Raw genomic sequence first — 66,551 nt, forward strand, 5'->3', positions numbered from 1 at the left:
ATCAGGTGAAATTTGTGATTAACACCATGCTATTTGTTTGGAGGGAGCAGTATTATTTAGCTGTCTAGTTGTGGGCATAATGTAACAGTTGTATTATCACTTTGTAAATATATAATTCTTCAGAAGTATCTGACGTACTGCGGGCAAATCATCCATTTTCGATGCATTGTGTAAAGTGTCCGGACATTACCGAAGTGCGCCGAGTGTTCTATGTTTAGTAGCATATAAGTTCCTCCTTCCGTTTTCTTCGGTTGTCACTGTAAAACTTGTGTTCCATCTTTTGCATTGTATGGCCGACCTCTGAGGCAATACGGTTGCCATAGTTACCGGAATTCGTGTTAGGTATTTCATCGGAAAAGATGGTTAGATTTTCGGGAGTCTCTTCCTTTTCTTTTTGCTGACCCTGTTTAAAATAAACAACAATATTATAATATTTTTTTAAAACGCGACGATGCCATTATTTGTTTAATTTTTTGTTTTGTTCAACGTCTCACTCCAACAATATGAAGGAGGCTTGAAATAACTGAGGTTGGATTAATCAGTCCAGTCGATCCACCGTCGGAGAAAGAGTGAGATTGTATTAAAATTCAGTCTAAGTAAACTTAGGCTCGGTATTATAACGAATTATATATATATAATAACGAATAATACTGAGCCTAAGTTTACTCAGACTGATTAAAATTTATCGGCAATGTTTCAGCCATATAGCGACGAATGTCGGGAAACGATGACATGGCGACAGGCAAGTCACCGGGCCTGATGAGCTGGTACATTTCGTGGCCTCTTTCGACCAGCAAAGGCGTGCTAAAGCTTTTCGTGGGAGGAAATCCCGAAGTGATCCAGCTCTTGGTTTCGAACCCAGGATCATAGGTTACTGGCACGCCAAAGGGACACAACTCTGCATAGCGAATTGAGGCATCCCAGACAACGCACTGTAGTACCCTACAATGTACACGTAGTACCCTACAATGTACACTATCATCGCCTGAATAACATAAACATTTGTTTATCCTAAAAGCGTATTTGTTTACAAGATTTGAATGTTTCCATTATAATCAGTCACTTTATATATATATATATGAGATATATATAAGCATAATTTACTTGAGATAGTAACCACCATATATATTTAACAAATGATATTTATGTTAGAAATATACTCATGCCAAGAATGGTTGTTACCCCCTTCATTTTTTTTAATTGGAGAGGGTGTGAGTGTGTGTGTGGGGGTGGGGTGGGGAGGGGTGGGTGACAACCATTATTGGCATGAGTATATATATATATGGAAGTTTGAGAAACCCATTCTCATACCATTGTTTCAAATCATTATGTGACGGATTTGTGGCTAGGATAACTTACCTTAGCATCGAATTCGGTGAGGAAACCCCAGTTGTCTTCCCTGAAACACAAAAGGAACCAATACAATCAAATATGTGGTAACTCTTACAAGGTAAACCAGAAGCTGGGGGGGGGGGGGAGAATGGATTATCTGCCCTTTGGCGGTGGACTTAAAACGTCATTTTACGACCGACTGATAATCCGTAATTACAAGCTGCGTGTAGATAAGAATATTTTCTACATATTTCCTGTTCTCTCTTCCCAAAGTATGTAGAAAAATGTGGTCTTCACATTCGCGAGTTGGAAGTCAGTTATAATGCTTGGTCGTTACAGTCAACTACGTTTATAGAGGGAAAGAGAGAGATAAATTATTTTATTATTGTGTCACGTAGATGTTAACATAATATATAAGATCTTCTGTATCACATCTGAAACATCTGCCCGGCCTTTACAGGCGTACGAGACACATAAAATCCATAAAACAATGCATAGATAAAATATATGTCTATACACACATAGTAAAACTTAGAACAAAGGTGGGTGGTGTAATAGCATACGCTATAATAATTTTCTTCTTTTAAACATAAGTAACACTGAAGCAGCTAAGGGATATACTAGGTTATCACATTCCATAATAAAGATGGTCTGGTCAACAGGAGTCATCAAGTTAAACAGAGGGTTAAGGGAGCGTGCCTTTTGCAATAAAACTGACCTTATATCGGAAAATATACTACATTTCGATAGAAAATGGACCTCGTCTTCAACTGCACTATTGTGATCAAGTGACCAGGACCCCAAAACAGTTCGTTACATCCATTAGTTCGTTATAAGCGTGTTCGGTATAAACAGAGTTTACAGTACACCGATATTTGTGTCCCTGGGGGTAATAGCTTGGGGATATTCAAAGAGCTTCCCGTGGGGAACATTTGTAGTGTAAATAAATTAAGGGAAAAATCGTTACTGTATTGTCTTAATACCACAGGGGCGTGTCACGCTTAGAAACAGCGTTAGAAAGACATATACGTATATAGACCCTACCCTAGTACTATATAACTTACAAACAGCGTTAGAAAGACATATAGGTATATAGACCCTACCCTAGTACTATATAACTTAGAAACAGCGTTAGAAAGACATATAGGTATATAGACCCTACCCTAGTACTATATAACTTACAAACAGCGTTAGAAAGACATATAGGTATATAGACCCTACCCTAGTACTATATAACTTACAAACAGCGTTAGAAAGACATATAGGTATATAGACCCTACCCTAGTACTATATAACTTACAAACAGCGTTAGAAAGACATATAGGTATATAGACCCTACCCTAGTACTATATAACTTACAAACAGCGTTAGAAAGACATATAGGTATATAGACCCTACCCTAGTACTATATAACTTACAAACAGCGTTAGAAAGACATATAGGTATATAGACCCTACCATAATAAAGATGGTCTGGTCAACAGGAGTCATCAAGCTAAACAGAGGGTTAAGGGAGCGTGCCTTTTGCCATAAAACTCACCTTATATCGGAAAATATACTATATTTCGATAGAAAATGGACCTCGTCTTCAACTGCACTATTGTGATCAAGTGACCAGGACCCCAAAACAGTTCGTTACATCCAGTAGTTCGTTATAAGCGTGGTCGGTATAAACAGTTTACAGTACACCGATATTTGTGTCCCTGGGGGTAATAGCTTGGGGATATTTATATTTAAAGAGCTTCCCGTGGGGAACATTTGTAGTGTAAATAATTTAAGGGAAAAAATCGTTGCTGCATTGTCTTAATACCACAGGGGCGTGTCACGCTTAGAAACAGCGTTAGAAAGACATATAGGTATATAGACCCTACCCTAGTACTATATAACTTCGAAACAGCGTTAGAAAGATATATAGGTATATAGACCCTACCCTAGTACTATATAACTTAGAAACAGCGTTAGAAAGACATATAGGTATATAGACCCTACCCTAGTACTATATAACTTAGAAACAGCGTTAGAAAGACATATAGGTATATAGATCCTACCCTAGTACTATATAACTTAGAAACAGCGTTAGAAAGACATATAGGTATATAGACCCTACCCTAGTACTATATAACCTAGAAACAGCGTTAGAAAGTATAGGTATATAGACCCTACCCTAGTACAATATAAAAGGATATAGTAGGGTCTATATACCTATATGTCTTTCTAACGATGTTTCTAAGCGTGGCACGCCCATGTGTTAACACAACAGACATGTTTCACGACAACACTAAACTTGCACCAGTAGTATTGGACATATTTCTATCGGGGTCTATAAACAGTCCAGTCATGAACTGCAACTGTCGTAATCGCTGAATTAGTTGATCTAACTGGGATCACACGTCTGTGCATGCATGCAAACACGCACCTTTACTTACGCTGCGGAGAGTACAAGTACATGTATATAAGGAGTCTCAAGATTGTTTACGTTCGTGATACAAAACTTACGATTGTCCAGACAAACCCTTATTATACAGCATTGATGTGTACGCGTATAAATGTTGCTATCACTTGCCCATATCTCCTTTAGTGTTGCCATCGAGGCGTCATTCAAAGCCCGTTTTATTACCTCACATTAAGAGGTATATATTATCGTTCTATTTCTATCACTTTTTTTCTACAAATATGTCCCAACTGGTGTCGTGTGCAGAAAGGGCTTTCATTGTGACGTATGAACGTCACGTGATACTTTCGTCACGTGATACTTTTTGTGGCTCAAAGTACTTTTATCGAGTGACTGTGAATGCAGAAATTACCTAAATAATTTGAAATAATGCTCTAGTTTCATTCACGTCTTAAAACGTCAAATTCTTTTATAGAGTCTTTGAGCGGCATTTTGAAGTGATGCACTTCACCTAATGAAGGAGTACGACCATACAGCGAAACGTGTTCCTCAATATATAGAAATTCCCATACAGCGGGTTGGAATCGCCTGAAACCCCCATTGGCTCCACCAACGCAAAATAAATCTTAAATGTGATCTTAAGTCATTTTCAAAAGAACACCCCCCTCCCCCCCTCTCTCTCTGGATCCGCCAATGACTGAGATTGTAGTGAGTGAGTGAGTATTGCTTAACATCTCTTTCAGCAACATTCCAGCAACATCACGGCGAGGGACGCCATAAATTGGCTTCACACATTGTGCCCATATGGGGAACCGAACCTGGCTTTTCAGCGTGACGAGCGAACGCTTTAACCACTAGGCTACCCCAACGCCCCTACTGAGATCGTAAACGAATCGCAAAATATTCTAATAGTATCAATTAAAGTAAAAAATTCTACTGACCAGTTTTTGAGACATCGTTTCTCAGACACGACGCCCTCCTTCCAGATGGTGTCCTGCGTCACCTTGTCACACTTGCGGAAGTCACCCTCGCTGAAGTTGCGGGTAGTGGATGCAGGTTTAGCCAGCAGCTTGTCCTTTGGGATACAGCTGTCATGGTAGGCGCTGCGAGGACGAGAAGAAGGTATATGGTAACGACCTGGGACAACGAGAGAGGGGTTGGAGTTGAACATGGAGCTGAGCTGAGCTGAGCTGGATCACTGAACCTTCGGTGTTAGTGTTCAGTATAAACGAAAACGCTGATCTGTTCTGTTCTGATCTGTTCTGTTCTGTTCTATCCTGATCTGGTACTGTTCCTAAGACTTCAATCGTGTATATTTTCTTGTTATACCTTTCTTGATATAAATTCCTGATTCACAATGATTTTCTTCTAAGAATTCGTTGTACAGTTGATTTTCTGCATATTTATATAAGTATGTCGTTTAAAATCTGGAGTTGTGACTATGAATTTTTGCCACCATATAGTCCATGCACACAAATAAAATATTATTAATTTTCCAAAGCTGGCGTGACAGCAGCAGATCGCCTCGACCAGTTGTGTCTTGGTTTGCACATTTATAGACTGGTTAGTTGCCAGAGATTTGCGGCCTCAGATACATTGATTTCCGTCTAACGGTTGACACTGATCGACTGTCTCTTGTAAATCCGTGGCAGTCCCTACAGACCACTTTCCTTGTCTTTACATATGTATTCCGAAATGTATCTGTGACTAAGTCCTGTCTGGACTTTTGTCCTGTATCGTTTACTGTGGTTGTTATCTGACTTCACGCTTCGTTGACGCCGTTATGTTGCAAACAATCATTGACAGCGAGGCGGCTGTCACTGGGGTCATGACGTGACCTGTTACCTTTCACCTGCTTGACAATACCAACGCGACTGCAATGCGAAACGGGTAACAAACACGTTGTCAAAAATTAAATTATTTATCACATAGTATTAAGTTATTTAATTGTTTGCGTAAGTGTTTTCAGCAGTGTGCACGTTGAAATTGAAATAAATAATTCCCAGTTTCCGCTTACGTCATAGTTTACACGTTGCCAATGACAACCCACGCGGCTTGTGTACTGAGAGGGCAACAATCAACGATTGTCGATTGATTGTTGAGGTCATTGCACGCGGATAATGATAAGTTGTTTCAAAAGAGGATTGCTGCGGGCGTGTGACAGCATTTGCGGGTCAAATCTGTCTGATAGCAAAACTTACTTGATCGATAAAACTGGTAACACGAGCGTCTTGTTTCACAGTGTAAAGTACAATCGTGAGCGTCAACATACTGGAGGAAGACATGAGAATTACACTGCTGAATGAAAGAGCACCACATCACATTTAAAATTACAAATTAAATGTTTTCATTTCATCAGTTATTTTTTTAAAGTAACTTCTTTTATATATGTTATTATACCTTGTATATAGTGCTAAGACCCCGGAAGTGACAATATCTATACCTTGGTGCTATTTCTGCGTCACAAGCCCCTGTGATTTAAACTACTTGAAAAATTTAAATGAAAGTAAAAATTATTTGTTAATGTGTGAGCTAGATGAATGTAAAATGACCGGGAAACTAAGAGTTGATTTGTATTGAACATATCTTGATTAACAGAGAACTACATGGCAACAAATGTCCATTGTTTCGCAGCATGGCGGTATGTGAGTGCAGTTTTACGTCTTAAAAACTTTGGGTGTTTTTTGAGTGGGTATAGTTGAAACCAAAATATTTCTATAACGATTATCAATAATTGAAATGTAAATATTATACTATACGAGACTACGAGTATATATCAAATCCCATCAAGACGATTTGATCACCAATACACGTGCTTAGTCTCAGACATTTACTCTGGTAAAATATGTATTTCAAACACTTAAACACTTTTACGTATTTGATAATACAGGATTTGATTGTTTCAACAAATCAATGTTCATGCCACATTCCATGCAATAAGAGCAAAACACTTTTTTAGCAACCATATACATGTACGTTTATCAAAAACATTTAAGTTATTCCAGTAGCGACACTCTGATTCAAACATCGATTATTCTTGTAAAGATTGCCGGACTTTCGAACTCACCCTTTATCATGAATATTTATTCTTAGAAGTTTGGCTCCTTAATACTCTTGTAGGTATTATGCGTGAGTGTCATTTAAGTCCCATGAGTCGGTAATATTATCGAGTTCTTAAAACAGTCGTGTTAAATTTCGACGTTTGTATTCATTTCAAGAATAAGCCTATCTTACATTTAGATATGTTTTTTGTGCTTCCAAGTGATAATAGTTGTATTTATGTCGATGTTATACCGATTTCTACCATGCCTTCAGTAAATACTGGATTGTGATTGGTTAATCAAAGTCACGTTATATACCTCTGATTTTCCATCACAGTATATATATTTTTTTAATTTTAATAACACGGTTATGGTAGAATGGAGATAAACGTACTGTGTTGGAAATCAGAGGTATATAAGATATCATAATAGCTCTAAATTTTGTATTTAAAATTTAAATCAAATTTAGAGCTATTATAATTTCGTTATATACCTCTAATTTTCCAACACAGTATGTATATCTCCTAAATCACACACATCACGAATTCGAAGCACAGTTGAATACATAAATATATTTTGAAGCCGTAGACAGTGTTGACCTGCACAGTATATATACTCATGCCAATAATGGTTGTCACCCCCTTGAAATGTTTTAATTGGAGGGGTGGGGGTGTGAGGTGTGGGGTTGGGGTGGGGGTTGGGTGGGGTGGAGGGGTGACAACCATTATTGGCATGAGTATATTTTTCGGAGCAGATGCTGTTTCACTTTAACAAGCAAGTTGAAATAATTTTCAAAGTTATATCTGCCAGTAATCGACGTCCAAATGGTATACATGTAATGATTTGGTAGTGTGTGTGTGTGTGTGTGTGTGTGTGTGTGTGTGTGTGTGTGTGTGTGTGTGTGTGTGTTTTTTTTGTTTGTTTGTTTGTTTGTTTTTTTTGTTGTTTGTTTTGTTTGTGTGTGTGTGTGTGTGTGTGTGTGTGTGTGTGGTTTTTTTTCCGTTGTCTGTTCTTCGAACAAAATTACCTATTTCTTACAGAAAGGTTTGTGAACGAGATGGATATACCAGTTCATTTCTAAATTCGACTGTGTTCTAGGCGATAACTTGATACATGAGGTACTGGTGCAAGTCTGCGTGAGTCTACAGCATGTATGGGACACCTGTAATTTATAACCCAGGCCCGAGTGTGTGACTGTAGCTAATGTTAGTGCAAGGGCCCTATCTGCAGACAATAAAGACATATACTTGAGTCCGTCGAAGCCCCTTGCCTGGTTGTAAACGTGTTGGCAGTATTGTATAGGAGGTTTAGAGATGTGAACAGTGACAGTGTTACGACGTATTACATACAGTTTGATTTCATTGATCGCTGAGAGTAGCTTGTATCGCGATGGTGAGATTTACAATCTAGTGGTTTATGTGAGCCGGTACCCCGTATCCCACCCTGACACCAATCATCCCGGCCCCAGAAACTCTTGGCCGCTGTCCGCAACGTATTTGACATGTATTCAAAATAAACAAAAATAGAAATAACTAGATTGTCATAATTGTTTTGAGATTTACAAAATGTAGCAGGTTTATGGTAACACCCCAAGTTTTAGTGTAGAGGATTAGTCTTTCAATAATATTATTCCAGATGGAATAACGATTATTTTGCAGTTATAAAATTATCACATGCTGATATTTATCACCAAAGTCATGTTGTTACGTCATGAACGCACCCAATCCCTTCGTTCCGTTTGCGTCGCTGTCTGTTTCATATTGTAATAAATAAAATTCCCATTTTTAAATGTTTCCCGACTCAACCTTTCCTGGAAATCAGACTATTTTCAAAGGATTCCTTTACATCAGAAGAAAAAATATGTTTTGTCTGTAATCTCAGTTAGCAAATTCACCATCCCTCGCTGCATTAGTGTAGCTATCTGACTCCACCCTATATTAAATTCCTGTAACACCACACATTATTTTCTGAAGCGATACCTTTACATTATATGCGAACATCTGCAAGACCTAAAAGTGTGTATACTCTGTGTTCATTATAGCATGGCAATGACATTTTACCTATCATCAACATATGATGCAACCGTGTGATGATGATTGCAGTATTGCGTACTGCAAATGACAATGACGTCATAATACATGGTTGACGTCATGTTTTATGGCGTCACAATTGTAATGACGTCATGTTACGCTTTTAACTCCCTGCACGGTCTTAATAGAGACACCGCTTTTAAAAGCTTATTAGTTTTGAAAATAGAAAATATGATTACATACGTGAGATCATGCGATTGATTTATGGAAACTTATGTCAGAATTCATGTATTTCCCTCTACCTGGCAGGAGAAATTCTTATATGTATATATATTTATGTATATCTAAAATAGACACAATTGTTAACACTGCAAGTAAAATCGCTGGAGTCAGATTTGAATGTTTATCAGCAATATATGAGCGGCAAATCGTGAATCAAGCTGTCAAAATTATATCTGACCGTACTCACAACTTAAATTCGGAATGCAACATCCTCCCTTCAGGCCGCCGCTACAACGTGCCAATTGTGAAAACTAAGAGAGCCCGTACATCCTTTATTCCAAGTACCATATCTCTCTTAAACAAATGTGAAGATACCTAAATCAATGAATTTATGTAAATATGTTTTGTATCTCTCTGATGTGTCAGTAGCTCTGCTGATGTAACACAAATTCCTGAAAAGGCATTAAAGTATAACTATATTCTATTCTATTTATCAAGATCAGTTATTTGGCGGCGGTCTGTAAATAATCGAATCTGGTCAAGACAATCCAGTGATCAACAGCATTAGCATCGATCTACGCAACTGGGAACCGATGACACGTGTCAACCAAGTCAGCGAGGCTGACCACCCGATCCCGTTAGTCACCTCTAACGACAAGCATGGTTTACTGAACTTCAATTCTAACACGGATCTTCACGGGTTCAAAGGAAGGAAGTGTTGAAGTTTTCTGGTGTGACCAAGTACGAATAGCTCATATATACTTCTGCTTTAGACAGACACTTGTGTTATTCGTGTTGTATTGGGAAATGTATATTACAATACCGTACATCTACATATAGTTAAAATCCATGGGTTACCAAATATATACATCCATACATGAATAAACAATCAGGATCTTTTCTTTGGTAAACCAGCTTTTATGCTGGTATCCATTGTAATATATAATTTAGAAAAAATCCATTGAGAATTTGTTTTGTTTCGTCTTCCACCACCGCGAGTGTCACTGCCTTCTACACCGACTCGTCATATTGTACCTGTCCATTGTCAAATGTCAAAAACTTACCTCTTGCTTACGAAGGAAAACAAAATGCCTGTAGTCTGCCGCTGCATTGTATGAGATATATACAACAGTATGTTCGATTATGGTGCCTCTGTTCTTGTTCCACGTTTCAACTGGTCAATTACCCACTCAATATACGACTACCGTTCACTTTTACGAGTCAATCGTTCACACTAGCAACCATGTACCCGTACGAGTGTCTTGGTAAACAGTGTGACACAGCATGTACGGACATAGTCGAGTTCCCCGTTATAACGCTACGGTCACTGTAATATCAGGTGGAATAAACTGTAGTTCCTGGTGTGTTTACTAACAGGGTATAACTATATACCTGCTATACATGCTTTACTAACAACAGCATCGATATGTAAAATGAATGTTAAGTTACTTCCCATAAAAGGTGTTATTAGGGAATGGAAGTGTCAAAAATGGCTTTTCCATCTGTTGGAATTCCCCCCTCGGTACTGCACAGCTTTCTACATAAATAAAAATCCAATCGGGTGTTGCTAGGTGAAAAGAACTATAACTCTGATAAAATCAACGTGACTTTAGAATAGGGTATAAAAAACTATGAATTCTTGAATACAATATTAAGGCTCACAATCAAAGAATCGATAACGTAGTACAGGCATAGTTGATGTAATCGCCATATAACGGTTGTTGACGTGTTCAAAACCGTTGCGAGATGCAAGTGATTGATTGTTAATTATACATGTCAGTTGTAAATGCTGCACGCTGATTATATCGCCTTCAGCGTCTAAACAGTGCCACCGACAAGCTTTCTGTATCTTCGCTTGCTTGTACTGACAAGAAGCGTTCGTAAATGTAAAAAACGGATGTCGGGTTCGAGAGGTGACACGGTGTGGGATGTTGGTCATTACATCTATCACTTGTTTGTGTGATCCAGATTTGATTATTACAGATTTTCGCCGCTGCATGTATAAAGTGTAATTGTTGCAGATACTTTTGACGTTATCCTTATAATCACGACCATCAATGAGTTGTTGTAACCAGTGTTTGTTATTGAATTGATCGTATGTACTGGGCAGTAGCAGTAGTCATAATCATCATCATCATCATCATCATCATCATCATCATCATCATCATCATCATCATCATCACCATCAATGAGTTGTTGTAACCAGCGTTTGTTATTGAATTGATCGTATGTACTGGGCAGTAGCAGTAATCATAATCATCATCATCATCATCATCATCATCATCATCATCATCACCGTCATCATTCATCAGACACACCCTCTTTATCTCAAGAGCTCGCGGGGCGTTGCGGTTGCTTAGTGGTTAAAGCGTTCGCTCGTCACGCCGAAGGCCCGGGTTCGATTCCCCACATGGGTACAACTTGTGAAGCCCATTTCTAGTGTCCCCCGCCGTGATATTGCTGGAATATTGCTAAAAACGGCGTCAAACCATACTCAGCCAGCCAGTCAAGAGCTCGCATTTCAGTAAAGCTATCTCCAGGGATGGTAGTTCGGTTAACCTACAGTAGGTTTACTTAAAAGTGTATCTTGGAGATACAAAGGGTGCACTAAACCTTCCATTCACAATAGCATCTCTAATATGAATCTCATATATGATAAACAGTCCCAGACCAAACCCACACACCCTCAAATAAAACAAATTCAAACCCCAGCAACATATTAATCAATCCTAGTGATAAAAGTGAAACAAGTATATTTAAATAGACAAATTATTCCCCAATAATTGTTACAATGTCATACAAAAAGCTGAAAATGAACCTATGGTATAATTACAACAGAGAACATGAGGAAAATGTTACTTAGCAACAGATTCGGTTGGTCACTTCGCAAAGATCAGAAGATGAAATTAATCTCCCCGAGCAAGGTTTATTTACATTCGCTACGTAGGATTAGGTTAAGCGTCTTCGTGCAGTAAAAAGTGCATTTGAGACATTAATGTTTATATTGTGGTTTATTAATATATCGACTTTCATTCAGGCAACGAAATAAATTTGAGGGCGAATTAAATAGGATTTCATCATATTTGCATGCTTGTAGTCAGTAGTCTGGTATATGGACTTTCCTGTGTAATATATAAACCCGTCTACTTAACGAACATGATTGATACTAAACTTAATAGTAGATAAATAAACAATGATGTATGGCTTTTAAACATAAATCGATAAAACATATGAATACAAGAAAGTGAAGACTACCAGTAGACCATATTTACTGTTTATGCGGACAGTTATGATTTATATAACACAGGCCGGTCCAATCCATCTTCATAACCAACAGTAAACATGCTGAAACCCAATACATGTAAATGGAATTGAACGTGAGAATATGGTCAAAACTTAAAGAACGTTAAATTACATCACAGTTATATCTGCGATTTACTTTTCACGATCGCTGGATTTGAAAACAGGATTTGCTTTTAAGAAACCTTCAATTTAAACAATGTCGACAGTTGTGTTAACATTGTTTTCAATTTGAACAACAGTAAAGGGTCAACTAATCTACTTTGGAAACAGGATTTGTTTGTAAGAAACGTTCAATGTTAAACTGGGTAGTGTGTTAACATCGTTTCCAGTTTGAAGTAAATCAGCAAATTGACCTGCAGTAAAGGGTCTCACGACCGACACACCATCGGTCGTTGGGTCTGGAAACATGATTTGTTTGAAAGAAACGTTCGATATTAAAATGGACAGTAGTGTGAACATCATTTCCAGTTTAAAGACTGGAGCAAATCATCAAAGCGAACTGAAGGAAACGGTTCTACTTACCGATCCACCATGTTTAGCCACGATGTTGTGCGATTTCTACAGCAGCAACTTTCTGCCTCTCATTAATATTTTACCCTCACACGTAAAGCCAGGCCGAGCAATCAGTTAACCCTCCATGTTTCGTGAATTACACACATGTCTGTCTCGCGACTCATTAACACCTAACCCTGGTGATCCGGCTCGATGAAGTGAAGCACATTGCCTGAACGCTAGGACATCACTGTCATTGTGGGTTTTTTCAGAAGTTTATGAAAACATATATCAATATGTGAATCATTTGGGGTTAATGTTTAAGTCAAAAATACACTCTCATTACAGCACTAATGGTAACTCTTTATGTGCTAGGTAACAATGAAGGTGTAACAGTGATTGTTGCGGAGAAAACATTATACAACAACAATTGTTAGACAGGAATTGTTTCTCTATGGTCTTTAGAGGATAATGAGCAAGGTTCATGCCTAATACGCTTATTCGGAGTTTATGGCTGTTCCTTTGAATTTTCCAAGGAACTGACACAATATTTATTTGGCAACTCATTTGAGAGCTTTGTTTGTGGCGTCCACTGTATACATAGTCCGACTAATGCCATTATTTGAGTTTGCAAAGATAAAAGTATTGTTGCGCAACATAAATTGTTGCGTTTATAAAGTAAACAACATATTTATGTTTCCCCTTAACGCACTGTAATCTTGCATGAAGTTTATCGCGGTTTTTTTTTCGTTGTTTTTATTTGACGGAAGTTATTATTCCACCTTTATGACCGTGGCTTGTAGATGATCGAGTCTTGCTTAGACAACCCAGTGATTGATGTAATGAGCATCGATGATACACAATGAACCAAGGCAACGATCCGATCCATTACGTCACATCTTACGTCAAGCACTGGTTGCTAGGAAACGATCCGAACCCGGAATCTCCAGTGTATAGGTTTTTGTTTACAGACAACGAATTCCAGTACTTTGGTCTTATGGTTGTACGATGTAACAGCGTTACTCAAAGTTCTGCATACCATCGGAAACATCGAGTTACCCGTTGTTCGAGACAAGCAGGTTTCTTACACCAGACCACAACGTTACGGGATTGAACCCTTGTACATTTACATGCTAACCAAATTAGAGGACTTCCGTTTCCTGACTGGGATTGAACCCATGTGGTTGTCCATTTAACGTCATGCTGAGAAACCATAAACGTGCATGCGTGAGTGACTGCCGTTTCCAGCCCAGATTGGTTTTATAGTGCTAGCCCACTGGTTTTAGTTGGGCACAGTATCTGACTCCGAGCCGACCAGTCCTTGTTGTACCCATTAATACATGTACCATATTTTAATGGTGACGCGGTCGGGGTGGTGGCGGGCTCTAACCATACACCACAGAGGTTGTCAACGTACGTAATAATTGCGCTTGAGAATATTTCGCTACAGGTTTTCTTGTATAAAAAACGACGTGCGATTATTATTGTTGTTTCGTTATTTATTCCTGTATAATAATTGGAGTAAATATATATTTTTATGTTTCCGAAGGTATATACGTGAAAATATAAGTGAAAACTTTGCGTAAATCCATTACACTACGCGCCTTTTTACATCATTATTTTATGTGGATGTCTTCATAACACAAACAAATATTAAAACAAATTCTTCATTTTACTATTTGTTCAGATGGTGAAGTGCAAGCTCTAAATGTGTTATGAACCTCGTGAACTGAGTAGTTATAACGAACTCAAAAGGACCAGTAGTTTTAGTTCGTTATAACCGTAGTTCGTTAGACGCCTTTCGACCCAAATATGCAGCATGTGGCTGCGACCAAAATAACAGTTCGTTATATCCGGCTGGCAGTACCTTGTAAGCGTGTTCGTTATAAACGTAGTTAATTGGACATTGATCTCAGCCTCATTTCACGAAGCTGTCTCTGTGCTAATACTGCCTTAAATCTACATGAGTCTTTCCTTACGATCGCTTTGTCAACCTAGCTGAAAACATCCTTAGTGTATAAACAGTTAAAGCCACATTCCTACGACTTTTGACTTTTGCCTGAATGGGCCGAGTTGTTCTGAACGATAAGGCTTTGATCGGATTGTAGAGAGCAGTCCGAGACGATATAACGATAAAACGCCACTTCTATTCACTTCCACGTAACGTCATGATTTGTGACATGACGTGGAGTCGGATAGCCTCCACGACTCAAGCACGTAAAGTAAATTGCATAACAAGATTAATTGCATAGCGACAAACGTCAAGATTTAATCCAGTCAAGGACTGATAGAAGGAGCTCCATATTGGAGTTGCTTTCTGCTGCTGGGGACTTCATTTATAACTGTCAAAGAAACATTGATAAAACGTCTTTGAAGTATGTATCGCATATTAACGATAACAATGATAAATATCATCAGGTATGGCATGGCGGTCATTGCAGAATACGGTATCTTTACATTATTTACATATTCAATAATTACTTGCTTGCACTTTACTACCATCCATGCATCATTCGTCAATGTTATAAAAGTCTCAAATGTTATTTTTCTCATTCGATTGTCCCATTTTAATTGTCATCGTATCAGTTATAGTTCATTCACATTTAGCAGTTTAGCCCCCGCTTCCTCTCCGCCCTAAAACTGTGGACGATAATAGCCCTGATGAACGAGAATCAAATTGCTCCAAAGACGAGCCGAGCCAGTCCTTCATCACAAGGCTAAATCACCTTCCCGGTGTTTAATGCCGGTTTAGTGTCAGAAATATGACGTCTTAATTGCCTTTTGTGCTGTCAACAGGTCTGTACATGCTGTGGTCGAGTCAACACCGATCCCAGTCTGTATAACAGTATTTCACTGCGGGAAACAGTGTGTAGAAAACAAACAACAAATATTAACATATATGTTAATTAACCGATAATGTGACATCAATTCATGCAAATATGCTTGCTTGCATATTGAACAAACCCCCCCAAAACACATACAAGAGAATGTTTATAGAAATATAAGTAATTGAAGCTTACATAAAATATACTAACACCAGTCTTCAGTCCCATACAGAGGATTAATTCCCCTGGTAAAGTCTTCCATTGGAATAATATACGTAGGTTATTGCTTCTTTACGGAAACTGTAATCTACATGATCTACTCCACAGCTAGGCAGGAGGATCGTAACCTAGTATATATTTTTCCGACCCGGAAACATTTACCGGAATTAAATATCCTATCCTGTTTCAATTTCATTCCAGAATCCCCACTGCACTAAGACAAATGACTAAATGCTATGAAAATTAGAATAGAGAAGCCCCAGCCCGTTTTAAGGTCTAACTATCAGGGGCGGATACAGCTTTTTGAGCAAAGGTGCCCGTTTTAAGGTGCACACTTCTAATTTATGTTTTACCTACGTTTCTTAATCTACATGGTGCCAATATTATTGCCTTTTAACCGTAGTATTTGTCTATAAATGGGCTATCATATACTGCTTTCTCATGTCAACATTACGTTATATACTACTGTAGCTGGGCTTCAGCTGACCCGGCTGGCCAGACCGCCCTGCAATACAGTGTATGCCTGAACACAGTTCTCGAGCGACTACGCTCATGGCCATTCGTTACTAACAGCCAGATTGTAATCTACTCGACATGTACATAGCCCAGTCAGTCAGTCACAGAGAAGAAACAGCCCGTAAGATAACAGTCGCACGCGGACGACATATCTACAACACCGGCAGAAATAATTACACCGCAGTTCGCCTTTATGTCATAGGTTGGTGGTATTTAAAGGCTGCTTTTACTAAAGGTTCTTGAAGACCTGGTTATGCACCTGATGCCATATCGTGAGAGACGGAAATATGATACCCCCTAATGTAAGTCATATGACTGACTTACCATGCGTCGTGAATGTCTGTTTGTTTATTGCTTAACGCTGCACTCAGCAATATTCCAGCTATATGGCGGCGGTCTGTAAATAATCGAGTCTGGACCAGACAATCCTGTGATCAACAACATCGATCTACGCAGTTGGGAAATGATGACATGTGTCAACCAAGTCAGCAAACCTGACCACACGATTCCGTTAATCGCCTCTTATGACTAGCATGTGTTGCTGTAGACCAATTCTAAACCGGATCATCACGGGTTCATTTTTTTAGGTACATCAACTCCTAATATGGTTGCACGTCCTTTCGGTTACAACAGCTACCTGTTACTTCTAAAAGTGAATAAATCTGTCAATACACCCTTTTCCCTCAAGACCTTCACAATGTGGACTACTTCGTAATGCGAGGAAGGGACGATAGCGGTAGTGTAGCCTCGTGGTTGAAGCGTTCGCTCGTCACGCCGAAGTTGCGGGTTTGATGCCCCTCATGAGGAAAAATATGTAAAGTCCATTTCTGGAGACTAATGTCATGATATTACTTAAAGTAACTTAAAACCATCCACGTTCACTACTAATACGAGGGGCGGTGGGGTAGCCTAGTTGTTAAAGCGTTCTCTCGTCACGCCAAAGACCCGGATTCGATTCCCTACGTGAATACAATGTGTGAAGCCCATTTCTGGTGTCCCCCGCAATGATATTGCTGAAATATTGCTAAAAGCGGCGTAAAACTAAACTCACTCACTATTAAAACGACCAGCCTCCACCATCGTGTTGATAGAAGCGGGAGGTCGGTGGTTCCATCCTCGGTAACGTCATTCCAAATGACGTTAAAAGGTATTACTTGTTACCCTGCCCTACTCTCGGTATTAAAAAATATAAATCAAGAACTGATCGGATCAGAGACAGAATACTGTGTCTGAGTGGGGTATCCATGTTAAGACTACGACAAGGTATCTCAAAGGGCTAGCACACGCATAAGCATGCGTAACGCTACGTAAGTGCAGTAATCTTAATCGCGACGCTATTCCCCTTTAGCTTCACTTCACAGCGTTATTTGCGGAGTCTTCGTTAGCGCAATTGTCAAGTCTGTTCCCGGAGTTCCCCTGGAACATCGCTCACTCATGATATCAATGCTAAAATCAATGCTCATCTATCATAACTGTTTCCCAACAAAACTACATGTCCAACTGTCTATGGAGAAAACGGAGCAGTGGTTATTTAGAGTCTAGAACTACCACATACCCAGCTGTGGTATATGCAGTCATTAACTATCTACTTCTTCCAATTCCAGACAAATGATAACTAATTTTGGTAAATTCGAACTTCCGTCTTGAAAACAGTAGGGTTCTTTCTTTGTGATTACAAAAAAAGAGCTGCGAATCGGGTTGACTTAATGAATGAGTATAGTTTTTACACCATTTTCAGCAAAATCAAGATTTTTGTCACTTGAGACACGTATATGAAATGAGCTCACGATGTCACAGAAATGAGCTCACGATGTCACAGTTTAAGATTCGTACCCGATTCTTTGAAGAGATTAATGATGTCATTTGATTGTGATTTGTTTATGCAACCATGGTAACCAATAACATCGCAATTGTTTGTAGGGCATTGTGATGCAGTTTCTGTGTATCGGTATCTCCCAGGAGCTGGCACAATCGATATCTCCCATGACATTTCTTATTTAAATAACTCTATTTACGTTATTTAAATACATTTTTTTTATCGTGATCGAACAATTTTTAAATATTTTGTTTTGTTTTATAGTTCCCAATAAGTTGAGTACAAGCCTACAGAGGAATGTGTGTACATAACAGTGTGTGGGGGGAACAGAGATACAATACATTAAACACCAATATCAACAGCAATATGTTTTGGTTGAATAGTTATTCAGGATTAAATACTGGGTACTGAGGAACCCATTTGGTTGAGAAACTTTCAAAATTATCATTTCTACTGGAAATGAAATTTTCAGTGGTGAATATGTCTTTCAGTATCTTTAAGTAATTATCATCTTTTGGAATTTTTTTCAAAGAGCTAGTGTAAATATATCTCTCTTAGAAGATTATGTGATTCAGTAATAAACCCCAAAAATATATGTAGAGAGAGACCCGCACACACAGTTCAAATAACCAACCCAAACGATTTTGACAATCTCCGATACATAAAATATCACATCTTATGACCAAATGTATGTACTTTATCTGTCTGCTCGTCTTTGTCATTGTCGATCTGCCCTTCATTAACAGAGGCAAAGAAAACACTTATTGAACAACAAGAGTTCCTCCCCAGCCAGATCTCGAGTGTGTTTGCAGTTAACAGGGGTATAGTTTGACTGTACAAGATATACAGATAGCATTAGAATGCCGAACACTTTGTAACCCGATACTGCAAAGGTGGGCACGACCTGCAGTTTATACATATATGTCATTTACATATTTCATATCTATGTCATCGTGACCTAAAATCATTTGTGGTGTCGGTATTGATTTCTCATTTCAATACTCGTATCACTCATTTGATCACAACAACTGCAGCATATACAGTACGTTTATAACGAAGTGACGGATGTAACGAACTGTTTTCGTGCTGTATATTTTAGTCGAAATGCGCACAACAAATTAGGGTTATAACGAACTGAAATTAAGGGTCGTTTTGAGTTCGTTATAACCGTAGGGGTTTACTGTATTTATATTGATGGAATAAATGTCTTCTCACATCTTTGGTGAGTTAGTGAGTTTTATGACGTTTTTGTTTAGATATTTAAGTGTAAGGGCGAGACATGGTTCTACATGGAGACACGCACCGACACACACAGACAGACAGACAGAGCGGGAAGTTCCACGATGTACTGAGTAAAGGAGCGCCGTTTTCGCAGTATTCCAGCAATGCCACGGCCTGGCACACCAGAAATGGGCTTCAAAGATTGTAGACATGTAGGGCAGACTGAAGGAAAAACCGACGACTGACAGAGAAGCGCTGAGACACGACTGAAAGACAAATACGTTGATCCACGGACAAATACATAATGACAGACGCAGACCGGCTGAGACACGACAGAGAGGTAAAGCCATGGACCCAAAGGCAGATACATATAGATGAAAACCAGCTGAGACACGACATGGACGCAAAGACAGATACATATAGATGAAGACAAGCTGAGTCACGACATGGATCTAAAGACAGATGCATATAGATGAAGACAAGCTGAGTCACGACATGGACCTAAAGACAGATGCATATAGATGAAGACCAGCTGAGTCACGACATGGACCTAAAGACAGATGCATATAGATGAAGATCGGCTGAGTCACGACATGGATCTAAAGACAGATGCATATAGATGAAGACAAGCTGAGTCACGACATGGACCTAAAGACAGATACATATAGATGAAGACCAGCTGAGTCACGACATGGATCTAAAGACAGATGTATATAGATGAAGACCAGCTGAGTCACGACATGGATCTAAAGACAGATGCATATAGATGCATACCACGTGAGTCACTAGAGACTCGCGGAGAAACAGACCCAAAACAACCAAACGCTTACAAACACTCAAAGACTCAGGTCCTTAGACAGAACAGAGTTGACACGACAGACAGACAAGCAGGCAAAAAGCCCGGAAACATATAAGAATCTATACCGAAACGTCGCCATTGTGAAAATAAAAAAGTTGATCATCCATAAAGTCTTGTCATCTCTATACCTTCAAGTTCTAGAAAGCCACTCAAACAAATCATGCATATGTGCTTACCTTCATATACTGTGTTACGTTCATATACTGTGTTACCTTCATATACTGTGTTACGTTCATATACTGTGTTACCTTCATATACTGTGTTACGTTCATATACTGTGTTACGTTCATATATGAAATACGAAACCCATCACTAAATTATATATAGCCAGCTGCGACGTCTCGACACAATATTTCCAATACATTCCATATAGCAACAAGGATATAATAAATATTTGAACAAACTACACATGTCGAATCAGTACCACAATACAAACTTATCACACAGCTAATATATCGCGATCTTGTAAACTGTTTAAAACGGATACCCGTATTTCTAAACAACAATGTAACCAAAGGCAAATGGCGATCGTAGGTCGTGTTTCTAAAGGACCAGTTTCAATGCCTTACCGATCCGTATTCACAGTAGGGTCATTGAATGACACCACTAACGAGAATGTATACATATATATCTAGTGGTTTCACGGGCATTTGAGAAAAGGTCTCAGTTTAGAATCATCGGAGCGTGTACATACATTGCTAAGGTCCCATCCAACAATATCCAGGAACTGAGGGTGTGTGTGTGTTTGGTGACAAGTATTGTCATGTGTCTGCATGACACTGCCACCATGTCAACACCGTATTGTGCTGTTCAGAATATCACAATTTGATGCAAATCGATTTTGTGGGCAAACATATCCGTCAGATATGTCTATAGTGTACTCGTTGCATAGTTACACTTAAGTCGATATATCTGGTAGATAATGAATCGATATGTGATATCAATCATATCGGTGTTGTCAAGATAACAAAAATATCATTCATATCATATTTGTAACATTGAAATATTTTTTAATGTTATGATTTAATAATATTCTATATCAGTTAATGAAATCGCGTAGGCTTCTTGTCATTAAAATAATTTCAAATCTCGCCTTTCAATAATATTACACTGTGAAAAGATTATATACATAACAGAGAGTTGCTATGTAGTGGTATCGTCATGAATTATGATTAGGTGAGTAAAACTGAATTATACACATCAAAGTATTCAATCATTATCGCAAAGTATTCAATCATTATCGTGGCAATGTATGTATGTATGTATGTATGTATGTATGTATGTATGTATGTATGTATGTATGTATGTATGTATGTATGTATGTATGTATGTGTGTGTGTGTGTGTGTGTGTGTGTGTGTGTGTGTGTGTGTATGTATGTATGTATGTATGTTTGTATGTATGTATGTATGTACTGTACAACGAATATATTTCCTCTACAATATACTAATATATTTCCATTAAAAAATCAATGAATAGTGCATTCATATTTAATAAAATCTAAAAACTGAACATGTAAACACGATAAAGTTACTAAGGCAACTGTCTACAAACTTACCTTTTTGACGAGGCAAGCATATAGCCTGCCCCCATCCCGCTAGCCATGATGTTTCAAGTGTAAAATATTCCTATCCACGAATAGTCTGAGAAAATCTAAATATGACACCTGCCCGCCTTCGTGAGACCCCGACACGCTCTTGACACGGCCTGGAGTGAGTATGCTTCAGTATTCCAACTCAGTACTAATACCCATCGACTTAGCGGATTTATCGAACTACTTTTTGTGTCGGAGGTCGATGTGGGTGCGCAGCGGTGGTCGATTTCTGACGTTGCGAAGGAATCTAACCTCCCAGACACTTGATCACGTGATTTTTTCACCGCGGTCTTCGACATTGGATACCTTGTCGCGTGTTGTGATGTATAGAGATGTGTTCGGAATTACAAGGTTGTTGTTACACATGGTTAATCGGTCGTGTTCAAACAACATAACATAATCTATAAACCGTTGTGGTTGTCATTAGATTAATCAAAACATGGAATAAAATCCGTACATTAATGAAATAAAATTTACGAATAAAAAATATATAATATTGAATCCGCAAATTTTTACTACCATCTGTATGTTTATTCAATGCACATATCGATTTCATATCCAAACTGGACATATAAATGACAGGAAATCTGTTGAGGAAATAATGTAATTTATTCAAACAGAATTGTGCCACAAAAGAGTATTGAAATAAAAATATCTAGTTACTGCTGTTCTACCAATCGAATTGGTGATGACAATCTCTTTTATTAGTACTTTTTAAATTCCTGACGTCATATACCACATAATTTTGTTTCGTCTGGGAATAAAAATTCAAGCTGCCGCTTACAAGTTTGAGTACAACGCAAGAGTAATTATCCTGAATAAGTCTAGATTGTTAATCAAGTAAATGGAATACGTGACGATATATGTAATGAAAAAGGGAGGTAACTGCTGCTGGGTTGAAACAGACGTGGCTCTGTAATTCATCTAACGGTTCAATGCTTATCAGGGAGCGTGTCTAACGCCGTACATTGTTTTCTCAACAAAAGCCTGGTTTATTGCAAATCGATAGCCGTGATTAGTTAGCTGATAGGCAGGGAGATTACAAGCATTACAGGATTCGAACTCGTACATGTACTAAAGCGGATTGGAACTCCTTCAAGAGATCTAGTGTGTATACTATTACGTCACAGAGGAGGGGTGACGGACATGTTTTGGTGTGTAGGGACACAGATGTATGGGTATTATAATAGCTACGGTCATGGGTTACCATGCGACGGGTTTACACACATGCTTCTACCTGTTTGATAAACCAGGGAGTCAAAGTGGAAAACATTGCTTTAAACCGCGGCTCCTTTGTCTTTGACTAGGGACGGTGGGTAGCCTAGTGGTTAAAGCGTTTGTCCGTCACGGCGAAGACCCGGATTCGATTCTACACATTGCTACAATATTTCTTGTGACCTACGCTGTGGTATTGCTGGAATAGTATTAAAACGGCGTAAAACCATACTCACTCATTCCTAAACTGAAGGCATTTGTCACTGAGAGGACTTCAGATCACAATAGTTGGACGAAAAAAGATTTTCAGTTGCAGGAAACCTGTGACATACCTTATTTAGTATTTTATGTGATCTCCGAAACCTCACAGGCTCCAAAGTACCAAATATAATAAGCGTGCTTGAGATCTTTAGACATATACTATAGTACCTCTTAATGTACGGTGAAGGTGCTGGTGAGGTGAGGTGAAATTGGGTTTAACGTCGTGCTTGAGATCTTGATATATATACTATAGTACCTCTTAATGTACGGTATAGGTGCTGGTGAGGTGAGGTGAAATTGGGTTTAACGTCGTGCTTGAGATCTTGAGACATATACTATAGTACCTCTTAATGTACAGTATAGGTGCTGGTGAGGTGAGGTGAAATTGGGTTTAACGTCGTGCTTGAGATCTTGAGATATATAGTACCTCTTAATGTACGGTATAGGTGCTGGTGAGGTGAGGTGAAATTGGGTTTAACGTGGTGCTTGAGATCTTAAGATATATACTATAGTACCTCTTAATGTACGGTATAGGTGCTGGTGAGGTGAGGTGAAATGGGGTTTAACGTCGTGCTTGAGAATATTTCGCTCATATGACGACGTGAATGCGTGTGTATGTGTATGTGCGGTTGCTTGTACTAGCCTAGTCTGTCTCACAGTCCCTGAACCACATTATTTACCCCTCTGCCAAGCCCTCTCTGTAGTGCTGAAGCCCTAAATAAAGCAAGTCTAGATTTCCTCAGGTTCTGAATCTCTGGTCTCCCTGGGGCTCCTTTTCAATTTAAATGGGCTTGTTTGTTACTATCAAAATTATATATATTCAGAGACTAAGCATTAGTCTAGTACTAGCCCAGACTGAAGCTGGTTTTATAGTGCCAGCCCACTGTGATACCATGCCGCAGTTAAGCATGAATACCCCACTTAGACACATTATACTGACTCCGAGCCGACCAGTCCTTGTTGTACCCATTAACAACAACTTATGTAGTATTCTGACATGGAGATATATAAGAAATGTGGCATTAACAAGGGCATGATTATCAACATCAATACATATATACTACTTAAATGTAACGATGCTAAATATATTGTTCAATACAAATGTATTTTTTCTGAAACTATATGAAGCATCATTCAATACATAAAAATAGATAACTCTCCTTCACGGTCATGATTCACAATATGTACGTACATGTTCATGCAAGGCTCAGAAATTTGGATGATTGCGTTTTGTTGGTAGAATGATGCTTACATGTTTAAACAAGAACAACATGTGCTCATGTAACACATTGTGTCTCGCCGTATATAACGCCGTGTCAACAAAGATAGCGGTCGCAGTCGCGAAGGTTTGTTCGCAGTGCCACTCAGATTTTTGGGGAAATCATACAGACAAATTGACAGATCTGAAACTTTAAGAATATATATGAAAGAACTCCTTCTACCTCTTTCAGAGTACCTCTGCATCAATTGTGTTGCCAAGTCTAAAAGGTTAGATAATTTAAGAAGCGAAAGTGAGTTGTGATTGGCTCGCTCAACTTCCCAGCGTAGACACCCGATTGGATAAAAAGCCAGCAAAGGGAGGTAATAAATTCCATGTATACCCTAATCCATGTATACCCTGGAGATTATCGAGGATGTGTCACGGGTAGGAATGGCATAAAAAGACATTTAATATGTTCTCTTTTGAGACGTTATCTGCATCATGTCAGGGCTCATGTCTTGCTATGGTCTGGTCCTCCACCTGTGAAGTCACGTCAACAAGGCAACCATATTCGGTTGGTGCATCTACCGAATTGATACACCGATGCTACATCAGTTATTGGGTGCAGACAATTTGGTTGCAGAACCGTACGCAACCGACTGAGGGAGCACAGTGACGTATCCAGCGATACACTCAATGTTGATTCCACGTCACCGTCAGACACGCCCCCTTTTAGGAAGGGTCTCTCTGCCTCTGTTTTCCAAATCATTGAGAAATATCTCAGCTGATTGTACAGCTCCTTCTATATCATGAGCATGTGGTTATGAATCACTATTAGATAGTTGTGATACAAGGAAAGGCTTCACCTCTTGTCGTTATTATAGGTATTTTAATTTGTTTTTTGATTTGGTCGCTTTTCGAAACGTATAGCTAGTATACATACTTGATCAGGGCCATGTATGCTTATAATAGACCCATCAACATGTCACATGACTGAAACTAAAGTCCAATACGCTTTACATAACTCAAATAGATTTAAGAAGGCTTGATCGGGATCCTTGATGTCTAACTGACACGGTAAAATTAATGTCCACACCATGTCATTTTTAACAATGTGATCGAATAAATCGCCAGGCAGTCCTGTTCAACGGGTATTGTTGTGCGTATTGATTTCTCAAGCTAGACGAGTTCACCATATTTGTTAGCGCGGCGCCGAAGATCCGAAACTCATACAGCTTCTTTGTTATTTGTTATGTAAATCTGGCAGGACGAGAAAATTACGTGTAAAAAACTACTAACTGATTATCTGAATTTATATCTAAAGAATGGATGGTCGATACAAATTGTTATCAAAGGTTCCAAGAGCGTGTCTCTTTTCAAAGGATACTCGATCGATAACACATGCAGGACATATATCCTGAAGTAAGAAAATAATTTTACAGCCTTTGAAACATCTTACTTGGACATTTGTGTGGACCAACGTACCACAGATATAAAGCGATCTTGATATCTGGGGAAAAAACAGGTATCTAGGTGCGGATACATTTATTAAACAGAAGCCAGAGACCTGATTTGGTTGTGGAGGTGTGTGGTCCTGTGCATAGAGCTCAGGTCACAAATCAGTTGAAGTTGAACAACATTGGGCGCGGAAAGTCCTTGGATGGGTGGCAGCTTGACTCCTGAGAGTTTCTAGGACTTCAGCTCTGCCCCACAACGAAGCACATGTGATACATGTGGTCTCACCGTAGTCAAGTGAGTTTCTTCAAAATTGCCTCTGTTCACCCAGCAGAAAATGGGTACCCGGTGTGACAAGTCATTTGACTATAAGCTTCTAGGGTAGTAATAATCAGATTATATTTGTGCGCTTTGAGCAGGATATGAAGCGTTAGATATTCTACATTATTATTCTACATTACTGTAGCAAAGTACAACTGGCATCGGGGCCGAGTTGCTCAAACCGATCTTAGTGCTACGATTGTCCTGATTATAAGTATGTGTCAAAGTATTGGAGGTACGGTCATCGTAACGCTAAGATCGCTTTGTACAAGTGAACCCTGTACCATAACGTCTCATTCAAAGACTTAAGAAGTCCGTACATCAATCCTGTCTACAGCGATGCTACGATTCCCAGGGAGAGAGTTAAACCATTACATCTCATCATCAGCTTCATTTCGGTCATTTAGCGACGAGACACGAGTCCACACATATATACAAGTCCTACGGCTTCATGATCGCTTGACTGTAAGGGTGAACAATACACACTACTTCTTCGTCTCAATAGATCTCTGTACATGGACAATGTATTCACGTATACCTGGAATTAATCACATCTCGTATTGTAGAACCGCCCTCTGATATAGGCACTTCATCTGGGGGCTCTACAAACACATTCCTTTGAACTTCGCTTAACTGAGAGAATTAAAAAACTGCGCTATAATTAATACACGGGGTGATTAGTAACAATCTGAAAGAAAACAACCTTATAGCCAAAAGAAGCTCTAACAATTTCAAAAGGAAATTAAAAAATATCAAACTAGATCAATGCAAATCGCCTCGTCAAACACAACAATGATCTGTGCAGAAATATTAACGGCACGTTTTCTTTTCTGTTTGTAGAAAATCTGAAACAGTGAAAAACACTAGTTATTCGGCAGTCGGAGCTACACGTAAAATAGGGGTATATATATGTCAGTGAGTGAGTGAGTGAGTATGGTTTTACGCCGCTTTTAGCAATATTCCAGCATTATCACGACGGGGACACCAGAATTGGGCTTCACACATTGTACCCATGTGGAGGATCGAACCCGGGTCTTCGACGTGACGAGCGAACGCTTTAACCTGTAGGCTACCCCACCGCCCCAATAAATGTTATTGACGGCATGTGAGACGCTCACACTGATAATAACAACCACTTTTGGTTGCTCCAGTGTTGCTGTAACTAACCTGTTATACCGTTACAAACAAGCCAAACACAGGCTGACCCAGGGCGTGATTGAAGAACAGTATATCTGTAGTTATCATCTCCGGAATCGATTCAGGACAGTGACGTCATCAGCGTGGAATGCCAAATGCCATATAGATAGACAACAGATGATGGCCAGGCAACTCAGGATCAAGGAATTAGGGATTACGGATATTACAGGGGACAGTTATTTTCAGCGCAACATCGTACTCAGAGATTGAGATGAGTCTACTGTACGCCGTGGCAGCGACGTGACTGCCAGAGGGTCTTCTTCACTAACAGAACCTGTTCTATCTGTTCAGAGCTGTTGGAAGACAGTGTGTTTACTGACAAAGCGGCAGTTATTTACTACAAATGGCGGCATTTTATGTTGTGGGGAATAATTTGTGGGCAGGAGAACATCACTGGTTATCGTTAAGGGAAATTTGACAGTTCAGCGTTGCATGGATTGCACTGTTCGTCCAGCTGTCCTACCATTGCACTGGTGACCTTTGTCAATACTACACCACCATGCAGCTCGAATTGTAAGGAACAACCTTGCAGCCAACAACGTGAATGTGTTGCGTGTCCCGATACATGTCCCCTACAGAACACCTCATGGGTGTCATGGATCGCCGTGTTCGACAACGACCACATCTTCTAGAAAACAGACAAGAACCGACCCATGCCCTCCAAGAAGGGCGATACCAGTTGCTATATGACTGTCTTTACAAAGAGTTAGTTTTACTTCATGTGGAGCAACATTCAAGCAGTTCCTCTTCCAGAGAGAACGCCAACTTGGATGGGCATATCCTAGTTTAATATGGACAACAATCAGACACAGTATACCGGACGTATTACGATCCACTGATGCATATCCTTGTGAGGTGAGGTGAAATTGGGTTTAACGTCGTGCTTGAGAATATTTCGCTCATATGACGACGTGCATGCGTGTGTATGTGTATGTGCGGCTGCTTGTACTAGCCCAGACTAAAGCTGTTTTTATAGTGCTAGCCCACTGAGTTACCATGCCGCAGTGAAGCATGAATACCCCACTCAGACACATTATACTGACTCCGAGCCGACCAGTCCTTGTTGTACCCATTAATGCCGAGCGCCAGGCAGGGACCAACAAGTACCATATTTTAACGTCTTTTGGTATTACGCGGTCGGGGATCGAACCCGCGACCTTCCGCACTCCAGGCGGACGCTCTAACCACTACACCACGGAGGCGGTCCATATCCTTGTACCCGAATTTGGTAGATCGTTGCTCATCATGTCAATCACAGGATTATCTGATATAGACTGATCAAAGACCGCCATTACTTGTTTTAGGCAAAGAAACAACAAATACCATTTTCAACATCTTTTAGTATGACGCGGATCGAAGCACCACCTTCCGCCCTCCGGACAGACGCTTTATCCACTTGACGACGATGGTAGGTCAATGTAATATCCACAAAGTAATTCCTTTGATAAAGGACAGTAATTGGGGCTTTTACGGCTGTCGTGTTCTGGCCTCTACAATAGATACTGATATCACGTTCTGATATGGACATCAGTTTTGGGTCACACAAGTATGGCTGAATTTCGAGTAAAAGGCCTTGTTGCGGCGACATTCACTCCATTTGACGACAATGGGTAGGTGTAGACGTGCGATCGCAGGTTGTACAACTGTCTATGCTAATGAAGCAGTATGTTTCTCTCTGCGTCCCATGGGTCTCCGATTAATCCCCTTGTTCGTTGGAGATGCACGGACTGACCAGAGAACGAGGTGTAGATCGTGATAGGACATATCATATATTTAGTAGATTACGTTTACGTCCAACAGAGAGGTCGGTACATATACTCAACGATATCACTAACACAAGTGGTTGTGTAGTTTTTGCTTTTAAAAAATCGAAATATTATCACTGTACCATAAAAAGTGGGAAAATGTGCTGTTCTTATACGTTCAAATACATCATTGACTTTTAGTCTCGTCAGTTTTTTCAAATCGGTTTAAAACATGCAATTAAATTATCTACAGCAATTGGAAATTAAATATTCCACACGTCTGTGAAATTTCATAGCCGACGGCGGATACAGTGCCGCGCGAGCACAATTCTCGCACAATTCACTTTTCGGATCTTATGCAAATGTGCGAATGTGAAATAACTTGGCATCCAGCGGGGCAACCCCGAAATCTGAACCATTCCTAAAATATGACGTGGGCTGGCACATGCTTGAGTCTTGACCAGATAATCAAGTGATTGGGCTTTAGCAACGATCCTTAGAATAACACTCAAGCAAGCAGGTCATTGAGTGTGGTCACGAAATCCTGTAATTCGCCTATTACGGCCAGCGAAAGTTGATGTATAGCATAGTGATTGATGTTGTATCTTACAGGGATGTATATCATAGTGAATGATGTTGTATGTTACAGGGATGTATTTCAAAGTGAATGATGTTGCATATAACAGGGATGTATATCATAGTGAAGGATGTTTTATGTTACAGGGATGTATTTCAAAGTGAATGATGTTGCATATAACAGGGATGTATATCAAAGTGAATGATGTTGTTTGTTACAGGGATGTATTTCAAAGTGAATGATGTTGCATATAACAGGGATGAATATCATAGTGAATGATGATGTATGTTACAGGGATGTATTTCAAAGTGAATGATGTTGCATATAACAGGGATGTATATCATAGTGAATGATGTTGTTTGTTACAGGGGTGTATTTCAAAGTGAATGATGTTGCATATAACAGGGATGTATATCATAGTGAAGGATGTTGTTTGTTACAGGGGTGTATTTCAAAGTGAATGATGTTGCATATAACAGGGATGTATATCATAGTGAATGATGTTGTTTGTTACAGGGGTGTATTTCAAAGTGAATGATGTTGCATATAACAGGGATGTATATCATAGTGAATGATGTTGTTTGTTACAGGGGTGTATTTCAAAGTGAATGATGTTGCATATAACAGGGATGTATATCATAGTGAATGATGATGTATGTTACAGGGATGTATTTCAAAGTGAATGATGTTGCATATAACAGGGATGTATATCAAAGTGAATGATGTTGTTTGTTACAGGGATGTATTTCAAAGTGAATGATGTTGCATATAACAGGGATGTATATCATAGTGAATGATGATGTATGTTACAGGGATGTATTTCAAAGTGAATGATGTTGCATATAACAGGGATGTATATCATAGTGAATGATGTTGTATGTTACAGGGATGTATTTCAAAGTGAATGATGTTGCATATAACAGGGATGTATATCATAGTGAATGATGATGTATGTTACAGGGATGTATTTCAAAGTGAATGATGTTGCATATAACAGGGATGTATATCATAGTGAATGATGTTGTATGTTACAGGGATGTATTTCAAAGTGAATGATGTTGCATATAACAGGGATGTATATCAAAGTGAATGATGTTGTTTGTTACAGGGGTGTATTTCAAAGTGAATGATGTTGCATATAACAGGGATGTATATCGTAGTGAATGATGTTGTTTGTTACAGGGGTGTATTTCAAAGTGAATGATGTTGCATATAACAGGGATGTATATCATAGTGAATGATGTTGTTTGTTACAGGGGTGTATTTCAAAGTGAATGATGTTGCATATAACAGGGATGTATATCATAGTGAATGATGTTGTTTGTTACAGGGATGTATTTCAACGTAAAGGATGTTACACTGCTGTATATCATAGTGAAGGATGTTGTATGTTACAGGGATGTATTTCAACGTAAATGATGTTGCATATAACAGAGATGTATATCATAGTGAAGGATGTTGTATGTTACAGGGATGTATATCAAAGTGAATGATGTTGTTTGTTACAGGGGTGTATTTCAACGTAAATGATGTTACACTGGTGTATATCAGTGAATGTGTATATCAAAGTGAAGGATGTTGTATGTTACAGGGATGTATATCAAAGTGGATGTTGTTGGTGTTACACTGGTGTATGTTCATGGTGAATGGATGTTATGTTACTGGTGTATATCAAAGTGGATGATGTATGTTACACTGGTGTATATCAAAGTGGATGATGTATGTTACAGGGATGTATATCAAAGTGGATGATGTTGAACGTTACACTGGTGTAACTCATAGTGAATTATGTTACACTGGTGTATATCAGTGAATGATGTATGTTACAGGGATGTATATCAAAGTGGATGATGTTGAACGTTACACTGGTGTAACTCATAGTGAATTATGTTACACTGGTGTATATCAGTGAATGATGTATGTTACAGGGATGTATATCAAAGTGGATGATGTTGAACGTTACACTGGTGTAACTCATAGTGAATTATGTTACACTGGTGTATATCAGTGAATGATGTATGTTACAGGGATGTATATCAAAGTGGATGATGTTGAACGTTACACTGGTGTAACTCATAGTGAATTATGTTACACTGGTGTATATCAGTGAATGATGTATGTTACAGGGATGTATATCAAAGTGGATGATGTTGAACGTTACACTGGTGTAACTCATCATAGTGGACTGTTGTATGTTACACTGGTGTATATCAAAGTGGATGATGTTGAATGTTACACTGATGTATATCATAGTGATGATGTTGTACGTTACAGGGATGTACTCAAAGTGGATGCTGTTGAATGTTACACTGGTGTATATCATGAGTGGATGATGTATGTTACAGGGATGTATATCATAGTGGATGATGTTGAACTGGTGTACACTGGTGAATGATATATGTTAGTGGATGTATATGTTACAGTGGATGTATATCGTTACAGTGGATGTAACTCACAGTGAATTATGTTACACTGGTGTATATCAGTGAATGATGTATGTTACAGGGATGTATATCAAAGTGGATGATGTTGAACGTTACACTGGTGTAACTCATAGTGAATTATGTTACACCGGTGTATATCAGTGAATGATGTATGTTACAGGGATGTATATCATAGTGGATGCTGTTGAATGTTACACTGGTGTTACTCATAGGGAATGATGTATGTTACATGGATGTATATCATAGTGGCTGCTGTTGAACGTTACACTGGGGTAACTCATAGTGAATGATATTACACCGGTGTATATCTTACTCAATGGTGTTTTATGTTACAGGGATGTTGTCCTCAGCAAGATCGAGGACCATATCCAGTATTTAAAAGAGGTCGATGTTAAACATGTCTTCGGTAAGTCAAGTCGACCGCATCCTACGTTGCCAAATGCATTTTGTAAACAAGCGTTAATTCTTACGGTTTGATACAAAAAGAAAAGGTCATAACAGATCTTTCAGCGTGACCACAAGATTGTTTTGGTAGTTGAGAGTTAGTTCCTGTTCGCAGTAAATGGAGCCACGGGGGAAGGTATGTCCTTGACCTTGGAGGAAAGGAAGGTCATCGCTGCTGAATGGGTCAAGGCCAACAATGGACGGTAAGGGTTATTACCGTAATTCAAATCAAGTGGAACCGCATATCACAGAATAATCTTCAGATATTATCTGAATATCAACATAAACACTTAACATCATTGCAGTATCAGTATGTCCCTCAAACACCAACACATCAGCATGTCCCCCCAAACCATCATGCCAGCATGTCCCTCAAACACCATCATATCAGTATGTCCCTCAAACACCATCACATCAGCATGTCCCTCAAACACCATCACATCAGCATGTCCCTCAAACACCATCATATCAGCATGTCCCTCAAACACCATCATATCAGCATGTCCCTCAAACACCATCATATCAGCATGTCCCTCAAACACCATCATATCAGCATGTCCCTCAAACACCATCATATCAGCATGTCCCTCAAACACCATCACATCAGCATGTCCCTCAAACACCATCACATCAGCATGTCCCTCAAACACCATCACATCAGCATGTCCTCAAACACCATCACCATCATGTCCCTCAAACACCATCATGTCAGCATGTCCCTCAAACACCATCATATCAGCATGTCCCTCAAACACCATCATATCAGCATGTCCCTCAAACACCATCACATCAGCATGTCCCTCAAACACCATCATATCATCATGTCAGCCATCTCAAACACCATCACTGTCAGCATGTCCCATCCAAACACCATCACTGTTCCCTCAAACCATCACATCAGCATGTCCCATCACTGTTCCATGTACCATCCAAACACCATCACTGCATGTCCCAAACACCATCCAAACACCACTGTTCCATCAAACACCATTCCCAGTACCATCATCCAAACACCATCACCTGTTCCAGTCCAAACACATTACTGTTCCATCCAAACACCATCACTGTTCCAGTACCATCCAAACACCATCACTGTTCCAGTACCATCCAAACACCATCCACTCCAAACACCCAGTACCATCCAAACACCACCATCCACCTGTTCCAGTACCATCCAAACACCATCACTGTTCCAGTACCCATCCAAACACCATCACTGTTCCAGTACCATCCAAACAACCATCACTGTTCCAGTACCATCCAAACACCATCACTGTTCCAGTTCCAGTACCATCCAAACACCATCACTGTTCCAGTACCATCCAAACACCATCACTGTTCCAGTACCATCCAAACACCATCCAAAACCACTGTTCCAGTACCATCCAAACACCATCACTGTTCCAGTACCATCCAAACACCATCACTGTTCCAGTACCATCCAAACACCACCACTGTTCCAGTACCATCCAAACACCATCACTGTTCCAGTACCATCCAAACACCATCACTGTTCCAGTACCATCCAAACACCATCACTGTTCCAGTACCATCCAAACACCATCATTCCAGTACCTGTTCCAGTACCATCCAAACACCATCACTGTTCCAGTACCATCCAAACACCATCACTGTTCCAGTACCATCCAAACACCATCACTGTTCCAGTACCATCCAAACACCATCACTGTTCCAGTACCATCCAAACACCATCACTGTTCCAGTACCATCCAAACACCATCACTGTTCCAGTACCATCCAAACACCATCACTGTTCCAGTACCATCCAAACACCATCACTGTTCCAGTACCATCCAAACACCATCACTGTTCCAGTACCATCCCAAACACCATCACTGTTCCAGTACCATCCAAAAACACCATCACTGTTCCAGTACCATCCAAACACCATCACTGTTCCAGTACCATCCAAACACCATCACTGTTCCAGTACCATCCAAACACCATCACTGTTCCAGTACCATCCAAACACCATCACTGTTCCAGTACCATCCAAACACCATCACTGTTCCAGTACCATCCAAACACCATCACTGTTCCAGTACCATCCAAACACCATCACTGTTCCAGTACCATCCAAACACCATCACTGTTCCAGTACCATCCAAACACCATCACAATATCAGTTCACAAAAATACCACTGTATAATGCCATATAATGCCATAAAAATACCATTGTACCAGCATGCCCCTAAACTACAATCGTAATACCAATATGCCCCTCAGATACTATCGCAGTATCAGCATTGCAGAGCAGTGCTAGTATGTCCCTGAATAACACCATACTAACAGCAAATAATCTCCCATTCAAGGTAACGCAAACCATATAGACTAACTGTTCCTTGTCTTTCAGACTAGACACCATCATTATGCACGTTGGGTGTGCAAACCTCCGGGACACCCAAACATTGGTATTTATTTCTTTTCTTTCTTTGTTTAATCATGATGCCCCGTTATTGATGAATTAGGGACGAACCATGTTGTTTCTGGAAAGGAAATGACGAAACTGGATCGGTCGGTCATTTGGACTAACTGTGTGTCTACGTACCTCGATGGCGTGGATCATTGCTCGTGTTGACTGTCACTGGTATACATAGACTGTGTACAGGTCGCCACGATAGAGCTGGAAGAATGCCGAGTGCGGCGTTACGCAACATTCTGTCAACTGTTTGAAGTTTCAAGTTTCCCTATATAACCACATGGGGTAGCCTAGTGGTTAAACCTCTGCGAAATCCCCGGGACCTGGATCCGATCCCTATATGGGTACACTGTGTGAAACCCATTTCTAGTGCCCCCCCCGTGATTTTTATGATATAATGCTTAAAAGTGGCGTAAAACCCAACTCACTCACTTGTCTAGAATATTCCAACAGACCAATGCAATTCAGTATTTTGATACAGAAGGCGTTTTCAAATGGCAAACAGATATTAGCCTGCATAGCCTGCAGTTAGATATCAATCTGTCATATTTGTGTTTTAACGCCAAACTCAATATTCCTGCCCTGTGACGGCTATAAATAATTGATCTAGACAATCCAGTAATTGACACCATGAGCATCGATCCACGCAGTTGACAAACGATGCCATCAGTCAAACCACCGAGTCTGTCACCGGATCCGTAAGTCGCCGTAACCAGCATACGTCGCTGGGTACGAAATCTCTATCCGGATTTATCCCATCGGGAATCTTGGAAAATATGACAATAATTTCATATTAGTAAATACTTGCTACATAATAACATAGGTCTGCATTGTATCTGTTTCCATCTTCGTCGTAGGCCAAACATGCAGCGGAGGTGGGCGTTGACGCCATAGCTGCCATTCCGCCTCTGTTCTTCCGGCCAACCACTGTAGGTAGGTAATGTATGGTGGCTGATTAGGGCCATCGCTTTCTCGCCTTAAAATTCGGAGGCGAGAAAGCGATAACACGAGACGAGAAAGCGATAACACGAGACGAGAAAGCGATAGCACGAGACGAGAAAGCGATAACGCGAGACGAGAAAGCGATAACGAGAGACGAGAAAGCGATAGCACGAGACGAGAAAGCGATAGCACGAGACGAGAAAGCGATAGCACGAGACGAGAAAGCGATAGCATTGCGCGAGAAAGCGATAGAGCGAGAAAGGGATATAACAAGGCGAGAAAGCGATAGAGCGAGAAAGCGGTATAACTAGGCGATAAAGCGAGAATTTTAAGGCGAGAAAGCGATGGCCCTAATCAGCCACCTTAGTAATGCCATATGGCATCTTTTACAGTAGGTCGGTTAGATAACTATGGAATCCTGGAAGGGACATTGTCGCGTTGTCGCATTGTCGCATTGTCGCGCTTTGGTTAATTTTGCCTCATTTTGCTTGTTTTTGAGAGGGCGACAACGTGCCAATGCGACAACGCGACAATGTCCCTTCCAGGATTCCATAGATAACGGTTATTACACAAGTCTGTTTGGTTATGGTAAATACAATACATTAGGGATAAACAGTCTACTGTCCTTTGGCGATCGTAATACATATGCAATTTCCTTGATATAAATTTATTATATTTTCGACATCGAAACACACGAAGCTAATCGCATGATGTCAATCGCTCGATTCTTCACGTATTGTCATCAACTGGCCTTAAAAGCTATATGCGTGAGGCCTGCTTGGAAAGTTGGTGGGCCCTCTAGAATAGGTGAGCTCTGGTACCCAGTTACCGATGTGTGACGTAACAGGGTTCAAAATGGATCGTTTGTCAGGCTTTGTGACTTACCATCGTATCCTCAGTGTATCATCGGTGCTCACAGTATTGATCACTCGTTTGTTTAGTCCGTATTCTTTGATCCCGCAACTTTGTTGCTGAGACTGACTGAATTTGGTTTTACGCCGCTTTTAGCAATATTCCAGCAACATCACGGCGGGGGACACCAGAAATGGTGTTGCTGACACTGTTGTTGTTATCAACGAACGTTTTGCTTTAAATCTGACCTTTACACAAACCCATTGCTCAGAGGTCCTCGTGTTAACTGTAGAAATATATTCTGGATCTCACTTGTTTTACTTCTGCAGATCATCTGGTTGACTTTTTATACTTTCTATCTGTGAAGATCCGGGTTAGAATTGATCTTCAGTAACCCATGCTTGTCGTAAGAGGCGACTAACGGGATCGTGTGGTCAGGCTCGCTGGCTTGGTTGACACATGTCATTGTATCCCAATCGCGTAGATTGATGCTCAAGCTGTTGATCACTGGATTGTCTGGTCCAGACTCGATTATTAACAGACCGCCGCCATATCGCTGGAATATTGCTGAGAGCGGCGTAAAACTAAACTCACTGACCCACTCACTTATACTTTCTACAGACCACCTTGTGGACTACATGCGGCGTGTGGGGGAGGCTGCCCCTACCTTGCCCCTCTACCTGTACCATGTACCCCCTCTCACCTGTGTGGAACGTGAGTACAAATCTATATTGAATCCTACTCAATCCAGAGAAGTGAGGATTAGAGTGCTTGCAGATTTTTATGCACTGGATACTCAAGAGTTACCATTCACTGTTACTTCTTATAATATATGTGTATGTTAATTATACCATGTATGTGCGCGTGCGTGTGCGTGCTTGCTTGTGTGTGTAATTCATCACTTTACATACTTCTAATAATTCCAATTGTTTGATCGCCCTGAGTCTAAAAAAATCATTCAAATTAAAGTTGCAATACGTGTTACTATGTCACGGGAATATGAACATTGCCAATACTCCCGCGGGGAGACAATTGGGGATCAGATGTGTGACGTCAACGCCCGGTTTCAATAATCCACAAGGGGCGATGGGGTAGCCTAGTGGTTAAGGCGTTCGCTCGCCACGCCGAAGACCCGGGTTCGATTCCCCACGTGTGGTGCCCATTGTTGGTGATACTGCTGGAATGTTGCTAACAGCGGAGTAAAACTAAACTCACTCACTCTAATCCACAAACATATGGTGTCATTGTGCTGGATGCAACGTGAGAACAACTCTCACTATAATTGAGCTTTATCTTTGCGATAAGGTGGTGATGTCGAATAATGCTGACATACTGGTAACCATTTTCACTTTGTTGAATATCTAACTTTCTGCTGATAGCAACCCGTATCATTCGTAGTACACGCTAATAAGAGACAAGAATTTAGCATCTACCCATTAAAATGAGATACATGACTGTACATTATTACCGTTTTGTGTATAAGATGTGGTAGGAACAAATTGGCGGATGCATATAATCTTTTAAGTTTAATCGACGAATATTTTTGACTGCTGTAGGTTTAAGGGCAAAACAATAGAGGTGATATTTGTCGATTATTCCAAGGCGGTAAAATATTATTTTGCTCTCATTTAATAGTAAAGAATGATGTAGATGTAATTGAAACGATGCATGACAGTTCTCATAACATTGTGTGTTTAGAATACGCATTATATGCAGTAAACCATTCATAAAAAGGTCTTTCTCACCTTCAGTGAACATGGCTGACTTCCTCCGCAAGGCGAGAGATGTCGTGCCCAGTCTCCGAGGGGTGAAGTTTTCCTCCCAGGATCTGCCTGTAGTCAGTGAATGTGTCCAGACGGAGGACGCCCAGGGGCACAAGTACAACGTCCTGTTTGGCTGTGATCAGGTAGGGGACAGGTACATCACACTGTTTGGCTGTGATCAGGTAGGGGACAGGTACATCACACTTGGCTGTGATCAGGTAGGGCACAGGTACATCACACTTGGCTGTGATAAGGTAGGACACAGGTACATCACACTGTTTGGGTGTGATCAGGTGGGGGACGGGTACATCACACTGTTTGGCTGTGATCAGGTAGGGGACAGGTACATCACACTGTTTGGCTGTGATCAGGTAGGGGACAGGTACATCACACTTGGCTGTGATCAGGTAGGGCACAGGTACATCACACTTGGCTGTGATCAGGTAGGACACAGGTACATCACACTGTTTGGGTGTGATCAGGTAGGGGACAGGTATATCACACTGTTTGGGTGTGATCAGGTAGGGGACAGGTACATCACACTGTTTGGTAGTGATCAGGTAGAGAACAGGGGCATCACACTGTTTGGGTGTGATCAGGTAGGAAAAAGGTACATCACACTGTTTGGCTGTGATCAGGTAGGGAATAGGTACATTACACTGTTTGGTTGTGATCAGGTAGGGAAAAGGTACATCAAACTGTTTGGGTACATCAGGTGTACACTGTTTGGGTGTGATCAGGTAGGGGACAGTGATCAAAGGTGGGTGTGGGAACACATCACACTGTTTGGGTATCAGGTAGGAACACATCACACTGTTTGGGTGTGATCAGGTAGGGGACAGGTATATCACACTGTTTGGGTGTGATCAGGTAGGGGACAGGTACATCACACTGTTTGGGTGTGATCAGGTAGGGAACAGGTACATCACACTGTTTGGCTGTGATCAGGTAGGGAACAGGTGTATCACTTTGTTTGGGTGTGATCAGGTAGGGGACAGGTATATCACACTGTTTGGGTGTGATCAGGTAGGGGACAGGTGTATCAGGTGTATCACTTTGTTTGGGTGTGATCAGGTAGGGGACAGGTATATCTTTGACAGGTACATTGGGTGTGATCACTGTTTGGGTGTGATCAGGTAGGGGACAGATACATCACACTGTTTGGGTGTGATCAGGTAGGGGACAGGTACATCACACTGTTTGGCTGTGATCAGGTACATCACACTGTTTGGATGTGATCAGGTACATCACACTGTTTGGGTGTGATCAGGTAGGGAACAGGTGCATCACTTTGTTTGGGTGTGGTCAGGTAGGGGACAGGTACATCACACTTGGCTGTGATCGGGTAGGGAACAGGTGCATCACACTGTTTGGCTGTGATCAGGTAGGGAACAGGTACATCACACTGTTTGGGTGTGATCAGGTAGGGAACAGGTACATCACACTGTTTGGGTGTGATAAGGTAGGGGACAGGTACATCACACTTGGCTGTGATCAGGTAGGGAACAGGTACATCACACTGTTTGGGTGTGATCAGGTAGGGAACAGGTACATCACACTGTTTGGGTGTGATCAGGTAGGGAACAGGTACATCACACTGTTTGGGTGTGATCAGGTAGGGAACAGGTACATCACACTGTTTGGGTATGATCAGGTAGGGAACAGGTGCATCACACTGTTTGGGTGTGATCAGGTAGGAACAGGTACATCACACTGTTTGGGTATGATCAGGTAGGGAACAGGTGCATCACACTGTTTGGGTGTGATCAGGTAGGGAACAGGTACATCACACTGTTTGGGTATGATCAGGTAGGGAACAGGTGCATCACACTGTTTGGGTGTGATCAGGCAGGGAACAGGTACATCACACTGTTTGGGTGTGATCAGGTAGCTTGGGGGGAACAGGTGCATCACACTGTTTGGGTGTGATCAGGTAGGGAACAGGTACATCACACTGTTTGGGTATGATCAGGCAGGGAACAGGTACATCACACTGTTTGGGTATGATCAGGTAGGGAACAGGTACATCACACTGTTTGGGTGTGATCAGGCAGGGAACAGGTGCATCACACTGTTTGGGTATGATCAGGCAGGGAACAGGTACATCACACTGTTTGGGTATGATCAGGTAGGGAACAGGTACATCACACTGTTTGGGTATGATCAGGTAGGGAACAGGTACATCACACTGTTTGGGTGTGATCAAGTAGGGCACAGGTACATCACACTGTTTGGCTGTGATCAGGTAGACGACAGGTATATCACACTGTTTGGCTGTGATCAGGTAGGGCACAGGTACATCACAGTGTTTCGTGTACATCACAGGTAGGGCACAATGTCCATATTTCAGATACCACAAATAAATATGTCGCCTCTGACTTTACCTTAACCTTGTAGTTATTTTGTTTATTTTTAAATAAACACCAGTTTATACAGACAAATCTATTCCCCCAGCAACTGCTGTCGGCCCTGGTGCTGGGCGTGGACGGGGCTGTCGGGTCTACCTACAACTTCATGGCGGGGGTGTACCAGCGAATGATGGAGGCGATGGACCGCGGGGACATGGACGCAGCTCGAGAAGAACAGTACCGTTCACAGAGGGCATGCAAGCTGCTCTTTAACTATGGTCAGTATAGTAAATCGTGTTTGTTGTTGCCGCTCGTGGCACATTGTAGCTATGTTACGGCGGCTGTGTGTGATCGAATCTGGACCACATCTTCCAGTGATTGATACCATGAGCAACGATCCACGTGTTCGGTGTCCGTTGACATTTCTGATGTGTGACTGTCTACGTACACTGAATTAAGTACATAAATGTACAAACACTTTTACAGAGATATACGAATTTACAGGGCGAGGGATTTTAGTAGGAATAATCTGCAATGATTTAGGGGGATTCTCCTCAGTTTTCAATGAGATCCTCAATTGCTGGCCCGAAATCCAGTTAATCTGGTTGCTGGCGATAATTGGCAGCTGGTGATTACGGGCGAAAATTGAAACGATGGTGCCGGTAAGACGAGTGGGAACTGGAGTGTGGCTTTCTTTAATGAAATCAAATATCGACAATGACAATTACACTCATACACTGTCCTTTTTCAACTGGAAGGTCGATTTTTTGTAATCCATATATTCTGCTTGTGTGTACAGTGTTTTTGTTATCTATTTCCTTGAAGGTGTATCTTTGCTAATGCATTGTGCCAAGTACAAGAAAAATGTCACTTTCAGACTAAACGAGTAGGTTTGTTTTCAGCTACACAAGGCGGGAGTACCGTTTCCTGTTTGAAACAAATGATGGCATTCGCTGGGCTGGATGTTGGCCCACCTCGCTGTCCACTGAGAGCTCTTGGAACTGATGACGTCGCCACATACAGACAGGAGTTAGACGACACAGGCTTCTTCCAGTGGTACCGGAAGTAGTGCTTAGGTCCCAGAAGTAAAACATATTCTCGAAACGACTGGAGATACCGATCTTCTTTTCCAAATACCCCGTTAACAGAAAGCGCTGCTTCTGATCCGATCTTCAGACAATGCACACGTCCGGTCTCGTTTGATGGTTTCTTTTGTTCCAAACGGGGCATGATTACAAATACACCTACTTACTCAAACGTTTAGATTGATAAATATTATATCTTTACACTTCTATTTTGCCAAGTCAGGATTATATGCGTTAATGTTTCTTGATTTGATTAGATTTTGGAGATTTTACGTGCGCTTCCCCACATGATGCTATATTTTGTACATGATATCTTACGATCTTATGATAATTGTATGCCAGAAGGCAAGACCGTGCGTTCATTATTTACTGATATTCAAACTAGTGTCATTCTGATTGTCTGCCTAAAGACACCACATAACAAATATGCATTAGTTTTAAGAATAATCTGTTATGAATATTTTATGTCTGTGTCAACTACTTAACTTTCAACTAAAAATACACATTGAATGTAAAACGGTAAATAAATATTCAAGCTCAGTGTGGATTTGTTGTTGACATACTCCTGGGCATGTTTGTTAGCTGTGTTTTATCCTTTACCTTCAGCTGACAGTACTTTGGGCCAAATGGCTCCCGTCTACATCATCAGTTAGCTACTAATTGTAACATATTTCAGACATGGGTATGCTTTATCTTTACTTATCTGCATTCAACCAATATTGATATCATTTAATCAAAAGCGAACTTTAAAACAAATAGTATTTTGGGGACTGGTCTTATTTTATTGTTTAGGGGGTTGGGGTGATGATGAATTTAAGGGGGATTCACCCATTTTGTTTTGGGGAGGTGGAGGTGGGGTGTCATCAATTTTGTATCTGTACATGACATTGGGGGAGGGGGGAATTTTAGGGGGGGTTGTCATGCACATTGTACATGCTTCTGCATCAAAATCACCATCATCCCCCAAGCCACAAGTGATGAAGGGTCCCTTGGTGTGACTTTTCGATCAAGTCCTATACTATAACATCTTTTATCAAAATTCTTTCATCTGAAAACGTTGATGCTGTACATAACTCATGTCTGTACATGTATTCATATAAAGTAAAACAGCTAAGAGAAACTTAATCGATTACTTCACTGGCATGCATGATTCATGCAACCAAACATTGTCTGTATTATGGGCCTATGGTCTTTTTACTGACTGTCAGTCATAGGCTATCTGAAACCTTTATACACACAAGGTGAGGTGAGGTGAGGTGAGGTGAGGTGAAATTGGGTTTAACGTCGTGCTTGAGAATATTTCGCTCATATGACGACGTGCATGCATGTGCAGCTGCTTGTACTAGCCCAGACTGAAGCTGGTTTTATAGTGCTAGCCCACTGAGATGCCATGCCGCAGTGAAGCATGAATACCCCACTCAGACACATTATACTGACTCTGAGCCGACCAGTCCTTGTTGTACCCATTAAAGCTGAGCGCCAGGCAGGGACCAACAAGTACCATATTTTAACGTCTTTTGGTATGACGCGGCCGGGGATGGAACCCGCGACCTTCCGCTCTCCTTATACACACAACATGACAATAACAACTGATAAGAATTTAATGAAAATAGAATACAAAATATACATAATGTTTTGATATTGTGGAATGTATATTGCACAAAACCCCATGTACAAAACAGAGTCAGTTAATCTGGTGTTCTGATGTGCATCCTGAAGGTGTTACAACCTTGTGCAGTCAACGCAAGTCCTCAAGCCAGTTTCTGTCATGTAGCCTCACAATATCATATCCCAGAACAAGAAACACTGAAGGGATTACTACTGAAGACATGGATACATGTGGTCAAACATTGGCTGGCTTGACCTGAATTGAGCATTCTAATTATATGCAGGGTGCAAATGATGTAACGTATATTACCGTAGATCAGCCGATCTCATTGATAAAGCAAGACCCTAACTTGACCCTTAAAATCAATATCAAAATGGTATGTTCTGTAGATAAGCTGACCCCCTAACCTTCACCTATCATTTTGTCATGATCAGTCATCGGAAATAGTGTCAACAAATCCATATTGAATTATGCAAGTTTATCCTCCGATATTAATAACTTAGGATTGAGTATTGCTTCATTTATAACCCTGCAGGACAGTAAACACACAAATGCACATACATGTACCGCCACTATTCTTTGTAAAGGTTCAATCTATGTCGAAGTACCTTGTTCCTGCCTTTTTGAGCATTTTGAATTTTTTCCAGAAATATTTTTCCAGAAGGCTCAACACAGATATTATGATTTATGAAGTTGTCATATCAGGTCGAAACAGAACATTCTTACAAGATGTAACACATATTCTAAACGGAGATGAGAATAGATCGTGGTATGATACATACTGATCCTTTAACAAGTGTATTAAGTCATGTGTATATTACTGTTTGGAGGTAATGGTTCATTCACAACAATACTTCATGTGTTTATATACACTCCATTCCTCCCTTCCATCTGCAGTGCGATGTAATGTTAATATTTCATTAATTATGTAATGAGGCCATGCATCACACAAATAATTCGCATGAATTCAAGTTTCATACATGAACTGATTAAACCCTGACAATGTCTGCCACTGACTTTGAGTGAAAGGTTTTATATTGCTTCAGCAATATTCCAGCAATATCACGATTGGGGCCCCATAAATGGGCCTCACACATTTAATTGTGCCCATGTGAAGAATCGAACCCAGGTCTTCACTCGGCTGAACTTGAAGCATTGTATTGAGGTTCCAAGAGCAAAATGTTGCATGAGAAATATTCCTGATGGAATTTGAGGGCTCTTTGGTCGGAACCCTTATTTCCTTTTGTCTGGAACCAGGTCATTTCTTGATTTGTTGGTTAAAACACCAACTTCACAGTGGCCCGCGTGTAATCATATGATGGTGGAGGAACATGGTGTAAACAAACCCATAAAGTATTGACCATACATTTCATAGCAGCACATCAAACATCACAGGAATCAAAGTCAGACTCCAACATCTGCTGTTCTGAGCATCATTACAGGACCACCTTGGACCTTAGTTTGTTTTCAAGGTCACTGTAGTGAGTGCGTAGAGCCTCGATCTGACTCTCGTACTCCTCGTCCACGGTGGCGCTCCGTTCACACTGCAGACCTATGAAATCATTCCACTCCTTGGTTCGACGTTCATGTTCAGTTGACAAGAAACTAGCCTGTCAATAAAAATAAGCAGACTTTCAGACATCTTTGGTTTATATTTGCTATGCATCTTTGATTGAAAAATTACTGAATTTAATAAGTGGTCATGGAAGATTACAAATAAAGGAAGTCAGTGAGTGCTACCCCAGGGCTGGAAGATGTAAAGTTACATGTGACAATAACACCTCACAGTGAATTCCCTTCTCTGAACACAACACCAGTGTTAAAACCACCACTCCAACATCTGTTTAAAACCACCGCTCAAAAATCTGTATTGATTGTATCTAAGAAACATTTTGACTAATTAACAGCTCTTTGAATGAGAGCTAAAATAACCCTTTAATAGTCAGAAAGAACACATTGTTGAGTATAACAGGTGAATTATTGAAAGCGTTCCATGTTAGGGTAAGAAATCTTTATGAATCTGTAAACAAAATGTTCCGGTGTAATCAGTGACAAAAGTGAATTTATTATAGTGAATAATCTGAGTAATGTCATAACAGGGAGTGAGTGAGTGAATGTGATTTTATGCCTCTTTTAGCAATATTCCAGCAATATCAGGGCGGGGGACACCAGAAATGGGCTTCACACATTGTACCCATGTGGGAAATCAAACCCAGGGTTTTAGCGTGATGAGAAGATGCTTTAACCATCAAGCTACCCCACCGACCCGTAAGGTCATAAGAAATATGGCAGTCTATAAGGGAAGGTCATGGAAAATAATGCCCATATTCAGGGAGGGTATTGATATGATGTTTATACAGTATATACATTAAAATATAAAGAACTTTTTGATTTTGTCATTTCATGGCGGGTCATGGAAAAAAGTGTTCAAAGAAAAGAACAGATAACATAAAGAATATATACATTAAAATATAAAGAACCACTCGATAATCTCCAGGGTATACATTCCGTTCAAATCTCCACTCTGATAATCTCCAGGGTATACATTCTGATAAATCTCCACTCTGATAATCTCCAGGGTATACATCCGATAAATCTCCACTATACCCTGGATGCACCTACGGCTCGAGCCGATGATTTTATTACCTCCCTTTGCTGGCTCTGCATTCTCACAGTAGCCAATCAGATAAGCCGCAGTTACAACCGAGCTTGCCAGTGTCAACAAAGATATCGGTCGCAGCTGCGAAAGTTGGTTTGCAGTGTGACTCAGATTTGGGGGGGAAAACATACAGACAAATTGACAGGTCTGAAATCTTAAAAAAATATTTGCAAGAACTCCTACTACCTCTTTCAGAGTACCTCTGCAACAATTTATTATTGTGTTGCCAAGCTTAAACGGTTCGATAATTTAAAAAGCTAAAGTGAGTTGTGATTGGTACGCTGAACTTCCAAGCGTAGACACCTGATTGGATAAAAAGCCAACTAAGGGAGGTAATAAAATCATCGGCTCCAGCCGTAAATGCATCCTGGGTATAGTGGAGATTTATTGAAACGTATACCCTGGAGATTATCGAGGATGAGACAGTAAGGGCCATCTAAAATATGACAATTAATGTCTGCACTTTTGTCCATCAAAAACAATGGATCCATGAACCACTGTAATAAATGACCTATCAGTAAACAGAATTTCAGAAAACTAAACCAGACAATGACACATCATCTGCAATATTTGCCACGTGTCTGCACCCACCTCCTCCTCCTGCGTGCTGGTCTTGCCTTCCCGGTCACAGATCTCCTGGCACTGAGCTGTGGCGGAGTCCACTGAAACCATCATTAGTTAAATGTGTGAGACAGTGATCTAGGTGCACTGCTGCTTGGAACAATTACTCACTTACATCAAGGCTCATCTGCTGAACTGCGAGGATAAATATAATACAATTACACACCACACTGGTTGTAGGCATGTACAAATCAGTGTCCGGATCCACAAAGCACACACATGTAACGTTACAACCTGTCGTAACTGTATAGTTTACAGTAGGCTTATGACAATAAAAGAAATAGTGTTAACTTAACATGCTCATCTGGACAATGCATTTACCCTCTCTACATTATAAACAAAGGAGGAGTGGGTGAGTATCATTTTACGCTGCCTTTAGCAATATTCCAGCAATATCATGGCAGGGGACACCAGAAATTGGCTTCACACATTGTACCCATGTGGGGAATTGAACTCAGACCTACGGAGTGATGAGCGAAAGCTTTAACCACTAGGCTACCCCACCGCCCCAAACAAAGGAGCACAACAAACAAAACCGGTCTACCCAATACATCAATACAAAGTAATCTGGTAAATGAATGTAGACATGGTAAATGACTGTATCTCAGTGCTGAAATATTTACCACTTTCTTTGAGGTTGGCCACACACTGTTGAAGAGCCTCAGTGCTGTTGGGTAGCCCCTGTTCTTGGATGTAGGACATGTTTTTGTAGGTGCTGTTCATCCTTAGACCCTCGCGCTCCCCCCGCCGCTCCTGAACACAAACAGAGACATAGTACTTCACATTTGTCTATTACATGATGTCAGCAGATTTCTGTTAGTGTCAGCATGTAAAGGTTTGTATCATCAACTCCTCTAAGGTTCAGGGCCTCCTTTCGAAGCACTAGGGTAATCGTAAGTCACTAAGGTTACGTCAGTGCAATGTTAAAGAATGGGAGTTAAGGTTAACCTTAGTAAAGGCTGCTTCGTGAAAGAAGCCCCAGGGTATCAAATTAAATGAACTACCATATCATTAGATTATACATCCATCTATACTAATATTCAGAGATAACGGGACCGCCTCCGTGGTGTAGTGGTTAAAACGTCCGCCCGGAGAGCAGAAGGTCGCGGGTTCGATCCCCGACCGCGTCATACCAAAAGACGTTAAAATGTGGTACTTGTTGATCCCTGCCTGGCGCTCGGCATTAATGGGTACATCAAGGACTGGTTGGCTCGGAGTCAGTATAAATTGTTTTAGTGGGGTATTCATGCTTCACTGCGGCATGGTATCTCAGTGGGCTAGCACTATAAAACCAGCTTAAGTCTGGGCTAGTACAAGCAGCCGCACATATACGTATATACACACTCATGCACGTCGCCATATGAGCGAAATATTCTCAAGCACGGACGTTAAACCCAATTTCACCTCACCTCACCTCAGAGATAACAGCTGAGCATGTTCAAAACATTGATTTTATTAATAAGTGTCAGACTTCTTGTATTTCCTGTGTTTGTTTGTTTGTTGTCTAACACCACCCTCTGCAATATTCCAGCTATATGGTGGTGGTGGTGTGTAAAAAAATCAAGTCTGGACAATAATAACAATAGATATAATCCAGTGGTCAACAACATGAGCATCGATCTACGCAATACAATACCTGTCTCAACCAGGTCAACAAGCCTGATTACTCATTCCCGTTAATTGAATGTTTGCTAATATGGATTAGTTGGGTCTTCTGTTATTGACCATGTTAACAATAATCATGGCAATGCATATTGAACATGATGAGATTTGATCGCAACTTAAGGCTTCTATCCATGTTCGTTGCTTTAGTTTAAACATGTAAAACATGGGTCCAGTGTAGATTTACTTACTTCAAATTCCTTTAGAAAGAAGTTAATATGCCCCTGAAGAGCTGGCTTGTGATGAAATAATCTTGCATGTATAGTAGCAAAATCTGAAAGTGAACATATCATTAATCATCAGATTTTAGACTAATACATTTTGGTTCAATTTCTGTAGCATATACATAGTCAATACTTCACTGGTACCTTCCTCAATAATCCCTAAATACACAGATGTAAACGAGGCCAACATGTGGTGTACTAATGATGAGTGTCTATTTTTAGTCAATTAATTTTTAATTTTAATTCAAATGATTCAAACTCTGTGTATGACTTAAAACCATATAGTTGCCTGATATTGAAGCAGTGTCTAGATAATTGCCTGATCTTGACACATGTTCCAAGAGAGATACTATGTTTTGTACAATTTAATCTGAACACTCATTGGTGAAATATTCCGTCTTCTGTCCACATAGAAACAGGCTATGACTTGAATCATCAGTTAATGGTTAAAGTCAGGATTGCACAAAAAGGCAGCTGTATGTTGGTTGGTTGTTTAACGCCACACTCAGCAATATTCCAGCTATATGTTGGCGGTATGTAAATAATCAAGACTTGAACCAGACAATCCAGTGATCAACAGCATGAGCATTGATCTACGCAATTGGGATACGATGACAAGTGTCAGCCAAGTCAGCAAGCCTGACAACCCGATCATGTTAATCACCTCTTATGAGAAGCATGGGTTGCTGAACACCAATTCTTCACGGGTAGCAGCTGCATGAATTGACTGCATATACTGTAGTGTAATGCGCCTGAACAGGATCAAGCCTTTATGTGAAAGTTGCGACAAAATAAATATGCATGACAGAGTAAAAATAAATATGTCACATGACAGAGTGCCAAAGGATTGATGATTGGCTCACATGATGCCCTAATATAGAGCAAAAGCCATGATCTGATGATGAAGTTGAAGACTGACTGACTGACTGAGTTTGGTTTTACGCCGCTTTTAGCAATATTCCCAATATCAATGGCATGGGGACACCAGAAATGGGAACATTGTACCCACGGACGACTGTATGAAGATGGGAGACATGATTAAACATGTTAAACAGAGGCTTTAGACATACGACTGGATCGAGCACAGAGACCTAGTCATGATCATGATGATCCCAGTTGAAGAAAGTCAACAGCTTGAAACTCCTTTTTCACCGTCTCCTCCATTATATAGTGATCGGTGCTTTCGCACTTGTTCATCCCGTTACACTGGATTGGTCATCCGATGCTGCTCGTATGTTTCCGGGTGTGATTGAGGCACATGAGCAACTTACCCCCCCAAATCTGACAGATGACAGTAGACAGGTCGAGATGAGACCTACACTGAATCTGAGCAGCAAGTCTGATCTCTCCATTAATCAAGCTTGCAAAGTAAGATAAGCACCTATTCTTACCACTAGGTTTTCACAACAATACAGTACACCAACTTCTGAATGGTGTTGTATTCATGATGAAGCATATTTATATCTATAGAACAAAATGTTACATAAAATGAGGAGTGACAACCAAATACAAACGGCTAGTTTCAGTGAATTCTCAAATGAACTGGAGTGTAAGGCAAGCAGCGATAATTGCTCTGTTGTGGCTGTAGGAGTTTCTGCGTTTTACACTTATGGCAAATTGAACCCCCCTATTACATGGAGTGATAGACAGACGCGTGCCACTTATATTCGGACAATTGACGTAATTTCCATAGACTTTCATGTTAATCTAGTGTAGCATAAATAATTTTCATGCATTTAAGTTTCCAAAGATCCACGTCAAATTTTTGCACAGTTGTGAGGAATCATCTTACCTACAATCACATAGTTTCTGTTTAATTTTCCGTTGCATATTTATCAAATGGCAACCATTTAATCAACATATGTACAGTGCCGTGAACACCTTTAACATTGGGCCTATGGGATTGTGTATTGTGAAACTATACGTAAGTTGATAAATGTGATGTCATTAGTTAAATCGTGGTCGGAAAATTGACCTGAAATTATGTGCACAGAGCAGAATATGATTTCCCATTTGCCTGTCAAATTTTACAAAGATCTGTCCTAAACTCAGTTCATGAAAATTATTTCTGCTACACTAGATTATCATGTAAGTCTATGGAAATTACGTCAAGTGTCCGAATATAACTGGCACGGGTCTGTACATCTCATGATCCCACAGCCATACCCCTCCTGCCGTGGAAAATTCGCCCGATGACGCTAAAAGCCAATCACAAATTTTCACAATTCGACGTAATCACCAATATTCTGACCTCGAATTATTAAGTATGAGCGGAATATAGAACCTACCTTTGAAAATATTTTCGCATGACATGATTCAGGCGTAAGAGTCTTGCGTTAATTTGAAAAATCAACAATATTATTTGGACTTTCAACCGATCAGGAAGTTGCCACCCCTTTACCTCTTCTTATCAAGAGAGTTACCCAAGGGAGGCAACCGTAGGATACATTTGACCGTTGAACTGTGCTTTCCCTTCTTAGCGTTCAGGAAGCTGTTTTCTGCTCTACACGATCAGTTTTTAATAATCTTTTTAGATGAGTTTTATCTGTCATCTTGACTTAAACATGATTTTGCTCTTATTTACAATATAATTCCTAGTGTGTGTGTATGTATTGTATGTATGTATGTATGTATGTATGTATGTATGTATGTATGTATGTATGTATGTATGTATGTATGTATGTATGTATGTATGTATGTATGTATGTTTGTATGTATGTATGCGTGTGTGTGTGTGTGTGTGTGTGTGTGTGTGTGTGTGTGTGCGTGCGTGCTGTGCTGTGTGTGTGTGCGTTTTGCCTGTGACGTAAAAATAATGTCGTAAAAAATAATCTTCTAACGGATAATAAATCAAGGCATTTTGCTGACACCTAAAATATTTGTGAGCTACAGCGAAATCAATAAAGAATGTTTGCTAAACTTGACCGTTTCTGCTACAGTGTTGGCGGTAAATATAGTGCTGTATTTACCTTTTCAAGAACACTGTCATTTCAGGATGAACGTATTTTTATAAGGCCTGTAACAAACGTATTACAAATTTTTATGCCACGCCTAAGTGTTTCTGTAATCAAACAGAACCTTATTCACATTCCATGCTCAACATTTACCTTTTCAAAACATTCTGATGCACAATATGCCTTATTCATACAACAGAATCGGTCGTATTTGTGCGTCAAATAGTTTAAAGTTAACATATAATATGTACTGAAAAAGAATTTCAGAAAATGGTTATGCCTACAAAATAGTTTGGCTTGCAATAAAAACTCATCTATCATCTATCTTCTTTGATCAAGTTTATCTGCTTGGAAAAATACGCCAACGTATATATAATTAAACTACGTCTTCGTGTTTTCCGTTATAATTTATTTTTATGATACGTTCCTACCATTGGTTAGGCCGCAAGTTATCCAAAAGAACAGTATGAGAAGCTAAGTACAGTTCTTAACGCTGTACTGAACTTAAAGTATTGTAGCAACAGCAGAGTTGTCGGTGGAAGCGTAATGATGTGAGGGGTTCTCAAAAACCGTAGAACAATGAGTGAAGCTCATTTCTGGTGTCCACTGCCAATATATTGCTAGACTATTGCTAAAAGCGGTGTGAAACATTTTCACTCACTCTTCATATTGGAAAAGTGTCACATCATGGGGGAACAAATGTTTTACATCACACACCTAAACTTCTTTGTTGGAGATGATATATGGATTAAACTTCTCACCACAAACTGATGTATGATCTTACATTACGCAAATGACTGACTGACTGAGTTTAGTTTTACGCCGCTTTTAGCAATATTCCAGCAATATCACGGCGGGGGACACCAGAAATGGGCTTAACACATTGTGCCCATGTGGGGAATCGAACCCGGGTCTTCGGCGTGACGAGCCAACGCTTTAACCACTAGGCTACCCCACCGCCCCATTACGCAAATGAAATGCTCCCAGTACGTAAGAGCTCATTTTATGGACACAGGGTTTTTTTTTCTTTTTTTTTTTGACTCAGCGGTAAGTACACTTTAAAACATTATCAGTCGTCTCGCTATTGAATATTACTAAAGACATATGTATTCCTTATACTCTTGCTGCTAAAATGTAATAGTTCCTAATGCAATCCCAACGATTATGCTAGGGTGAGGTAAAGGCTGACTTGTGCTGGATAATTGTGTTCTTTAATTCAACATTCAGCAATAGCATGGTTATATGACGGCGTCCTATAGCTAATCAAAGCTAGGCCACTGTCAATCCAGAAAATTGAAAATGGCAGACAGACATTTATCTGATTAAAGTCTCACCTCGTACATAAGAACATATATACAGTACAAAAAAATTCATTAACGAGCCACCCATTTAGGGTTATGAGAAACTGTAAAACAGCTATTACATATATGTACACAGTTTTAAAAGTTATACATCTATTTTAAAAATCGGAATGCTAATTATATAAATATATGACAAAAAGAAAAAAGTTAAGTATTATGATGTAAAATATTCTGACACTTTTCCAATAAAAGCTTGCAGGTTTGGGCCGCTAAAAAGAGTACTTTATCATTGGACATAATAAAAGAAAACTTATCACCATCACATAAAGCTTGAAACTATCACCGACATCAGCACATTTAGTTAAAAGACTAACAGTAAGATCTGTATATAAAGGGCAGTGGAATAAAACATGGCATTCGTCCTCAACACATTCATGACAATTAAAACAAACACGTTCATTCAGGGGTAGATTGTTATAACGACCTGGCAATTCCTGTTCACGCTAAAATGTCACGGTAAACGTGGGGTGTGTCTTTTTCACAAACTATTGTTATAAGGTAAAAATACATCTGCTAAACAAGAAATTATAACAAACCCATTGTTGAGAATTACGGGTATTTTGTGATGGAATGGATGCAATCGCTGCTTGGTAAGAAATGAAGAGATAAAGAGCATAATAACTGGGAGTAACAGAATACATAGACTCTTAGTTATTAGTTAACGGTGAATCACCGATGAGTAGCTTGAAGTAATTCTCCGATAACGAGGTAAGACATGAGACCATGGAATGATGTAACTTGAACGAAATGTTGTATTGGGACTTGTGACCAGGGCGCAGCATGCTGGAACACTTTATGACGACACCGTCAACACTAGCAAAGCGATGCAGGTTTCAAAGTCAGCAGAACGTTCGCATCGCAATCGTTGCAGTTCCACATTTGGTAAAGAGCCTGCCTTGTCTGAGTCATCTTGTAAATGAAGAGAGGGATTGAGTAAACCTATGTGAGTACAGAGCCTGGTGTTGATTTAATTATTGTGCGCCAGTACATGAATGTAATGCGGATAGTTAAGAGTCCCCGTCGTCCGACCACCCTCTCCTTGACTTAACATCCCTCAACGGACCACACGAGTGTAGAACCTGAGCTTACATCTCCCCTGACAATGTGGAACGGTCATAATGAGTGAGTGAGTTGAGTTTTACGCCGCACTCAGCCATATTCCAGCTATATGACGGCGGTTTGTAAATAATCGAGTCTGGACCAGACAATCCGGGGGTCAGCAGCATGAGCATCGATCTACGCAATTGGGAACCGATGACATGTGTCAACCCAGTCAGCGAGCCTGATCACCCGATCCCGTTAGTCGCCTCTTACGACAAGCATGGGTTACTGAAGACCAATTCTAACACGGATCTTCACGGGTCGGAACGGTCATAAGTAGGAGGTGACTGTAATAGGGTCTGCTGACGCCCGAACGCAATTACAACACTATTCTGTTTACGTCTCATCGCTGTACTTCTTATAAAGTATAAAATAGGAATATATATGTAATAATATAAATAAATAAAGCATATAGAAGCAGACATTTATACCTATGTAAAAGCAGCAGTTTATCCACGTAGTATATGTTATCTACCCTGTGGCATTAAATATGCATTAAGATAGAACTTGTATTTCATATGTATGAAGTGTGTATATGAAAAGTGAAGTGTGTGTATGAAAAGTGAAGTGTGTGTATGAAAGGTGAACTGTGTGTTAAATGTGTTATTAAAAGTGAAATTTGTGTACGAATAGTGAAATGTGGGTATAAAAGGTGAAATGTGTGGATGTAAAGTGAAGTGTGTGTATGAATAGTGAAATGTGTGTATGAAAAGTGAAATGTGTACATGAAAAGTTAAGTGTGTGTATGGATCGTGAAATGTGTGGATGAAAAGGGAAGTGTGTGTATGAATAGTGAAGTGTGTGTATGAAAAGTGAAGTGTGTGTATGGATAGTGAAGTGTGTGTATGAATAGTGAAGTGTGTACATGAAAAGTGAAATGTGTGTATGAAAAGTGAAGTGTGTGTATGAATAGTGAAGTGTGTGTATGAAAAGTGAAATGTGTGTATGAAAGGTGAAATGTGTGTATGAAAAGTGAAATGTGTGTTTAAAAAGTGAAGTGTGTGTATGAATAGTGAAGTGTGTGTATGAAAAGTGAAGTGTGTGTATGAATAGAGAAGTGTGTGTCTGAATGGTGAAATGTGTGTATGAATAGTGAAGTGTGTGTATGAAAAGTGAAATGTGTAACAAAAAGTGAAATGTGTGTATGAATAGTGAAATGTGTGTATGAAAAGTGAAATGTGTGTTTCAAAAGTGAAGTGTTTGTATGAATAGTGAAGTGTGTGTATGAAAAGTGAAGTGTGTGTATGAATAGAGAAGTGTGTGTCTGAATGGTGAAATGTGTGTATGAATAGTGAAGTGTGTGTATGAAAAGTGAATATGTGTAACAAAAAGTGAAATGTGTGTATGAATAGTGAAATGTGTGTATGAAAAGTGAAATGTGTGTTTCAAAAGTGAAGTGTGTGTATGAATAGTGAAATGTGTGTATGAAAAGTGAAGTGTGTGTATGAATAGTGAAATGTGTGTATGAAGAGTGAAATGTGTGTATGAAAAGTGAAATGTGTGTATGAATAGTGAAGTGTGTGTATGAATAGTGAAATGTGAGTATGAAAAGTGAAGTGTGTGTATGAATAGTGAAATGCGTGTATGAAAAGTGAAGTGTGTGTATGAATAGTGAAGTGTGTGTATGAAAAGTGAAATGTGTGTATGAAAAGTGAAATGTGTGTATGAAAAGTGAAATGTGTGTATGAAAAGTGAAATGTGTGTATGAATAGTGCAGTGTTTGTATGAATAGTGAAGTGTGTGTATGAATAGAGAAGTGTGTGTCTGAATGGTGAAATGTGTGTATGAATAGTGAAGTGTGTGTATGAAAAGTGAAATGTGTAACAAAAAGTGAAATGTGTGTATGAAAGGTGAAATGTGTGTATGAAAAGTGAAATGTGTGTTTCAAAAGTGAAGTGTGTGTATGAATAGTGAAATGTGTGTATGAAAAGTGAAGTGTGTGTATGAATAGTGAAGTGTGTGTATGAAGTAGTGAAATGTGTGTATGAAAAGTGAAATGTGTGTATGAATAGTGAAGTGTTTGTATGAATAGTGAAATGTGTGTATGAAAAGTGAAGTGTGTGTATGAATAGTGAAATGCGTGTATGAAAAGTGAAATGTGTGTATGAATAGTGAAGTGTGTGTATGAAAAGTGAAATGTGTGTATGAAAAGTGAAATGTGTGTATGAAAAGTGAAATGTGTGTATGAAAAGTGAAATGTGTGTATGAATAGTGCAGTGTTTGTATGAATAGTGAAGTGTGTGTATGAAGAATGAAATGTGTGTATGAAAAGTGAAATGTGTGTATGAAAAGTGAAGTGTGTGTATGAATAGTGAAATATATATATGAAAAGTGAAATGTGTGTATGAATAGTGAAGTGTGTGTATGAAAAGTGAAATGTGTGTGTTAAATATGTTATGAAAAGTGAACTTTGTGTGAGAATAGTGAAGTGTGTGTATGAAAAGCGAAATGTGTGTATGTGAAATGTGTGTGAAAAGTGGAATGTGTATGATAAATGTGTGTATGCAAAAGCGTAATGTATATGTGAAATGTGTATAATGAAAAGTGAAATTTGTGTATGAATAGTGAAATGTGTGTATGAAAAGTGAAATACGTGTAAATGAGGTGTGTGTATGAAAATGAAATGAGAGGATGTTAAATGTGTGTACGAAAAGTGATATGTGTATGAAAAGTGAAACTTGTAGGTGAAATGTGTGCATGAAAGGTGAAATGTGTGTATGTCAAATGTGTGTGTTAAATGTGTGATGAAAAGTGAAATTTGTGTATGAAAAGTGAAATATATATATGAAAAGTGAAATGTGTGTATGAAAAGTGAAGTGTGTGTATGTGAAATGTGTGTTTGTGAAATGTGTGTATGAACCGTGAAGTGTTTATGTGAAATGTGTTTGTGAAATGTATGTGAAATGTGTATGTGTATGTGAAATGGTAAGTATGAAGTGCATATGTTTAAAACAGTCATGCACATGCAGTTCAGTGGTGTTAATTCGACCTTGTGAAATTGTGGCCCATACTGTGACCTCTCACAATGCCTGCGACAGGCGATCTAACAATATTTAGCAATATCGAGCATTCCTTACTCAATCAGTGGGATAAAACATGAATCAGTCGGATGAAACATGAATCAGTGGGGTAAAACATGAATCAGTGGGGTAAAACATGAATCAGTGGGATAAAACTTTAACTTACGCATGTATTTCCATGTAGACTGACTCAAACAACTGGAAGTTGTCTTAAGTATTCCTATTTCTGAAATATATATACTAAAATAAAGGAGATAAAAATACATATTGACAAATGTTCATACTAAAACTGATTAACATATTGAAGGAAGCTGACCGCCCGTGACATCCCAGAACATGTCGGTTCTACTCTCCATTGTTGTGGTGCCTCATATCGGAGAGACCGCCTCCGTGGTGTAGTGGTTAGAGCGTCCGCCCGGAGAGCGGAAGGTCGCGGGTTCGATCCCGGACCGCGTCATACCAAAAGACGTTAAAATATGGTACTTGTTGGTCCCTACCTGGCGCCCGGCATTAATGGGTACAACAAGGACTGGTCGGCTCGGAGTCAGTATAATGTGTCTGAGTGGGGTATTCATGCTTCACTGCGGCGTGGTTTCTCAGTGGGCTAGCACTGTAAAACCAGTTTAAGTCTGGGCTAGTACAAGCAGCCACACATACACATACACACACGCATGCACGTCGTCATATGAGCGAAATATTCTCAAGCACGACTTTAAACCCAATTTCACCTCACCTCATATCGGAGAATAGAAGACTGTAGGTTACCCCTGCTCATATGGATGAATGAATATACATGCTGCTGCATCTTGATGCTTCTTTGACAATACCCTTCGACCAACTGTATTGTATATCGGTTATTGTCACGGGGACGTATAACTGTTATGGCATATATAAGAGAGAGTGAGTGAGTTTTACGCGGCTTTTAGCAATATTCCAGAAATATCACGACGTGGGACACCAGAAATGGGCTTCATACATTGTACCCATGTGGGGAATCGAACCCGGGCCATCGGCGTGACGAGCGAACGCTTTATCCGCTAGGCTACCCCACCGCCCCGCATGTATAAGACACGAACGCATGCCATAACCTTAAACAACATACATGTAGAATGATAGTAGTTTTCATTCGCCGGTTAAGAAATAGCTAATAGCCTGGAAGAGAGTAAAACGATGCTGAATATCCCAAACAAATACCAAAACCTAATGTGAATGATTACATGTGAATAAAAAAAGAGCCTAGAGACTTTCTTCATTTTCAGAAACTGTGGTTATCTAACATGCCACACATTCAAGACTTGCTTGATCTACATTGGGTATACATATTTGTTTCAAGGTCTATATGAGAGACCAACTTTCCTGCTACTCTCCCGCATACATTTGTCTGAGTGAGTGAGTGAGTGAGTGAGTTGGGTTTTACGCGGCTTTTAGCAATATTCCAGCAATATCGCGACGGGGGACACCAGAAATGGGCTTCACACATTGTACCCATGTGGGGAATCGAACCCGGGCCTTCGGCGTGATGAGCGAACGCTGTAACCACTAGGCTACCCTACCGCCCCTATATTTGTCTAATGAACTGTCAACTTGTTGAAAGGAAGTAATTAAGCCTAACACTGTTGCTTTGGCTGAAGGGGTCGTTGTAGGAACAGACACTACAGATGTGTAACCCAGGTACGATTCTGTATACCGAAATGTACCCTAAACAAAGTCCAAATACAGAAACGCCATAAACAAACAATTACTTTGAAATTGAAAAGGAGCCCCATTGAGAAGGGAGATTCTGAACCTAAGGAAATGTTTAACTTTAGCATAGGCTGTCACACAGTCCCTGAACCACAGTATTTTTCCTACTGCTTACCCCTTCCTGCAATGCCTAAGCTCTAAATGAAGTAAGTCTAAATTTCACCATGTTCCGAATCTCCCATCTCACTGGGGTTTCTTTTCAATGTAGGTGGGTTTATTTATTTCTATCAAAAGTATATATATTCCTTGATTAAGCGCTGGTCCATCTTCAGCATTGCAGAAAGGGCTTGGTAGTAGGAACAATATTGCGGTTCAGGGACTGTGAGACAGACGAACAGTGACTCTGCGATGTATAGTAGGCCACTGCCTATACTGAGTGGTTTGTGCCATTCCTAGACTAACGCTTAGTCCCTGAATATGTATAATTTTGATAGTGACAAATAAACCCATTTGAAAGGAAAAGGAGCACCAGTGAGATGGGAAATTCGGAACCTGGTGAAATCTAGACTTGCTTCATTTAGGTCTTTAGCATTGCAGGAGGGCTTGGCATTATGGAAAACAATGTGGTTCAGGGACTGTAGGACAGACTAGTGTCATTCCGTGCGTGAACACTTGAAAGGCAAGGGAACCCGCTACTCTCAACATCCTTCTTGCCCACGGCCTATCCTGATCAGTCAACGGTGACGTGTGAGCTCAATCAATAGTTCATGCAGTTCCTGAACCGCCGAGACCAGGTGTATCAAGAACAGCCGAACAGGTGGCGATACAGACAAGCTGGCACGAACATTCATCCCCAATGTTATGGGGAAATCGTTAGCTGATACTGTTGGATTACCATTCTGCATATTTTAATTGCCATGGTTGCGTGCAGCTCACATCCACTACAGACGCAGTAGGCAGCAACACGCGAGGTGGACGTTCTGGTTCTGATTGAAGTCTGTGGTGAGTTGGTTTAGTTTCTAATTTTCATCAAATCACGAATTTTAGAAAGGTTACAGGTGTTTTCAACAACCCTACCTACACTCATGGACATGGAACTGTCGACTATCAGTAGATTCACGCTGACTGTCTTGACCCTGGGATGTCGGGAGATAACACGCGTCTGCTCCAAATATGCCGCCTTTGTTTGACCTTGATAACGTGTTTATTAAAGGTCACATGCAACCAAAAAAATCAACCAAAAACTCAAACATAATTAAAACACAATTATCACTTATTCATGACATATAATATACATTGCTGGTTATGAAAAAACATATAAACAAAATTATAAGCGTACAATCGCAAATCAAAAGTGCAATATTGTGTACTTGGGTTTACTTCCTAAGAAACGAAGCACCCGGGATACCGAACCCAGTCAGAGCGGGTGGGTGTGCACTCAAGTGTAACGGCTGGTTCATTTGCAGATGCCCCCACGGCTCATTGTGTGTGTATATATAGAGATGTTGGGTTTTGTAAATACATGCTAATTTTTTTATGTATAACATTTTGCAATCAACAGACATCATAACATGTCATGTGTACAAGTATCACACCTGCCTGTCTGTGTAATTACATAATGTGACAGAGACCGAACTCGGGCCATAAATCAATGCGTTTTGTTTATGGTGTATAGCCTGATAGGTGTTAAGTTCAAATTGCATGTGGTCAGTGATTGAAATTGTATTTCCTAGCACTCATTATTACGCACACAATGGCGGTGTTGACCGCCAGGGTTATATTACATCACAACAGATCCTCTGCTCTTGACCTTTAGATGGATTTATTAGTTTCAATGTCTCATATAGACCTTGACCTGTGCAAATGCACATACCTCCAATGACTGCGGTTAACTTTCTTTCTTTCTTGAAAATACTAAAACTGGAGAGCCAGCATCTTATCGGATATTTAAAGATAAAGAAGACATCAAAATGTACTATACTCCAATCTTTCAACAGTACAAGGAGGTTAAAGTACATTTTTTTCTATTAAATATTAATCACAATACGCTATAGACTGTTGGCAACGAACTACAATAGCAATATCATACTCCTAAAGCAGAAACCTTAGCATGGATTCATTGATGTTATTTCTAGCTGTCACTGATGTTTAATATTAACCCCCGTGGTGAGGCTCCCCACCACTTCCCCAGACCCCACACTGAGCCCCATCTCCTGCTTCTGCCCTGTCCAGCCAAACAACATGTGGGATTACATTCATTGAAATACTTGATGACTTACGCTGAAGGGGTCGTTGTCGGCACAGGTACTACAGATACGTACCCCAGGTACGTTTCTGTATACAGATATGTACCCTAAACAAAGTCAAAATACAGAAACGTACCCGGTAGCCTAAAAGGCGGACGAGTCCATATTCCGCAATCCAAAACGGAAACTGTATGTAGTTGTTCCCGTTCAACTGGTTCCGAGTGGTATGCATCGGGCGTTACTGTGTATTCTCATTACTTACATATAACGCAATCAAATGTACCTAATACAACAGTATGACAGTTCCGATCAAGAATACGACACAGTGGGAATGGAATCTTCCTAGGGTACGTTTCTGTATTCTCATTATGGCCAGGGTACATATCTGTAGTACCCGTGCCGACAACGACCCCTTCAGCATGACTTACAGAATCTGTGTGTTTTCATTGACTGTTTATTTCTTACACTGGTAAGGAGAGGGGACGATTTGGAAAGGTTTTCCATCCCATGGTAACATTTAATTGGAACATTGATGAGGTAGTGGCTTCTTCACCAAAGAAAGCAAATATAAGGAGCATTTGTCCAGATGGTTTTTATTTATGTTTACACGCATGTCAAGGAAAAGATACGTTTAACACTTATCAATACTTGTTATTACGATGGATGATAATATACAATGTTCACCGGAAGAATAATGATTAGTAACACGCCAGAGTGTGGTCACACTGAAAATATTGCAAGGAACTGTCCATGTTCAGTGTACCTTCATGTCCCGTAAGCCAGGGTGCCGTTCCACTAACCAACCTTACCCATGTCAATCGTAAAGTTAGTAGAGAAACCAAAATGGTGGCTTTCCTATTCTATGTGAAAAAAAAGAGCGAGCATTTCACCGTGAGCGTCCCCTAAAATCCCCCATGAAATGAATTTGTATATTTCTGTGATGTAAACAAACACTGCACTGAAGCCTTACAAATGTCAGGCCAGTCTGACCTCTGTCGTCATGGGAACACAACCGAGCGAGTCGAGGGAAAATTGTTGCTTTGTAATTAATATTAGTCATTAAAGACATGACAATACCGCACGAGGTGCAAGCAACGTGATGCTTGGGTCGGGGGCTCCCTCAATGCCGTCACCCGCAAGTCATGTGACACGGGAGGGAATGTTGATGATGACTGTGATCCCTTGACCCGGGAAACTTGATGTCGGGAGCCACTGTGTAGGTCAGCGTAGAACTCATCACTGACATAAACTAAACGACAAAAGAAACGTTACCGTCCTTCCTTATTGACGGAGGTCCTTATCTATCTTCAGCTGGCGTTGTGATGCGTGGACGTCCACTCCAGTCTGTCTGAAACCCTGAATAAGTCTTATAACCGAGATGCGGTGGCATCCGTAGGCGTTGGCAACAGCATTGTACGTTGACCCCATCTGCACCATTCCGATGGCTCTTTCCCTCTCTTCAGCTGTTAATCGTGGCATATTTCTCGTACTTGTGTATCATATCATGTAATCTAGGCTATATACCCTATTATTCTACGTGTGAAATGGATGCAAATACTGCTTGAATATTGCTGCGTTTTGGCGACTGATATTGCTATGTGTAAACAGATGTTCCTAAACATTTTTTCACAATATCAAAGACACGTTTTACTTGTTTTCACTAATTTAAATCAACAGGAAATGTTTTAAAAGACTGAAATCATAGGAATGATTATTTTACAATTTTACACACTCTACAACAGTTGTTTCTTGTTTTAATAGTTGAAAAAACGGTGACTTTACATAGTTTATCTTTGTCTCAAAGCAGAATTGAATGTCAACCATTATTTGTGGACATCTAAATCACTGTTATTGGTTTATTTTGGCATGGACGAAAATAGGACAATGTAACTCTTCTGAAAAAGATGCATTTCACCTAAATATGCATGCATTTGAGAATTTCTTTTCGTGATTTGCATAAAGCTGTGTTGTTCAGCTTTCTAATAAACTAATACCTTCTAATATATCTTTGATAAATTTTCAGTAATTCATAAAAGTAGGAGGGTAACGTTTCTTTTGGCGTTTAGTGTATTTGTAAACAAGAACCCAGAACGGTACCATAGGACCATACGAAACAAGGCAATGATATATAAAGACCCTGCTTGAATTAAAAAGGGCTAGGTGTGCATTACCAGTTCAGTGGTATATACAGAACCCCATACCATCTAGAACAATGTGTTCAATGTAGCAGCATCAGAAGTATAATCAGCTGGTGAAGAGACGCCAGTATAAAATGCGCTCTGTCGTTTTATAATCCACACAGAACCTTCTGTGACTATCTTTGTAGACCCGTGAAGATCAGGGTTAGAACTGGCCTTCAGCAACCAGTGCTTGTCGTACGAGGCGACTAACGAGATCGGGTGGTCAGGCTCGCTGACTTGGTTGACACATGTTAACGTATCCCAATTACGCATAGATCGAAGCTCATACTGTTGATCACTAGATTGTCTGACCCACACTTGACTATTTACATTTCCATATAGCTGGAATATTGGTGAGTGCGGCGTTAAAAAAACAAACGAACGGATGACTGTGATTGATCGTTGCAGAGTAGCATAGTAGACAGAGCAGCAGTAGGCCACAGTTAGCATCCCGGGTTTGAAACCCACTCCTCTGTAATATTAACTGCCACATCAAATAGTCCCCACACAAGGCCTGCAGAGACTGCCGTAACACTTGTCTGACAGTTCTAACAGCTATCTGATTTACAAACATAATTAATGTCAATGGATTCAAAAGATGTTATAACCTTGACGGGCGTCGGTGTCACCGTTAAAGCATTCAGCTGTACCACCCGGTGGTCGAAGACAATTAGAGCGTGTAGAATACATTCATAACACAAATATTTATGTATGTGTAAGTCATGTACCACACATGTACAGTCACATGCACGCTTTGACGCCAATATGTCTTATCTGCCATCTCTGTGATACTATTGTGAAGGCATCCCAGGAGTATATGAAATCCGCCATTGCGGGAATCAGAGGCCCTTTGGTAACATCAAATACTTCAAATGTGGGTTAATTTTACAGTGTAATGTTTAAAACTACAAACATGCGTTGTGCGTAATATAAACATAATAGAATCTACATCTGCCTACGCGCATCTTCCTAAAACCAGTCAGTTATGTATTAAACACCTGTTCACAGAAATATTTCATGCTACTAAGGACCAATTCCAATAATTCATAATGAAGATGATTGTCACGACCTTCTCTGTACACTTAATGAAGATCCAAGGAGGCATTATATCCCATATAAATATTCGCCCTGTCCATCAGTTAACAAATTATGTATGCTAATGGCAGCAAAAAATGGCCGGTTTATACAGAATTTGGCTATGTTAATACACCATTTACAATCAAAACGTAAACGTTCATGTACCTCTCGCCCAATATAATCATTTTACTCTAGGACTTGTCACTGATGTTCAAAATTAACAGATCGAGATCAAAATCAATGGAATGTGATCGTTATTTATAGCTTTCTTTATCCCATTGACTGTTCAGATAACTCAAGGTCAAATCAATAAATGTCTGGAATCCGTGACTTACCTCAATGAACAAGGAACATTTTGTCTACGGTGAATGCATGAGGTGGGATTATTTATAGCTGTTTTGAACACGTCATGATCACGTTTTGTATCGGTTACATATCATGTTCCGGTAAACCTTTAGTATTCCGCCATAGTTAGAGGCACATATAATATACAACAACAATTACTTAGCATATCACGTAACCAAGTCGGTGGTGTTAGCTAAAGGTCGAGCAAATATCAAACGTCAAAGACCTATCAGGTGTAACACCGTTTAAGTGGTAAGGTGAGGTGAGGGGAGGTGAAATTGGGTTTGACGTCGTACTTGAGAATATTTCGCTCATATGACGACGTGCATGCGCGTGTATGTGTATGTGCGGCTGCTTGTACTAGCCGAGACTTGAAGCTGGTTTTATAGTGCTAGCCCACTGAGATACCATGCCGCAGTGAAGCATGAATACCCCACTCAGACACATTATACTGACTCCGAGCCGACCAGTCCTTGTTGTACCCATTAATGCCGAGCGCCAGGCAGTGACCAACAAGTACCATATTTTAACGTCTTTTGGTATGACGCGGTCGAGGATCGAACCCGCGACCTTCCGCTCTCGGACGGACGCTCTAGCCACTACACCACGGAGGCGGTCTTTAAGTGGTAAGGATGTGTTGTTTTGTTCGAAACCGGAGTGGAAAATTACTGACATTCAAAATGACTCCCTATTTATACAAGGCAGTAGAAAATACAAGCCATGCTACCGCCATTGTTGTGTTACCTTTGCCTGCTCTGATGGAGAAAGTCTCTCTGCACCTTTCCATTATATTTTATGATTATAATTTAGGAACCGTTTTTTATGTTAAAATATTCAGTTCAGAGACTAAATGTTAGTCTAGCAGATATCCGTCATACTCCACTACGCCAGTTTATAACCTCTCTGTCTTTTTTATATTTCATTCATGTGTCATGAGGTATGCATGGTGGCATGATACAGGGGAAAGCAAATGCATTGTCTGTTTAATAGGTGATTTCTGATCTTGTTTCCTGAAATAACGACTTTCTCCGCGAATCCCTTCATTCAGAATCTTTATGTCCCTTCAGTTTTCCACAGGACTGGTACAAATAAATGGCAGTCCTTTCAAATGATGTGACACGCACTGTCCACTCGACCTAAAACATTACACCGTGTGTGTAAATCAGACTAGTCTATTCAATACTACAGGCCGTATGACCTAAGGTACAATTACAGCAGAATATTATATTTTGTCACGTGGATGTGATATAATAAACAAAACTTATAATTAAGAACGGCGTGCATTAAATACATGCTTCAAATACAATGATAGTAATTTGATTGTTTGTGGATTTTGTGAAGAAATAAGTTTGATGAAGTTACATTTGTTTGGCACAACAGAATTTAACCAAGGTAAATATTTCATTCGAAGTGCAGAATATTTTGGACAGGAAAATAGTATGTGAACTTCATCTTCGATGTTGAGATCCATGCAATGTTCACAGCAGATGGTATAGTCGTACTGTTGTTTCTCCTTCCTGTATGCATTTACCTTCAGATTGTTCAATGCTATTCTGAATTTATAGAATGCACGTACCAAAGACTTGTCTTGGAGACAAGTAATATATGTTTCTGTGTTAAAATCAGTTTTATATCCAGAGTATAATGACAGATAACTTG

General features: G+C 40.0%; 3 protein-coding genes across 5 annotated transcripts in view; 1 reads left to right on the top strand and 2 right to left on the bottom strand.

Annotated features, from left to right (window-relative positions):
• The window catches only part of LOC124276200 (uncharacterized protein C2orf50-like), a 23,103-nt gene extending 1,004 nt beyond the window's left edge, over positions 1-22,099 (bottom strand). The window contains exons 1-4 of one of the 3 annotated variants that reach the window (XM_046711855.1): positions 21,825-22,099; positions 4,665-4,826; positions 1,360-1,399; positions 1-403 (exon numbers count right to left, since the gene is read on the bottom strand). The exon at positions 1-403 is cut by the window's left edge and continues 1,004 nt beyond it. In XM_046711855.1, coding sequence (XP_046567811.1) covers positions 215-403; positions 1,360-1,399; positions 4,665-4,826; positions 21,825-21,871 — 438 coding nt within the window. In that variant the 5' untranslated portion in view covers positions 21,872-22,099 and the 3' untranslated portion in view covers positions 1-214. Of the gene's footprint in view, positions 404-1,359; positions 1,400-4,664; positions 4,827-10,080; positions 10,297-12,841; positions 12,885-21,824 lie in introns of those variants that run through there. The other 2 variants (XM_046711857.1, XM_046711856.1) reach the window with 2 other exon arrangements.
• A 6,936-nt stretch (positions 22,100-29,035) lies between these two features.
• On the top strand, positions 29,036-42,690 carry LOC124276201 (N-acetylneuraminate lyase B-like). Its single transcript, XM_046711858.1, has 9 exons — positions 29,036-29,120; positions 32,612-32,682; positions 32,836-32,923; positions 35,095-35,152; positions 36,018-36,093; positions 37,576-37,668; positions 38,706-38,860; positions 41,172-41,343; positions 41,968-42,690. Exons 1-9 carry the CDS (start codon positions 29,059-29,061, stop codon positions 42,132-42,134), a joined length of 942 nt encoding a protein of 313 aa, XP_046567814.1. The 5' UTR covers positions 29,036-29,058; the 3' UTR covers positions 42,135-42,690.
• Positions 42,691-43,737: 1,047 nt separating this feature from the next.
• Positions 43,738-51,333, bottom strand: LOC124276202 (biogenesis of lysosome-related organelles complex 1 subunit 5-like). Its single transcript, XM_046711859.1, has 5 exons — positions 51,214-51,333; positions 48,893-48,975; positions 47,663-47,792; positions 47,010-47,080; positions 43,738-45,369 (listed from the first exon to the last, which is right to left on the bottom strand). The coding sequence occupies exons 1-5, from the start codon at positions 51,236-51,238 to the stop codon at positions 45,196-45,198; spliced, it is 483 nt and encodes a 160-aa protein (XP_046567815.1). The 5' UTR covers positions 51,239-51,333; the 3' UTR covers positions 43,738-45,195.
• Between the last annotated feature and the right edge of the window lie 15,218 nt (positions 51,334-66,551).

This window comes from Haliotis rubra, unplaced genomic scaffold (assembly GCF_003918875.1).
Source record: "Haliotis rubra isolate DU_JTF1 unplaced genomic scaffold, ASM391887v1 Scf207, whole genome shotgun sequence".
NCBI classification, from domain to species: domain Eukaryota; kingdom Metazoa; phylum Mollusca; class Gastropoda; order Lepetellida; family Haliotidae; genus Haliotis; species Haliotis rubra.

What these genes read in the sequence shown, in the direction of transcription:
- LOC124276201 (XM_046711858.1), top strand. Translation starts at nt 29,059, where the DNA reads ATGGCTGAATTTCGAGTAAAAGGCCTTGTTGCGGCGACATTCACTCCA. An exon ending in ACTCCATTTGACGACAATGG is followed by an intron (nt 29,121 to 32,611) that starts GTAGGTGTAGAC and finishes TTTATGTTACAG; the next exon opens with GGATGTTGTCCTCAGCAAGA. An exon ending in TCCGGGACACCCAAACATTG is followed by an intron (nt 35,153 to 36,017) that starts GTATTTATTTCT and finishes TCTTCGTCGTAG; the next exon opens with GCCAAACATGCAGCGGAGGT.
- LOC124276202 (XM_046711859.1), bottom strand. Translation starts at nt 51,238, where the DNA reads ATGTCATGCGAAAATATTTTCAAAG. An exon ending in TCTTTCTAAAGGAATTTGAA is followed by an intron (nt 47,793 to 48,892) that starts GTAAGTAAATCT and finishes GTTTGTGTTCAG; the next exon opens with GAGCGGCGGGGGGAGCGCGA. An exon ending in GGCCAACCTCAAAGAAAGTG is followed by an intron (nt 47,081 to 47,662) that starts GTAAATATTTCA and finishes TGATGGTTTCAG; the next exon opens with TGGACTCCGCCACAGCTCAG.